This window comes from Pinus tabuliformis, chromosome 2_2 (assembly GCF_031772625.1).
Source record: "Pinus tabuliformis cultivar Carrire ecotype Pingquan chromosome 2_2, CPIR1, whole genome shotgun sequence".
Lineage (NCBI taxonomy): Eukaryota > Viridiplantae > Streptophyta > Pinopsida > Pinales > Pinaceae > Pinus > Pinus tabuliformis.
Window position 1 is genome coordinate 1,285,099,297 of NC_142300.1, and position 72,089 is coordinate 1,285,171,385.

The following is a 72,089-nucleotide window of genomic DNA, read 5'->3' on the forward strand; positions in this document are numbered from 1 at the left end:
ATATAGACATTTGCAGCATTTATAAAAGAAAGCATTTTAATCAACATTTTGCATCTGGATCATATAACTTAACCAAAATAAAGCTCCAAAAATCAAAAATATATATAATTGTTTATAGTTTCTCAAAGATGTTCTATGTCCAAGACAAAATTGGTCACATGACCCAAAAACTCAAAAATGTAGAGAAGCACCCTAGACGAATGATGTTGGTGATAAAAAGTCACCGCCTGTGCAATCATACGTAAGAGCCTAGTCCATTGACTCGGCACGCCAATGGTATGGTGCTATAATCTCAAAGGTAACTCATCAGTCCTCACATCCTGGATACCAAGGGTGAGACCCTCGATATGATCCTGCAACACTGCAAGGGTCTCGGCTACATCTAGATCACGAAGGACAGCCCTCCCTACAGCCTCTCCTGCTGGAACGGCAACTGCTACCCTCGGGCGCACTGTTGGTCGCACGGGTCCAATATCTGCATGAATATATGAGTTTGATTAGTCTTGATAGCATTTAAAAGACATAAGAACATTATAAAAACAATAAACAGGGATATGGTCAGAACATTTACCTATAACACCCCACTGCTCGCCGGCCGGCAGCACCAAATCTGGGTCACCCCGGAAATCCATCCCAACATATGGATACTCAGCAAAGACCATCTCCTGACGGTCGAACCACTCAAAGAAGGCATCAGAGAATGAAATCAATGACTGACCAGCATGTCTGGCCATAAGATCGACCCATCTCTGCATCCGTGGTTCCGTAGGGACTGGCGGTCCGAGTGAAATGTACTGTGGCTACATCAGTGGGATCTTATCCAAGGCGAAAGCGGTCAGAATAGAACCATAACCAAAGTTCTTCGATCTTTCGTTCTTCACCTTGGTGAGTTATTCTTTTATAACTGGGAGTACTGCATCACACCAGTTAAATACCTTTGGTTCAAGGAATTCCAGAGCATACTGCATATAGGACCTGTTGGCCAAATGAAGAGCCGCACTACCAGCCAATCTAGCAAAGGTGAATAAGATAGTCCTCAAGGACCGGTCAGTGACATCTCGAATACTAATCTTGTTGTCCCTGCTCGGCTGAGATCCATCTCTACAGAATCAGCGAATATAATCCCTCACGGATTCACCTCCACGGGCAGATCCTGATAGTGAGAGAGGGGCACCACGCCTCGATAAACCGGTCAAGAAGTAGATATCATCAACTATCAAAGGGTTGGATTTACCTCGAATCTGGAACACTTGGTCTGTAGGATCCCATGCATCGAGGAAATATTGCAACAAATTGATTTGTTGCCTCATGCTGGATATGCGGAAGAATTTGATTAAACCACAGTTCCACAAAGCAGTCATCATACCCAGATCATGTAAAGCAGCCATGTCCTCTTCTTCATGCTCGAGTTCACGCCATGTAACAACCATATTGATCCAATGAATCTCTGAAAAACAAACAAGAGAAGAATTAGGATCCTGATTCAGGCAAAATTTCCATGAAAAAATAGTGCATAAACTTTCCTTCTTGCGCCCATTGCACCCCAACTGTGTACTGGGTGAGATGCATCTTGACTGGCCAATGGCCAACTCAGTATGCATCGCAGCTTTCGATGTACATTGGGTGCGATGGGGAGAGAACGAATTGTTCAAACCCCAGAGGCCTAGAAGAACAGGAAAACATGCTCAAAATCAGAAAAGGAAAGAATGCAATTAAAGAGCTCAGGGTTAGCTCCTACCTGGTCCAGACGGCGCCAAAAATAGTCCACAGAATCTCCCGGAATCAGCTGGTGAAAATCAAGGGGGAAAACACTTCCAGAGTTCCAAAAATCCCAAATTTGAATGAAATGGTAAAAATGAGAGGTAAAAACTATTTTTATGTTACTATTCACGTAGTTCGAGTAAAATATGGTTGTTTAACTCATTTTTCAAGAATGTATTCACATTTCTAATCAAGTTGATGCAGTAATTGAACAGGCAGCACGACCGTCAAAAGAACATAGTGTTAATGGTGAAATCAACGTCTCTAACTATTATCATGAGCATTTTTACGCAAAGTTCAAGCTCGTTAAAAAATAAACCCCGCCACGAGTAGTTTTACGTGAAGTTCAAGCTCATCAAAAAATAAACCTAGCAATGAGCAAATGTTTCCATAGAGTTCAAGCCCGCCTCCAGTAATAACCATTCGCATGACTATCAGCTTTTGAACCTTGGTCGTGTTCTTACCATCACCTCCACTCTTTTTTAGCGGATCATACGCCTCCGTTTGATTGTTTACCCTTTTGAGGAATACCTGCGACAAGTGATTTTATTAGCCACCCTCTTTCCACTGCCATGATTGAAAAGTTCCAAGCCTTTCTTGGAACCAGTTGCTATCCAAAAACATCACTCGTTCCTCAAAAAACGAGTCTCCTTTAAGCTCTTTTCATCTGACTCGTAAAATATGAAAAGATTGTCGAGCAATTGGCCTCTCCAGCTCATTAAAGCGACCGGAAGTGTTATCCCTCCTCTAGATTTTAATCTTTTTGGACCTGAGGGATTATTACACAAAAAGATCGAGCGCTTGTCTTGTTCAGCTTGTTAAAACTATCGAAAATTCATCCCTTTCGTATTATTTTACACTTTTTCGGACTTAAGGGATTGCCTTACGAAAAAGGACCACTGGAGTTGCCTTTTCGTCCCATTTTAGACTCTCTAAAATTGAAAAGGACCGAGTTATCTTTGTCATTAAACTCATTAAAACAATAGCGACAAGCTTGTCCATGCAGACAAGAGCGAGTTTCACTGTCGCTAGGATTGTTAAAACATAGCGACAGGTTTGCCCGAAGGGAAAATTATAAAACAAGCATATGTTATCCTCCTCAAGCTTGACAAAAATAAAGAGGTACTGGTCAGCAATGACTGGGGAAAAGGGAAGAAAACTTGAATAGCTTCATTGGTAGCAGGTCGCTCTTAAACATGACACTTTCACTCCGTCACCATGATTGAGTCGGGTTGGGTTATTCCATTCACCGGTCACATCACCATTGGTCCACTGTACCATCCACCTTGGGTTAACACTACCAATCCATTTCAATGTCGCTGGTATGTTCAATAGAAGTCGCTCATAGAATTCACCAACCTAGCCAACGTCTCATCCGCTGCAATACCTTCACTCTCCATTTTTCATGACCGCCGCCTTGAACCTTATATCATCAGATCGTTTTCACCTCCACAAAAATCATTTGCTCTGTTCCGTGTCGTAGATGTGGGATTCATTAAGGCCCTTCTACAACGGGTCACTTCTTGTCGACATCAGCTCATTATCCAAGAAGTTGACTTAGGAACAACCCTTTCAATACTTTGAAGCTTGCATGCCTCAATGTCAAGTTTCTCACTTCCGGCGACAAGTTTACATCAATGGCCTTCGACCGAAAGATTTTATGTGGTGTTCAACATCAACTCATGTATTCACACCACGTGAATTGCACTGCAGTACCTTGAGGGTCATCATCATTATTGGTGATTCCTCTCGCGCCTGTTAATAGCTCACATCATTGGCTGGTAATCAGGAAATGTCTTTTCATGTTCGACATCAGAACATCTTTTCACATGGATCGACTTGTACTTCGGGTGAAGATTGAACGAGTTTGAAGACCCCGGATCTAGTTTCATCCATCCGAGCTGCGATATATTCAGGAAAATAAAGACATCAAATGTACATCACAGCTGCACAAATAATCATCCAAACTAAAGGATGATGGCTCTACCAGAATCATCAGTCTGCCACACAGACGATTGTCTGTCTTATGTACATGAGTATGAATTTATAAAGCTGAGCATGGGAATGCCCACCTCAGCTAGATCATGAAAATATTATGAAGATAATGTATTGTATTGTATCTTATTACAGGTCACCTTCCAGTTCGAAAAACCTCGGATCCTCATTATAAAGCATTTCACCCGACATCAAAAGGATTTACGACCTCATGCTTTAGGGGGCAACTGTTATAGACATATTTTGGCACTGCAACCCCAATCACATATGTCCATAAACCAAGGGCTTCTAAACCCTAAAAGTGTTGTTTCATACCCTAAAGGAACAAGGTCAGCTGATTACATCATCTCCCAGAAGTTCTCCATGAAAAACTACTCATAACTGGTCAAAACAAGACCATACAGACTGCTCCATGCATAGGGTGCAATGCATCTCACCTATTACACACAGGGGGTGCGATGCATACTAGAAAGCCCTTCTGTAGGGTGCGATGAGCGAGAGCAGACAAATGGCAGAAGCAGTGTGCTAGGTGGAAACCCATAGAATCTTCTAGAAACTGCTCATATGACACTTGCCTCTCTGAGTTCACCCAGGGATGAGTAAGAGATCTAAAATCTCCAAGTGGAATCAAGAACTATCAGTGAAATGACACTAATCAAAATCCCAGAAGCTGAATCACTCTCCTGAAAACATCTATATATGGATCCCTCATCTAAGAGATCCAAAGGCTGGAATTTTGTAATTTGCAAGGAAGTGTTGTTGGTTTCTCTTTGAAGACATTGTTGGGTGATCTTGCTTTATATGAGGTGAAGGGGGCTTTCATGCTGGGAGGATGATGTTGGATCAGACAGCCTGATTGTAATCCTCTCTTCTACTACTTCTATCAATAAAGCTATTTGAGTTTTCCTCCATATGCTTGTATATCTTTGAATCTTTTTTATGTATGCATTTATATGGTTAATGTACATCTGATCCTACATTATTTTTGTTATATATCTCTATGCTTTGATGGTATTTTGCTGCCTTGACCCTACAGGTGTTCTTGAAAGCGGGACAAGTGAGAAAGGAGTGGTGAAAGCTTCATCAAAGGAGAGAGGAAACAAGCAAGGAGACTAGCGAAATTGAGGTTGGTGCTCTCTGCTTCTCTCTCATCTATCACTCATAAATGAAAACATAAGTAACTTTAATCTGTTTGTTTCTAAGATAGCTACCTGTCTTAGTGGGACTAGCAGCTCTGAATGGACACTAGTTTTCCTGATAACAGCCATACATTTGTATGCACAAGCTCTTCTCTCTTCATTTCTTTCCCAACTCTGAGAAATCTAACTCTCTTATGTTTTCATAAACACAATTCTCGCAGAAATCCAAATCAACATGCTTCAAACCTAGCAACAAATTTATTGAGTGAAGAATTTGCAACCCCTTCTCACTCATGTGCCTGAGCCTATGATGCCACAATGTTGTATCTGCTCTTGTGAAGGTTAAATCATTAACAGAATTAGAAATACCATTACATAAATACAATGTACCAACCTTTTCTCCTTTTGCTATTACCAAGGCTCCTTTAGTGACCTTCCAGGTTTTCTCTGTAGAATAATTTACATAAGCTTCACCTCCCAACTACCATGTTTAAATAATATTTTTCTTTAGATCTATAATATGCCTCACCTCCTTCAATATTCATTGGTTTCCATTCTATTGTTTTATGAAAACATTACCCATTCCAACAATTTCACAAGGTTTATCATCACCCACACCAACCTGTCCAAAATCTCCTTGAACATAATCTTGAAAATGTTTCCTATCATGTGTGGAATGGAATGAGGCCCATGAATCTATTGGAAATACTGATAGGGGGGATGAATTAGTATTTTCTTTCAATTGTTATTATTACCAGTTTAATTCTTCACAATTTAAATAGAGAAATGTATAAGTATAATTTTATTGAGTAAAATAACAAATACAAGATAAATGTGTTCCAAGCTCCAACTTGGTATTTGATGCGCTGATGTTGGACTAGATATTTGCATAGTTGAATGGCACTTTGATTTTCACCCCAAAGTGTAGTCGGATGTTGCTGCTGAAAGCCAAACTCTGACAGGATCTGACGAAGCCACAAGGCTTCCTTACAAGCTTCTACGGCACCACGATACTCTACTTCTGATGAAGAAAGAGAAATGGCACCTTGTTTCTTGCAAGCCCATGTAATAGGTCCTGAACCAAGAGTGAACACATAACCTGCAGTAGACTTCCGATCATCAGGGTCACCAGCCCAATCGGAATCAGTGAAACCAACCAATAGAGGATATGCTTCGGCACTGTAATGAATCCCAAACTGAACTGTACCTCGAACATAACGAAGTATTCTTTTAGCCGCTTTCCAATGACTTTCATGTGGGTTTTGCATAAACTGAGCAACAAGGCCAACGGCAAAGGAAAGGTCAGGACGAGTATGGGTTAGATACAAAAGTTTTCCTACAAGTTGATGGTATAAGGTAGCATCAACTTCAGGGGAAGTGCAAGTGACTGAAAGTTTGACTCTAGACTGAAAGGGAGAAGGGGCTAGCTTACAGTCTTCCATGTGAAAATGGTGTAGAATATCACATGCATACTTGGACTAGGAAAGGGAAATACCTTCCTTGGATTGCAAGACTTGAAGACCAAGAAAATAATGCAAGTGTCCTAATTCTGTCATTTAAAACTTCTTTTTAAGGCTGGACTTCACATGGTTTATAAGGTTGGGATCACTACCAGTGAGGATAAGATCATCAACATAAAGAACAAGAATGATAAGAGACTTGCCCACTTTCTTGGTGTAGATAGTATTGTCAGAATGACATCTAGAAAAGCCAGATTCTAAAAGAAAGCTATCCATTTTGGCATACCAAGCCCAAGGAGCTTGCTTGAGACCATAAAGGGATTTCTTAAGCCGACATACAAGGCTGGAGTCTGTTTGTATAAAGCCAATAGGTTGTTCCATATAGATTTCTTCATGCAAGTCCCCATGCAATAAGGCATATTTAACATCCATCTGATGGACTTCCCATTTGAAAGAGGCAGCAAGGGAAAGAACAAGGCGGATAGAGTTCATTTTGGCAACAAGGGAGAAGGTTTCGGTATAGTCAATGCCTTCAACTTGTGAAAAACCCTTAGCAACAAGACGAGCTTTATGTTTATCAACGTTCCCATCTGGTCCATACTTGGTTTTGTAAACCCATTTGCATCTAACAAGTTTTCGTCCCTTTGGTAGAGGAACAAGATCCCATGTATCATTTGCCAATAATGAACGATATTTTTCATTCATAGCTGCGTCCCAATCTGGATGGCCTGAAGCTTCTGCAAAGGTGTCAGGATCATAATTCGTTGAAGCTTGAGCCAATAAAGAAGAGGCTCTATCGAACTAAGAACGTGTACGTCGCTGATCTGTAGGATCACTGGCAAGATTACCTGCTGCATCCCAAGTAGCACAGACCCATTTTGGAATCTGAGGAGTTGAAGGAGGATCCTGAGAAGGTGGGGGAGGATTGTCATCCTCGCTTTCATCATCTGAAGAAGAAATATTTTCAAAAGTAGAATAGATAGGGAGACGTGGCACATCCGCCGAACTAGGCTCATAGGCCGATATATTTTCAGCAAACTTTACATCTCCTCTAATGATAACATTTTTGGACTTAAGTGGAATAAGTCTATATCCTTTGAAATCTTCAGAATATCCAACAAAAATACATTTTTCACTCTTATGTACTAAAGCTTTATGTTTCTCATCTGGAATATGGGCCCATGCTTCACTTCCAAAAACATGAAAGTGAATTACATATGGTTTAATTGAGCTCCATGCTTCTTCTGGAGTGATATTCTTTAAAACCTTAGTAGGAGTGCGATTTATTTGTAATTTGCACAGTTAATTGCTTCTGCCCAAAAATTAAGACCAAGTCCTTTAGATTGAAGCATACAATTAGCCATTTCCTTTAAGGTGTGATTCTTCCTTTTAGCTACACCATTTTGTTGTGGAGTATATGGAACAGTATGTTGCATTTGAATTCCATTCTCAGTGCAAAAGTTAATGAATTTGTTGTTAACATATTCTCCGCCATTATCAGATCTTAGCTTAAGAATTTGATGTCCAGATTGTTTTTCAACAAAGGCCTTAAAGGCCAAGAACATGTTAAATACTTCACTCTTGAGTTTTAAGAAGTATATGCAAGTGCGTCTGGAGAAATCATCAATGAAAGTTAAGAAATACTTGTAGCCAGAGAATGAAACAACTGGAAGTGGACCACATAAATCGCTATGCTCAAGCTGTAAAGGGGCTGAGGCGTGCCAAGAGGCACGTTTTTCAAAACTATCCAGATGATGTTTTCCGAGTACACATCCGGAACAAACACCATCTCTGCAAGATACCATTGGAAGACCTGTCACCATATTTTCTTTACATAGATTCTGAAGGGAGTGATAGTTTAAGTGACCAAATCGCTCAGGCCGAAGTTTGCTCACTTCATCGTTATGAGCAACAAATACCGAGGGAAGATTTGATGACCCAAAATTGTGAAACTTATACAACCTTGTAGAATCATCAGCAATGCGAGTAGCTAAAATCTGTCTAGGATCTCTTAGGTCCTTAATTACAACATCGTGAGGTGAAAATTCAACGATTTTACCTTCACCTGAATGAGTTATCTAATATACAGATAGAAGGTTGCAGGATAAGGTTGGAACACATAATACATCATTAAATTGACCATTGTGTATATGAACAATTCCAGTCCCTACAACACTAAGAGATCTATCATCACCAACATATATATTTTTGGTGTTACAATCATTTAAAGAAGAAAACATGGCTTTGTTTTTGGCCATGTGATAAGAAGCTCCAGAATAAATGAGCCACTCATGAGAATGAGAAGAAGAAGATACATTTAGTGCATAGCCAGACCGAGATGCTTGAAAACTACATGCAGAAAGTGTTATTCCTGAAGATGAAGTTGAAGTTGAAGAGTGCTCCAAATGGATGTTATGCTTCTTCATTGCTGCTTCCAAGGCTTCCATCTTCTTAAAGCATTTGGATTCTAAGTGGCCATCTCGATTACAAAAGTTGCAATGTCTATCAATCTTCTTCCCTTTGTTTTTATTTGTCTTATCATTTTGTTGAAATGATTTTTCATTTTGAGGCTGAAATTGCTTAGGACCCTTGTTTGGTTTAGGACCATTCCTTTTGTTGGGTGTGGAGCCTGATTATCTTCTATATTCAAAGGTATCGCCACATAGGACCCTAGTTCAAAATGGGGGCGGCAACGCAGGGGGGGTCCAGGGGGGGGTTTCGAGGGCAACGCCCCTGAAGCTAAAAACAGCTGTAAAATTGCCTTGTAAAAGTATAGTAATTTCTATTCAATCTGGGCCGTTCATTAGGCGGATGATCTGACGATAGAAATTATGTTTAGTTTAGGGTTTTTTGCCCTAGAAGGCAACCCCTCTCTTTGTATGAGGGCATTGTATTTGAGGCTGTATGATAGATGTGTATTCTGTGAGCGAGAAACAAAGAGGTGAGACTGTGAGAGAAAACAGAGGATATTACAGCGGATTTGCTGTAGGTTGTGTCTCTTCATTTTGCTGGATAATAGAAAGGAAGGACTGGCTGTTCGGGGTGGACGTAGCCCAAACTGGGTGAACCACGTATATCTGTGTCTCTCTTGTTTTGTGCGTTTTATGTGTTTATATTTCTGCAATATTTTATGTGTTCCATTGCTCTGTAATATATAATTTTCTAACACCTTTTAGGGTACAACTTCTTAGGATTCTTTGAATTTGGTTGTTGTTGGGCGGCTAACGCTTTCTTAGAAGAGTTTCCAAGATTAAGAAGACCAAGGTGTAAGAGTTTTTCTTGTTCTCTTATTAAAGAATCACAAAAGGAATCAAAGGAAGGGGACTTGCAGGCTTGTCCTTGAGAAATGAAGGCTTCTCTTGTAGAATGGAAGGTGGAAACAAACACAGAATAGGCTGGTCCCAACTTAGTAAGAATGGAATAGATAAGGTTACTATCTTCTTTCTTAACCTTAACACCTTCCAAGAGAACTCTAAGGGTCTTGAACTTGGACAAAAAATCTTCAATACAAGAAAAATTATTGGGGTCCAATGTAAGCAACTCATTTTCGAGTTGATGGGATTTAAGTTCATTTTTAATTCCAAAAACTTTAGTGATATGTTTCATTGCTTCCTCAGGAGTATCAAGTTCTGCAATATGGAATCTAAGATCTGGAGAAATAGAGATCCCTATCAACCCTCGTGCTTGATCTTACCTATTTTCCCATTTAGCTGCCTTATCTTCATCTTTCGATTTGGTTTCTTGGCCTGAGGCTATTCTGTAGAGACCTTTACTTCTAAGTAAATCCACAATGTAGGACCACCATTGGAAGTAGTTGGTGATATCAAGAATAACTTGGCATGGACTTTCCTTTTAAAAAGAAACTTAAGCTATAGATGCTAAAACTAAGTGTTCCAATGGAAAGATCTCGAAAAATTAGGCTGGTTCAAAAAAACGGCTCTGAAAACGGCTTCCGGATGAAGAAATTATGGCTTTTTGAAGAAAATTTGATGAAGATGCCGACGAAGTGCGGGAATGTGCGGAAATGAATGATAATGTTATCAAAAAAAATCAGCCCCCTGCCCAAAATTAATCTAATTTGCTCAACAAAAAGAATACTTGAACTCAATACCTCTACTCCCATAAAGTAGCTTTGGACCAAGTGAGCTAAACTAAAAGTTTAGTAATTTTTGGAAAAGAGGAAGGGGTTTTTTTTTTTTTTTAGTCGCTGAAGCTTTGGGTTGCGTGCTTACTTTGAGAAAGCTCTTTTTCCCTGCAAAACAAAAAACACAAAACCCAACATGGACATACAAAAAAAAAGAACCTTACGGCTCGAAGTTAGCTTTAGCCGGAAACTAAATATTTTCCTCAATGTTTCTGATTTTCCGAGATCGCACTAAGGCGCAGCGGAAAAGGGCATACGCATGAGAAAAATCCTTCTTTTTTGTTTCTGATTTGCCCAAATCACACAGAGTCACGGGGCAAAGAGAATATGCAAAAATGAAAGGTATAGATCGGTAATTAAAAAAAAGCTAAATAAACCGAAATAAACAGAGAGAAAATAACTCTAAACTGCAAATAAACACTGTATACCTCCAGATCTTAAAAATGACGTAGCTAGGGCTATCGGAAACCTTTTCATGTGAAACGAAAGGGGTTCCTCACTGTAACAGATGCTCCTAACACAATAGAGAAATCTTCTCGGCCCAAAAGTAGTCAGAAATAGTAGATCTAGGAAACAATAGTCGGAAACACATCGAATTGCACATGCACTTCATCAGAAAGCTCATTCACGACCACGTTCTTGAAGTGCAATATTGTTCAACAGATGATCAAGTTGCAGACATCTTTACAAAGGCTCTCACAGAGGTGACATTTACTAAAATTCGATTTATGGTTGGAGTTCAGGAAGTTGTCACTAAGGGGGGATAGGTTCTAGTGCCTCCTTCCTTCTCTTATTGTGTCATATTTGTAAATCCTTCAATCCTATCCCAAGTTGTTCTTAAGGGGGGATGTTAGGATATTCCAACACATAGGAAATAGTTAAGTATAACTTGGTCTAGTATAGAGTTAGGTAACGTGTGTTTCTTTACTATGTAAATTTTGTAACTTACAATCCGACGGTCATGATATGTAGTGATCCGACGGTTCATTCTCTCCTCGGTATTACCGACACTTGATCCGTGGCTTAACACCCGATTGGTCCATGATCTCTATTTAAAGAGCATGGAGGGTCATTTGTAGGGTAACCGTCCATGAGAGAAGCTTATGTAAATTTTCATTCTTTTATTAATAAATTGCCTGAAGTGGCCACGTTGGCTCAGGTCGTGGACTGTTTCCCTCTTTGAGGGTTTTAACCACGTCAAAAATATTGGTGTATTGATCTGTGATCTGTTTGTGAGCGGTGTCCTTTGGTGTTCTATCTGAGGAACTTACCCTGTAAATTCCTACAATCTTGTCAAGACACCAACCTTGGATTTAGGAGCACCAACTCTAAGGATGCCAATCCTTCCAATTTTGAGGCACCAACCCCAAGGGCTCCGACTCTATCTTTCAAGATGAATCAGGTCTAAAGATTGTCCTCCCGCTCTGTCTTTAGCTTCCTTCTTCGCTCAAACTTCGGCTTCTACTGCACCTTCTGTGTCTGCCAGACCTTTGGCTTCTACTTCACCTTTTGCGTTTACCAGACCTTCGGCTTCCTCTGTTTCTTCCAATTCACGAGTTGTGAACTTTCCTTGTTCTCGGTGATAGATGCCTGATACGCCTCATGGAAGGGAAGTGTTTCAACTTGTATATATATATATATATATATATGTATGTATGTATGTATGAGTTTTTCCAATGAATCAAAACGACTTGTTTAAAGGTGAAGGGGCTGACTTGTGAATGAGGTGGTATATTAAAATATATCAGAGGGCCTGCCACGTCATCACCTTACCCCCGCAATCGCAACCTTCATGAAAATTTGAGTTATTCCTTTAATCCTGCAATCGCAACTTTCGTAGGTTTGCACATAGCATAGCCGATTCCCCTACTGCCGATGGAGTGGATGTGATATGATATTAAAAATTTGTTAATAAATCCGTCGGGTCCACAGCCTTATCGCAAGCGACAGTTTGACATCCTTATAAACTAGCGATACTGCGGATGCGATATTGTATAAACTCATGTTATAATAGTGCAGCGGGTCCACAATATTATATCGCAATCGGAGGTTTTACCGTGACACCCCTATAAGACTTGCGATATGGCGGATGCGATGTTATATTAGGGTCGTTACTATAACCTGTTCGGGTCCGCATGTATTATCGCAATCGCAGTTTTAGTGTGACATTGACTTCCGACAAGGCGGACATGCTATTACATTAGGGTGTGTTCTATTGGAGCATCGGGTCCGCGTATTATATCACAATATATTGTTTGCGGGACTTCGACTGGCACGAGGATTAAAATGGCCTTAACCCCGCATTTGATTGTGATCTAAGAGTTAAATATGAGATCGACAGCTAGGATTGAGTGCAAGACTTCAGCCACGATCAAGGAAATCTATACTTTCCTACCCCCGCAGTTTCTAATCACCGTCGATCTAACAGATCTGTCGATCTAACGATCCAGATCTATTCCTCCGCCATTCTTCTTCTGCAAGCACTTGGATCTCCTGTGACTTCTCTTCACTCTTTCGCTCTTCCGATAGTTGTTGCTCTTGTGGCTTATCTTCCTATGACCTCTAATAACTCTATTTATGCTCCTCCATTGTTTTCTTCCTATCGGTTCTTCTTGGTCATATATTACATGCGATACTTCCGATATGGCTCCTCCGATGTTTTCTTCTTTACTCCTCTGATATCGTTGTTAACTCCTCCATTATGTTAGCTCCTCCAATATTTCATGCAATATCTCTGATATGGCTCTTACTCTTGACTTGGATTTCCTGTGGCTTCTCTGTGATTTCCGATGGCTACTCTTTGATGGCTCTTTTTCTTGCCTTCCAATGGCTTCCCTAATGGCTTTCCTCCTTGGGTCCATTACTTATATTATGTTTGTATATATATATTCATTCCATATTTTGTATTCAGTCCTTGGGTCCTTCATGGGAAACATTATGATCACAATAATTTTCCGTCACAAACACTGCCATATTGACATCAATAACAACCTTGATTAACAATCTCCCCCTTTGTCATTGATGGCAATATTATCCTTCTCTCCCCCTTTGAAATAAATGGAAAAAAGGTGCACAAGAACTCCCCCTGTCAAACTGCTCCCCCTATCATGAAACATCTTTATGAATCAATTTAATGTGATGCTAGAGAAATAACCCCCATCTTTTGGCGAAGATGTTCAAATTCTTCTCGAGGAAGAGGTTTTGTGAAAATATCAATCATCTGCTCCTTAGTATTGATATATTCCAAGTTGATGTTTTTTTCAGCTACTTGTTCACGAAGGAAATGATACTTGATTGGTATATGTTTGGTCTTTGAGTGCATCACAAGATTTTTGTTGAGACTGATAGCACTTGTGTTATCACAATAGATGGTGATTGGTTGATTGGTACTTATGTTGACATCTTTCAGAGCTTCCTTCATCCATAATATTTGAGTACAACAATCTGCAGCAGCTATATACTCAGCTTTAGCTGTAGATAGTGATATGGATGTTTGTTTTTTGCTTAGCCAAGATACTAGAAAATCTCCCATGAAGAATGCATTTCCACTAGTACTTTTTCGATCATCGACGCTTTCGGCCCAATCAGCATCGGTGTATGCAGTGACAGTAAGAGTTGAGCTCCTAGGGTACCAAAGACCAAAATCAGGAGTTCCTTTCAAGTATCTGAGAATTCTTTTTACAGCCAACAAATGGGATTGTTTAGGAGATTATTGAAATCTTCCCACCATTCCTACTTCTTGCATAATGTCAGGTCTCATAGCAGTTAAGTATAGGAGGGCTCCAATTATTGACCTATAATGAGTTGTATCTATCGGAGGAGAGTCATCATATTTTCTTAATTTGCAATCTATGGTCATAGGTGTGCTCATGGGTGCACAGTATTCCATTCCATATCTTTTAAGCATGTCTTTAAGATATTTTGCTTGAGATATGAACATTCCTGTCGTGGTTTGAGATACTTATAGTCCAAGTAATATAACTCTCCTATCATCGACATTTCGAACTCTTTTAACATATTTTGAGCAAACTCATGGCTCATCTCATCATTATTACTAGCAAAAATCAGATCATCAACATAGACAAGAGTGACTAGTAACTTATCCTCATCCATCTTTATGTAGAGATTACTTCCTGCCACCCCCTTCTTGAAGCCTTGTTGTTGTAGATAGTGATCCAATATTGCGTACCAAGCTCTAGGAGCTTGTTTCAACCCATATAATGCCATTTTCATCTTACAAACAAAGTCTTTTCCTTCTGCTAGATTAAACCCTTCTGGTTGCTCCATGTAGACTTCTTCCTTGAGTTCCCCATTCAGAAATGCTTATTTTATGTCCATTTGATAGATTTTGAATCCTTTTGAGCAAGAAAATGCTAAGAACACCCTTATAGATTCCACACGAGCTACTGGTGCAAAGGTTTCTTCAAAGTCGATTCCTTCAATTTGTGAATAACCTTTACAAACAAGCCTTGCCTTATTTCTGATGATTTGTCCATCTTCATTCATTTTGTTTTTGAACACCTACTTGGTTCCAATTATATTTTTATCCTTTGGATGAGGTACCAGATCCCATGTCTCATTCTTCTTGATTTGAGACATTTCTTCTTCCATGGCTTTTACCCAATGAGTATCCTTACTTGCTTGAGTAAATGTTTCTAGTTCTATCATAAATAGGAGATCAATATCATTTTTCTTTGGTGTACTTGTCATCCTTCTTTGGGTTTGCATCCCTTCATCTATATTGCCAATAATCTTCTCTTCTGGGTGATTTTTTTGGAGAAACTTCACGTTTGAAGGGGTTTGAGATGGTTCTTTTTCCTTGTGTTTTTCTTGATCTTTTTCCTCTTTTTCAGGTTCTTCTTCGTTTTCTTCAATGAGAGGGTCAATTTCATGATCTTCAATTTCTTTTTCTGGAAGGTCTTCATCAATCTTCACATCAATGTTTTCCACTATTTTCCATAGTCGATTATTTTTGCACTTGTAGGCTTTGCTCCTTGTAGAATATCCAAGGAATATTCCTTCGTCAACCCAAGAACCAAATTTTCCTGGTGAGTCATCATTGATTTTTATGAAGCACTTGCTTCCAATAATATTGAAGTATTTTACTGAAGTAGGTCTTCCTTTCCATAATTCATAAGGAGTCTTCTCATTATTTGGTCTTAGTTGAGTTAGATTCAAGGTATAAACAGTTGTCCTGACTGCTTCTCTCTAGAATTTTGGCTGTAAGTCAGCTGCTATTAACATTGTTCTTGCAATTTCTTGAACTGTTCAGTTTCTTCTTTCAACTACCCCATTTTGCTTGGGTGTTCTGGCAACAAAGAGTTCTCTTTCAATTCCATGTACTTTACAGAATTCATCAAATTCTTTTGATGTGAATTCTCCCCCTCTATCCATTCTAAGACATTTAATCTTAGAATCCTTTTCATTTTCTACAAGAGATTTAAGATTCTTAAAACACTCAAATGCTTCGTATTTATATTTTATGAAATATCCCCACATCATTCTAGTATAGTCATCAACAAATAAAGAAAAGTACCTTTCTCCTTGGAGTGTCGGAGTTCTAGTTGGTCCACATAAGTCAGCATGGATGATCTCCAAAGGTTTTGATGCAGAAAACTCCTTGGTCTTGTGGCTGGTTCTAGTTTGCTTTCCATGTTGACTTGGACCACATACTCCTTTATTTGGCTTGAAAAACTTTGGGATGTCTCGTACTGCAGTAATCTTGCTGATATTGATCAAGTTATGAAAACTTGTATGTCCAAGTCGCCTGTGCCACAGCCAACTTTCATCTATTTGACTTAAGTAACATTTATCTTCTTGAATTTTGTTCAGAATGTAGACATTATCTGATGTTCTAACTCCTTTCGCCAAAAGTTCCCTTGAGGAAGAGTTCCTTATTTCACAATCTTTAGTGCTAAAGACAACACTATGTCCTTGATTACAGATTTGGCTAACACTCAAGAGATTGTGTTTGAGCTCATCTACTAGAAAAGCATTTTGAGCCTTTCCTTTTCCATTAATAAGGGTAACAGTTCCTTTTCCAACAATTTTGGTAGATCCACTTCCAAAGGATACATTTCTTTCCTTTTTTTTCAATGACACAAACTTCCTTTTGTCACCTGTCATATGTCTAGAGCACCCACTATCCACAAACCAATGACTTTCATCACTGTGAGCACATTGAGCTAGGCCACATTTATCTGTGTTGGGATTCTCATTTTTTGCTTCTCTTCTTTTGAGGGGGCAATTTTGTTCATTATGTCCATTATCATTACATAATGAGAAAATTAGATCAAATTTGGCCAAGGGATCAAAAGAGTTGTAGGTCTTGATTTTTCCTTGCCCTTTGAGACCATATGGTTTGTTTGTTTGATCCTTCAATTTTGGTGTTTCATTCTTACGAGCCATGCAATGTTTAGCTTGATGACCAAAATTTTTACAATAAAAACAATGCCCAAAAAAGATAGTTTTGTACCTGTTGTAATAGCCATGATTTGAATCAACATTCTTCCTTGGAGTTACTCTCTCTTCATTCTTTGGATTTGAGATGGGCCTTTGATGAAATAATCTTTCTTCTTTTGGGTTGTTGGAAAGTATGTCGGCATAGCTTTTCGCATTATTCTTAGTACTTGATGATTCTCCTTTAAAACCTATCCCAGATTTGTCATGTTGAGGTTTTTGATCATTTAGGATAATGTCAAGTATTTGAGAGCTTTCCCAACCCTTTTTGACTTGCTCCAATTCCTTCCTCAGAGATACTATTTCAGCTTCATGTTCTTCACAAATTTCTTCTTTTTCTTTTACCTTTTTTTTCAAGAGGTCTTCCCTTGTTTTTGCTTCCTCCTTTTCTACCTTGAGAGAAATGATTTTATTTCGTAATTTCTCATTTTCTTCAATGGCGCTCATTGTCAATTCATCTACATTTCCTTCCAGACCTGAATCATCATCATTTGTGAATGCCATGAATAATACTTATTGGGTTCCAGCATAATCGTTTTCTTCATTTGATTCATCATTACCTCCTTTGCGATGAGGGAAATGATTAGTTGATTTCTTTTTGATGAGTACAAATTCATCTTCATCAGACTTATCTTGCTTAGAGAAGAAATTCTTCTTATTGAACCCTTTTTTTTTTGTATACCATCCTTTTAGAATTTTCCTCACCATCACTATCATGCTTAAGAGGACATTTTGCATCATAATGACCTATTGTTCCACATTTGAAACAAATAAGAGCGTACTTACCTTTTAGCTTAGATCCTTTCTTTAGTCTTTGTACAAATTGCGCCAATTTGGATTCAACATCGGAGTCATCACTACTAGTATTCCATTCTTTCCCCTTTTTTTATTTTGAGGCCTTGAATGTTGCATCTTTGGAACTTGGGCTTCCTTTTCTCATCTCATAGGCAATGAGGATTCCATGAAGTTCATCCATATTGAGAGTATTTAGGTCCTTCATTTCTTCTATAGCACTTACTTTGGAGTCAAATCTCTCTGGGAGAGATCTTAAGACCTTTTGAACAATAGTAATTTCTTCAATGTTTTCTCCCAAGCCTTTAAGAGAGTTGACCACTTCAACTACTCGAAGAAAGTATGATGCAATATCTTCTTCATCATCCATTTTCAAACTTTCAAATTGTCTAATATGAGTTTGAAGCTTTGCCTTCTTAACTTTGGAGTCCCCATCATATAAGCTAACTAGCTTATCCCATACTTCTTTGGCCGAGTCACAATTCATGACTTTTGTAAATTCAGAATCAGTGATTCCACTAGTGATGGAATTTAAGGCTTTTGCATTTGCAATGTAAGCTTTCCTTTCGTATTGATCTATTGGAAGAGTGGAAGGAGTTGTGTACCCATTTAAAACCGAATGCCAAACTTCAGGTCCAAGGGACATTAAGTAGTAGGACATTCTTTTTTTCCCAAAAAAAAAAAAAATTGTGCCATCGAACAGAGGAGGTCTTCCTGACACTTCTTGATTTCTCATTGTGACTAAGAATCCTTCTTCTAGCTATTAGGCTGATATGAAGAAGCTGGCTCTGATACCAATTGTTGAAAATACTGAGAGGGGGGGCTGAATCAGTATTTTCTTTTAATTGTTATTATTACCAATTTAATTCTTCACAATTTAAATAGAGAAATGTATAAGTATAATTTTATTGAATAAAATAATAAATACAATATAAATGTGTTCCAAGCTCCAACTTGGTTTTGATGAGGCTCTGACCTCTAGGACTTTGACCCTATCTTGTCAAGGCACCAACCCCAAGGGCTCTAACCCTATCTTTCAAGATGAATTAGGTCAAAAGATTGTCCTCTCGCTCTATCTTCAGCTTCCTTCTTTGCTCGACCTTCGACTTCTACGACACCTTCTGCGTCTACTAGACCTTCGGTTTCTACTGCACCTTCTGCCTCTGCTAGACCTTCAGCTTCCTCTGTTTCTTCCAGTTCACAAGTTGTGAACTTTCCTTGTTCTTTGTGATAGATGCCTGATAACCTCACAGAAGTGAAGCGTTTCAACTTGTATATATATATATGAGTTTTTCCAATGAATCGAAACGACTCATTCAAAGGTGAAGGTGCCAACTTGTGCATGAGGTGGTATATTAAAATATATCGGAGGGCCTGCCACATCATCACCTTACACCTGCAATCGCAACCTTCATGAAAATCAGAGTTATTCCTTTAATCTTGCAATCGCAAATTTCGAAGGTTTGCACATAACATAGCCGATTCCCCTACTGCCGACAGAGCAGATGCGATATGATATTAAACAGTTGTTAATAAATCTGTGAGGTCCACAGCCTTATCACAATTGACGGTTTGGCATCCTTTAGAAACTAGCGATACTGCGGATGCGATATTGTATAAATTCATGCTATAATGGTGCAGTGAGTCCGCACTATTATATCACAATCGGAGGTTTTACCGTGACAACCCTATAAGACTTGTGATATAGCGGATGCGATGTTATATTAGGGTTGTTACTATAACCTGTTTGGGTCCTCATGTATTATCGCAATCGCAGTTTTAGTGTGACATTGACTTCTGACAAGGCAGACGCGATATTACATTAGGGTGTGTTCTATTGGAGCATCGGATCTGCGTATTATATCACAATCTATGGTTTGTGGGACTTTGACTGGCACATATATTAAAACATCCTTAACCCTCGTAGTTGACTATGATCTAAGAGTTGAATATGAGATCGACAGCTAGGATTGAGTGTGGGACTTCAGCCACGATCATGGAAATCCGTACTGTCCTACCCCCATAATTGCTAATCACCGTCGATCTGACGATCCAGATCTATTCCTCCGCCATTCTTCTTCCACAAGCACTTGGGTTTGATCTCCTGTGACTTCTCTTCACTCTTTCGCTCTTCCGATAGCTATTGCTCCTATGGCTTATCTTCCTATGACCTGCGATAACTTTGTTTATGCTCCTCTGTTGTTTTCTTCCTATCGGTTATTCTTGGGCGTATATTACACACAATACTTCTGATATGGCTCCTCCGATGTTTTCTTCTTTACTCCTCTGATATCGTTGTTAACTCCTCCATTATGTTAGCTCCTCCGATATTTCATGTGATATCTCTGATATGGCTCTTACTCTTGACTTGGCTTTCCTGTGGCTTCTCTGTGATTTCTGATGGCTACTCTTTGATGGCTCTTGTTCTTGTCTTCTAATGGCTTCCCTGATGGCTTTCCTCCTTGGGTCTTGCTTCTATTATGTCTGTATATATATATTCATTCCATATGTTGTATTCATTCCTTGGGTCCTTCATAGGCAACATTATGATCACAAGAATTTGCCATCACAAACACTGCCATATTGACATCAATGACAACCTTGATTAACAGAATCTACCACCCAGGCATCAATAATATTTTCTAATGAAAGAATCAAAGCATCTTGCAATACATCACCTGTTACATTCGCTTCATGAGTATTCTCTTTTTGTGCACCTCCTTCTTTTCCCTTCTGACAGTATTTCTTCGGGTGTCCTTTCTTCCCGCATTTTTAGCACACTATCCCCGATCTAGACTTGGATCTATATTTCCTTGACTTACTGTGATATCCGAGGTGCTTTCCTCTTTCCATTTTTCTTCTCCTAGTCTCTATAGTCAAAGCATTACCTTATGTCTTGTCAGAGCTTTTCCGTCACATTTCCTCACTAAGGATGGCACCGAAAACATCATCAAACTTTAAAATATTAGATCCAGAGACAGAGTTACTAATGGACATAACTAAACCATTCCAAATTTCTGGAAATGAGCACAGAAATAACATAGCCCTAACTTCATCATCAAAATTTACCCCACTGAATTTTACTAACTGGTAACCGTATTAAATTCATTTAAATTATCAACAACAAATCCACCTTCTCACATATTCATATTAAATAAATGCTTCATAAGAAATACCTTGTTTGAAGCTAAGGTTTTCTCATATATTTTGGTCAATGTCATCATTAAACCCTTTGTTATCGTTTCCTTTGAAATATTAAATTCTATCAATGCCGCTAGGCACAGCCATATTCTTCCACGTGTCTTTATGTCGGGAATCTCCCATTCTGTGTCTATCATACTCATCAACTTCTTTGTTTTTCCGCTCAATGGCAGTCGTACAGATATTTCTGATACAAATAATCTTCTATTTGCATCTTCCACAACTAGTAGTTTTGGCCGTTAAATTTCTTGACCTTAAACCTACCATCTTCCGCCATTGCTCCCACTCAAACCAGGAACCCTTCTCTCCTGCGAGTTTATCAACCAAATAGACCTTCAACTCTGATACTAGTTAGAAAATTATATATTGCATAGCAATGGTACACATAAAATATTGTGGAAACACAAACATATAAAACAAGAGAGACACAGATATACATGGTTCACCCAATTTGGGCTACGTCCACAGAGAAACAGCCAATCCTTCCTTTATATTATCCAGCAAAATTAAGAGATACAACCTACAGCAGATCCGTTGTAATTTCCTCTTCGCTCTCACACAGTCTCCTCTCTCTTTCTCACTCAGAATACATATATACACAACTGCAATATAATTCCCTCATATATAGTGAGGGGTTGTTGTGTGGAGGTGTGTACAGTCTTTCTGGGGTATACATATAGCTGAAACAAAGACCCTTGAATCAGGAAGATAATCAAGATCCACACCCAACAGCAAGAAGTAGAAGTTTGTGACACTAAGATTTGCAGAAGAATATTATATGGCAGCTAGCACAACCATGTGCGAAGTTATATGGTAGTGACCAGTATCTATTGCGATAATCAGCACTGAACTATTAGTAATCTTTCTTAATCAGACGTTGGTGGTGGCCAGTATCTACTGCGATAAGCAGAGTTGCGTCAAGCTCTCTAAAAATCTAGTGTTTCATGATAGGTCGAAACACATAGACATATGATATCACTTCATCAGAGATTGTGTGCAGCATGGAGCAGTTCAGTTACAACATGTTCCCATAGAAGACCAGGTTGCAGATATACTCATGAAAGCGAAAGGGAGAGCTAATTTCGTCTATTTTAGAGAACAGATGGGTTGAACTCAAGCTTGGTGTTTAATTCATTTATTTTTTAATTTTAATGTAATTATGTAAAATAAAAAAAATTAGTAAGTAAATTAAATTAGAAATTAGACATGAGGATAGGTGAAGAGTTATGGAAGTGAAATTTCACCTCATTTTGTATAAATATAACTCTTTAGTAAAGAGAGATGGAGTTGAATTTTTTTGGACTCTTGGAGGATTCTCAAAAGGGAGAATCTTGTACAAAGTCATTATAAATATGTTGTAGCATTCTTTGTACAAAGTCATTCAAAGTATTCCAATTAAAGGTGAATTTACTTGCATTCCATCAAGGACATTATTTTGCGATTCCTTTCATATCTTATCTGTTCAAAATCTAGCTTTCACAAAACATAAGGTGCCAATCAAGCCAAAAATTCAGATGGGACTCTTATCCCAAACGGTGTGAATCCTAATTGGGGCCTCATACTAGAGAGATCCCCTTAAAACTGTAAGAAGTGCATTCATCCTTGTCAACAGTCTTTTTAGCGCTAGAAAGGGGGCCATTGTATGGTTGGTAGGTTTCCCAATTTTTATCATTCTCAAGTTTCCGGTCAAGATAATAATCAAACCATACCCTTTCAAGTTAACCCTGAGCTTGTTGAAGTTTCCAACCCTGAAGAGTTTCCTCATCCCAAGATCATTGAGAATTTCTACGTGGTCTCGAAAGAAGACTTAAGATCTCTTAGACCTTTTACCTATGCTCATGCTAAGAAAATCAAGAAGCTTCCTATTTTCGGTAGACTGCCTCATATGCATGTTGTAAGAAGACCAACAACTTCTGAAGGTGTATTAGTAGATTATGTTGAAAATTTTGTTGATTTGTATCTAGTAGATCTAGTGAAATATATTGAACAACTGCACAAGGAAGACAAAGAGTCGGAAGGAAGTAACAACTCTGAAATTGAAGAAGATCATAGTAGCTAAGAAAGTGAAGAACATCTAAATAACATGATGGTCAGTAATAAACCTGCATGCATGGCTCAAGGGTCCTTGAAACTTGCGTAAATTTTACAAGACTTACCCCAACATGCTAAGAAGCTTCTTCCAAAGTTTGACACGTACAAACCTATCACTCTAGAAGATCATATTCAAAAAATTTATTTTGCCTTGTGCTTAATGACTATTCAACATGAAGATGTGACATGTCATTTTTTTCCATTTACTTTTGAGAATAAGACTGCCACTTGGTACGAAAATCTTCCTATAGGATCTATTGCTAATTGGGATCATTTTCAGAAGGAATTTATGAGCAAGTTTAAAGAGGATAAAACATTTCCCACATTATTAAGAGAGTTGATCTCCTTAAATATGAATAAGAAAGAAAAAGGTCAAGGAATTCAACCAATGCTTCACTACAATATTAAACAAGTTCCCCGCCAACATTGCTCCTCAAGATGTAGTAATACCTCGACCCTTATTTCTTCCATAGCAATGTTCGTAAAAAGGGAAAATAAATCTAATTGGCTGAGAATTTTACTAAGGCAATGGAATTTGAAAAGAAAATGCTCTCTATTGGTGTTCACCACTCACAAGAATAATCAAAGAGTAATGGGAAGAATCCTCAACCAACCACAAGTAAATACTGAGAAAGAAACCAGTGAATTGGATAGTGTGGTCAAAATGGTCAAGATGTTAACCAACAATGTGGTATATTTGAAGAGAAGTGTTGAAAAAAGTTCTTCAAGTAATCGATATTTTATTCCATTCCAAAAATATAACAACAATCCTCCAGCCAAATCTGTGGAGATATCAAATGTCAAATTGAATTTTGAAGAACTCAAAATGGATAACTTTTGCTCATATCACCAAGTTGGTCATTCCAAGAAGAAATGTCCCGAGTGGATTGATTCTATGATATTTGTAATCAATTCATTATTGGAGAAACAATCCCTTGAAGATCAAACAAAGAAAATGTTAAAATAAGAATCCCCTCAAGCATATGATGATTCCACTACGGGGTCAACCATGTTATTGTCGGATGTGGTGGTTGATTATGAAACACAGATAGTAGGAGAAGTTTCACTTATATAATCTCAACTAGATAAAGCTCCTAAGTCTTATAACATGTGAAGTAAAGGACCGGTGGCCAACCCTAGTCCTCAGGGGAAGGGCAAAGCATTGCTTAGGTAAATAGTTCCTCCTCGTACTAGTAATAAAAATTCAACTTCTCAAACCAAAAGTGCTCAACCAACCAAGAGCATAATGGGGAATACTGAAGTAAGTGAAAAAACACCTGAGTCAATTGTGAAGTCTACCCCAACTCCATCTCCAACCAGTACAAATAAGGATAATGATGAAAGTAAGGTGATGGAGTATAATGTGAATGACAACATGACAAAAAAAACAACAAACATTACACCCTATGATTTCTGTTATCACTAAGGTTTTCCCAAAAGTTGTAAGAAAGGGAAGGATGTCAAGGTAACCACAAACCAATCTTTTAGATACATAATCTAGCCAATCTGTATCCAGAGAGGGCTCTCTCTTTATGATTTAGCTTTGTTTTTAAAGGTATTAGGCTAGTTATGAAGTTCAAGGGTTTTGTTTGAGTTTGGGTGGTGAGATTCAATAGAATAGAGAGGTAAGACAGAGTAGTTCAGTGCATTGGGCTGATGGAGTCAAAGAAGATGGATTTTTGGATTTGGTTTCTTAACAGAGGATGGCTTCACAGAGCAAGGTAGTCAAACAGGGAACAAATAAAAACTTGAAACAGATGGAATGGGCTCAAATTGGGTGAAGGGCAGTTAAGAATCCTTCAACCTATTTAAAGAGGGAAATTGGATGATTACTGATAAGAAGCAGTTAAGTATTCTTTAGCAAATAATAAACATGAAAGAATTAGGAAACAGGAGTAATTAATATTTCACTGCTTATCCTAATTCTGAAGAAAACACAGAGAACAATAAAGACTGAAAATAGAGTGCAATCAAGCATATTCTGAAATTAATCTTTCCTTTATCATTCAGATTGTGAAACACAAATGATATAATAAACTGAGAAAACTATAAAACACAAGATATAGAGGACTTATTGATCCAGTGGTTGATTCAAGAAATCTGTGACAAGTCCTCTGCTTCAATTCTTCATCTAGTAGGCCATGCAACAATTGATTCCAACAGCTCTTTATTCCAAAAATCAATATTACAGCAAAGTCTAGGAATCCCCCCTTCAATACTCTAATGGAGGGGGTATTTATGCTCAAAATTGTAAAACAAATATCTCATAACAGCTGTGAGATAATATCTAGGATGACTAATAATAGTTTACAAGTAAAATAGAAACAGCTAGTCTTCTTCAGTAACTCTGCGCTGGCTGCCTGTCTTAACTGATACTCTTTAATTCTGATCTGCTACATTTAATTCTGATCTGATACTCTTTAATTTTGCTCTGACACTCTTTAATTTTGCTTTGACACTCTTTAATTTCTGCTCTACTGCATTTAATTCTGATCATTTAGATCTTTCTGTGGAGATTGTTGAGAAGTTTCCGGCAATCGGTGCACCAATTCATGGCTTCTGAGATAGCTGAAAAGGTAGAGAAATTGTATAATGGCGGGTTTGAATGGCCAGCTGCGAGCTTGTTCCTGTAGCTTTTCTTGGTCAGGTATCGGCTGAAACTGGAGCAAATAATTTTTTGCACGAGAGCGCGATATGCAGAAAAATATAGCAAAAATGACAATTTACCCTTTTATTTGACAAAATGTAGTTTTGGCAAGATTTTTTTATTTGATGGGTGGATGACGTAAGCAGTACGAACGATGTCAGTGAAAGACGTGGCAGGTGACATGATAGATGATGTGGAGGATGACATCAGCAAAGGACAGATGACGTCAGCGGAGGGCGATAAGCGGTTTTTCCCACACCGCTTTTGAGGTTGGGCAGTTTCAGGCTGGGAGGGAGCGAGCACCTCGGATGGGCGACGCATGGCAGAGGTACAGGGGCAAAACTGCCGGTCCCCCATGACTTAAACAGTGGTCAAAAGGGTGGTCGCAAAATGATCACTGATCGTTGGATGGTGGATGGGTTGATCAGATGCGGACGAGCATGGAATATGGCAGAAAGTTAATTGTTGCGGGCCTGATGTGTTTATTAAACGATTTTAATAGTTTCGGGTGCGTTTCTATTGTTCGGGGCTTGGTTATTAATCAACCGGAGGTTAATTAATCCCATAATTTGCGCAGCGGGAAGGTTATTAACGGGTTTCAAATAAACCTATTAATCCCTGTTTTTAATACAGCGACTAGGGTTATATTTAACCGGGGCAGGGATACATAGTATTTGGGGTTTTTTTATTATATTTACATAATACGGGACAGGGTAATGTTTTCGGGATTTATATAGTAATAGTTAGAAGTTAATATGAAATGAAATGAAAGCGCTAAGTATAAAAACAATTTGACTTTTGTAGTTTAAACTTAGGCTCAGGATGAAAAAGGGTTTTCATGAGGAATATTTGCCATTTTCCTAAGTAAAATAGGGTTTTACTTAGGCAATGTTTATGAAATGGAAGGAGTGGCTTTTTAGTGATATTTAAGAACAGATTCTTAATATTTTAGGGGGGAAATTAGTAAATGATTAGGGAAAAGTATGATAGAGAGTTAGTTATTTCAACCTTGCCTCGCCTGAGCTGCTTCAAGTATAATGTCTGCCTTGTACTTGTGATAGAGATAAGATTAACGCATTTAGAGTCATAATCTATCACAAGTATCATTCTGCAACACCATCTACCTACCCTGCCTACTTGGGCCTAGAATTTTTTCCTTCTTTACTTGGGTGCACTTAGACTGGCAAACCCTCGTCAACCTTTCTTTTCTTTGCATGGCAATCCTACCTAAGTCTGCACTTATTACATCCAAGGGATCAGATTTAACTGTTGAGCTCCTTTGATTTCTCTACCTATCTACTTATCTGCCAAGATTGAACAGTTTGGCCAGATTTTATTCTCTATCTCTAAAACATGAAATTCGAACATGAACTAGCCAAGATTAAGTTGTTTGGCCATTCATCAATTGTGGCATAAATTAACAAGCTACACACAATGCTTATTGCAGAAAATGAAAAAGTAGTGGCATTTTGGGCTTGCACACTTTCCTGGTCTATTTTTGTTTGGGGTTCATTTCTTTCACTTTTTTGACCATTTTATTCTTTTTACCCTTTGATTTTTCTTTTAGGGTATACCCTCTTTACATTTTTTACATTTTTTAATCTTTTGATAATATGGAAACCTTTGCAACAAGGAAAGGGGTGAACATATTACAGAGCTCATCAATTCAATCATGAAATATGACACCTATTGGTATAGGAGTATAACACAATATTCCACAGCAAAGAGAGTTGTTTCTTAGAACATTTAAATCATTTTCCACACAATCCACTTCCACATCAGTTAATTCTAGCAATTATGTGTCAGTTGTCCAAGAAAAGGTTACAGATAATGATAAGGTTATAATTAATGTTGCAAGTATCGAAACACACTTGAGATCTCAAATTCCACCCTTTTTCCTTAGATTTGATATTTTTATTCATAATTTACATAATTGTTTAATGTACTCGAATGCCTCAACGAATTTATCAATTTGTAAGAAAATAAATGCAACCCCAAAGAAAACCAACACTGAGATTATACAACTGGATAGAACCGAGGTGCAAGTGATTTGTGAACTTAATGATGTGCTTATTCACTTGTCTTCTAACCCAAGATTTCACCAAGTTATCAACGTAATTTGTGGCATAGTGTCCGTACTGGTGACAGTGAAAACACTTCACCTTGGACATGTCCTGCTTCTTTCCTTTCGCACCGGAATGATAAGCTTTCTTGTTCTTCCCCTTCTTTGCTTTGGCAGCCAAAGCGCAATTCTCTTCATCAGATACCTTTGATGAAGATCCATTCTCACCTTTATTGTTTCTGAGTTTATCCTTGAGCGCCAGGTCGCTCTTGCTTTGGAATAACATTTGCAATCCGTTGAAAGACATTTTCAACAACACTGCTGCAAATTCGAATTTCCACCAGCTCCAACTCAACCGCTTCCAATTTAGAATTCGTGAGAACACAATATTTCTCATACAGAGATTAACTGTATGGGCATTCACCAGATATCTCACCTTCCAAAGGAAGGATGAATCCAGAGGCTACCTGGCCTGATTACAGACTCTGCCTGAAGAAATAGAATGTAAACACTTCCTGAATAGTAGATCTGATGATCAATCCTCGCTTGATATCCTGTAAAAATCTCTTCTACAAATCAAGCAGCTCTGATACCATGTAGAAATTTTGAATAATTTAACACATATTCAACAGAGATTATCCTGATCATGTACTATTGCGGAATACATACACAATACATAAGCTCCTCTACGTTGATCATCAATATAGCAGCATCAATAACAATAAAACATCAAGAGTATTCACACATTAACACAGTATGTAACCCAGGGAAAGCATCTTGCTAAAAACCCCACACTATCTGTATATTAATGATTGAGACCATGTAACATTACAAAGTACAATGCTTATCACAAACAATCCAGTACCAGCTCCACCTGTTACACACAATACAGCTAAGATCTGATCTCCAAATCTATTCCACTGCTTGCCTACCTCCACTACTCAATACCTGCTCAAGAATGAATGAGAATGGTCTACCAAAATCATATTTCACCTCCAAAGAATCACTCACAATGTGTAAGACGTGAGCAGAAGCTACAAACTGGGCAAATACATGAGCAAACTCATTGGCATACTCAATCCCTTGATTGTGCAAGATCTAATGCACAACTATAGTCACAACTGATAGCAATCTGATTCTCTAACACCTGTCCCTGCTGAACTGAACATGCACTGACATGCAACTGAGTTAACTGATGTTGTTCTATAGTTGTATTATGAGTTAATAATTAGTTTAACAACTCATCATTAGTCTATTTGCAGTTAGACTAACTACAACTAGTTTAACCAAGTCAAACTTAACACAACTCCATCAACTCCACAATTAACTCCACCAAACTCAACTGATTGAGTTCTAACTGAAGTCATGCATGCAACAACTCAACTGACTCATAAGAAAAGCGTACTTCCTTCTGACAGCTGCATGGGCCACATCTGTAGCTCAAACTGAAGTGCTCCAAGAGAATAAGATCAAGTTTATAGTCCAAATATTATTATGAGACAATAATATTTGACTTTTCTATTTTTGACAGCCAGTCTAAAAATAGACTTTGATCACCCACACTGTGGTCACCCACACTTTGGTCACCCACATTGTGATCACTCACACTATGATCACTCACACTGTTGTCAACCACACTGTGATCATCCACACTGTGATCAAAAATAGAACTTGCGCCATAATTTGCCTGCGGGCCCACTTAGTGAAGGCGACTCTTTTCACTAAGCTCCATCATCTTGTTGCAATCTCAACATGAAGTCTGGTTGTAGTTAATCATATATTGGATGCAGTGGAGAGTTATATGTTAGTGAGACTCGTGAATTGCGATAGCAACGGATTGATGAGTAAATCAATGATCGGGGAACAAGTATATAAATTCGTAGTATAGTGGAAGAGTTATCGCATCCCGCAGAACGGGAAGTTCCAATGCCAAGTTCTTAAGTCTTTGAAACCTGCGATGACGATTGCAATAAGGTATGCCTCGAGAAACGTGTAAAGGCTGAGGAAAGACGGAAAAGGTATGTTTGTGCATGGTTTATGTGATTTCTATTATAAAAGGCTTATAATAGATATAGCACCAATAGAAGGTTTGTATGTTTAAGTCCGTGAATAAACAAAGAATAAGAGTGAGTTGGGTATACGTGGGTTTTCCTGCATCAAAGTGGTATCAGAGCAGAATTATAATTGAAACGTTTGGTATTAAGGCAGCACAAAGAAATTTTGTGTGAACATTTCTTTAAGAGAGTTTAGAACAGAGTCATATTCTGAAGGTGCGTATACAGGCGAATGGTGATGAAAGCAGGCAAGGGAAATCAGATTTTAATCTGAGACGTAGTAATCACATAGAGGTGATGTATGCAAATTTGTATAATGATTAGCAGAAATCGAATGAATGAGAATTTAGAGCAGGGTTACAGTAGTGAAACAGTAAGAGGGACTTTTGCAAGTTCTTGAAGTAGCAGAGTTTTAAGATACAACTGAAGGCTGGAGAAAAGAACAATCCATTCGAAGTACAGAAAATGGTGAAACAAGATCATGCAGATATCTTGAAGGTGAGATGACATGTTTTGTTTTGATTTGATTTTAAGATTGGAGAATGTGTGGTTTTTATATTGACACACAGGTGACAGCATAAGGAGGTGAGAAGGTTGTAGCAATATAGAGTGAGGAGTGCTCGAATTGGTTCTAGAGGGGAGAACCAAAGAAATGCTAACAGACTGAGCTCAGAGGAGAGAAGCTTAGTGAGGCATATATAGCAAGAAGGAGACTTGTTACTGCAGAGATATTATTGCAGATCACAAAGGCAATTCCACAAAGGATGTGGGTAGAATTGTTGAGTAATAAAGGAAGCTGGTAAGACTTTCTAATTGAAAGAAGAGGTGGTGAGAACCAAGTATTTCATGGTGATTGAAATACAAGAGGACAATTGTATTCTTGAGAGATGTAGATGAGTTGAAGCCTAGAAGGAGCAAAGAACAGTGCTCAAAGGAGGTTCCAGAGATAGAGAACCAAGTTCTTGCCAAAATACCAAGTACAGAGGAAAGCTTGGTGAGGTAAGTGACAGCAGGGAGGACTTGCTGTTGTAAAGGCTTTAGTGTAGCTCATAGTAAGTGAGTGAAGAACTCATAGCGATGGAGGAGGAAATGACTACTGATAGTCATAGTGGAGGTTCTGAAGAAGACCATAGTAAAAGAAAAGTGAAGAAGGAGGATGCCAAGGCAAATGGCAAGAGGATGAGTCAAGAGGAACTTGACAAAGAGATTGTTGAGATGAAAGAACAACTCAATGTATTGATGATGATACTAGAGGAAAGCCAGAGACAAGGTTGGGTTTTAAAGAAGAAGCCAGTGAAGTGGCATAAGTTACAGAGAAGGCTACAACAGAGGCAAGTAAGGTGGATGATGGAAAAACTCAGAGAAGCTGAGTTGGGAATGGAAGTGTCTATTTGTGAACCAGAGCAGGGTGAAGTTTTGGGTGAAGATGAAGACTTGAAGACTGAAACTTCGAGTGAGACCAAAGGATCACATGATTTTAAATCTGACAATTTATATATGTTTGCAGGTGAACCATGTGAAGGACAACAATTTGCTGATATTGACATAAAGAAGGAAGAAGATAGGCAGAATCTAAATTATGTTCTAAAAGAAGAAGTAGAGAAGGATATCAAGCAATCAAGTAAAGGACTTGATGAGATTGAGGAGAAGACCATCCAAGTATTTATAAGTTATGTAAAGGACTTCGAACAACAAGAGGAATTGGTGATTGAATCATCAAATGAGGTCATGAGGTCTTGTGGTTTTACAACTGACAAGGTGTGCGTGAATGCAGGTATTGTAGAAGACAAACCATTTTATGGAACTATCTTGAATGAAGCTGAAAGTTTCCAAGCAAAGTATAATGATGATTGTCTTTCAAATGAGGATCAAATTGAGTTATTACAACAGAAGGATTTCATAAATTTCGTGCTTAGTGGAAGAAATATCTTCAGTAGAGATGAGACAGTTATGTCCTATGATAATAAATTTGCTATTGAAAAAGAATAACAAGGAATTGATTTTGTTAAATGATCAAAGGGATAGTGATGAGCAGACATCTAAAACTATCACAGAGATGGAGGATCCGGATTTTATTCTAATCAAGAAGGAAGAGGTAGTGTCAACAAGAAGCTGTACTTGTGATAAAGAAGAAGATAGTGGGGATTGTACAGAGCTTTTAGGAGAAATTTCAAGTGAGATGGAAAATTTGTGGCATGAATTAAGTCTTTTGGAGAAAAGGCTAGAAGACAAAAAGTAAGTGTTCTATTGAAATTTGAATAATATAACACTTATTCACAGAGATTATCATGATTATACACTATTTGTGGAATGCATGCATAATACATAACCTCCTCTACAATTGATCATCAATTTGCGGAATTAAAACACAATCGCATGCGCACATTCAAACATCAATCACACATATCAACACAGTATGTAATGGGGAAAGCATACAGCTGAAAACCCCCAACTATCTGTATATTATAATGATAGAGAACATGTAACAATACATAGTACAATACTCCTCACAAGTACTCAGTACTATCTCCACATGCTACACACAAACTAGCTCAGATCTGAACAAGTCACGGGTTCAAATCTCCTCCATTGTTTGCCTGCCTCTACTGTGCAATCCAAGTTGAGAATAGATCTGATCCAAGTTCAAATTCCCTTGGCTTGTACTGCGCAATCCTCATTGGCAATCTCAATCAATGATTGTGCAAATCTCATGCACAGCTATAGTCACAACTGATAGTAGTCTCACCCTTTCACCCACCTCTAACACTTGTCTCCACTGAACTGTCCATGCACTGAGTTAACTGATGTATTCTCTAGTTGATTTATGATTTAATAATTAGTGAATTAATTAATAATTAATTCACATCACTCATCACTAGTGTATTTGGCAGTTAGACTAAATACAACTAGTTCAACTAAGTCAAACTGAACACAACTCCATCAACTCCTCAATCAACTCCACCAAATTCAATCACTTGAGTTCTAACTGAAGTCCATCATGCAATAGCTCAAATAACCCATAGGAAAAGTGTATTTCCTTCTCGCAGTTGCACGTGCCACATCTGTAGCTCGAACTGAAGTGCTGCAAGAGGATAAGATAATGTTTATAGTCCAAATATTATTAAGAGCTAATAATATTCGACTGTTCTATTTTTTGACTGACAGTCTAAAAATAGACTCTGCCCATATGTCTAAAAATAGAGGTCCATCTATTTTTACCAACATGACCAATCATCCATAAATAGCATCCTGCAACTCATAGACCATGATCCATATGTCTAAAAATAAGCATAGTCCAAAAATAGACTTTGCACCAAAAATAGCCTGTGGACCCACTTAATGAAGGCGACTTCTTTTCACTAAGCTCCATCATCTTGTTGCATTTTCAACATGTTCAAATTGTAAATTCAAAACTGGATGAGAATGAAGAAGTTCACTACAGTGGACAAGGACAGAAAGACATCACTGAAACAAATGGCATGGAGGAGAGATACCTGACAGTCTCGTCCAATGTTTGTGGCACTGAGATTTGCAGAAGAATATTATATGGCATCTAGCACAACCATGTGCGAAGTTATATGGTAGTGACCAGTATCTATTGCGATAATCAGCACTGAGCTATTAGTAATCTTTCTTAATCAGACGTTGGTGGTGGCCAGTATCTACTGCGATAAGCAGAGTTGCGTCATGCTCTCTAAAAATCTAGTGTTTCATGATAGGTCGAAACACATAGACATATGATATCACTTCATCAGAGATTGTGTGCAGCATGGAGCAGTTTAGTTACAACATGTTCCCATAGAAGACCAGGTTGCAGATATACTCATGAAAGCGAAAGGGAGAGCTAATTTCGTCTATTTTAAAGAACAGATGGGTGTAGTGGAGAACACTTTTCAGTAGCAGGAGGTTGAGTGCCAAAAGGCGCAATCAAATCTCGAGAGACAATGCAAATACTATTTGCAATTAGTTACTAGAGGGACGCAGAGACAGTTGGGTGAAAACACTTACTCAGTAGATAGTGTAGAAACTAGTTATAGTAAGAGACTCGAGAGACAATTTTAGATCTAGTATGGGGACACAATGGATCCGTAGATTATTTCTCAGTTGCAGTAGTTGCAGCAACATCATGAGATCAGTTGCAGTGCAGAGCAAAGTTGGCAGCAATGTAAGATGGCACAGTGCAGTGTTAGAAGTAGTGTATATGCAGTGTGATTTAGCTAAACGGTTAGCAGATGAATCAAAGTATGTGTAGTGGATTGATGGACAGTGATAGGATGTTACATATGTCAGACATCAGAAGCGTGAGGGAATATGTTATGGGAGAGAACGCTTTCCTTGCTAAGAGGGAGTGTGAGTTTTTGTAGCATCAAATAGTTGTTGTAGTCTCGATTTGTATCTAAGAGACTAAGGAACACGAGATCTCCAAAACACAGAAAATATTTCACGAGATAAACTTGCGAAATGCTTTAATTAAATTAATTATCATCATTTAAATTTTTCCTAAGTCTAACTTAGGAAAATTGGTTAACTAATAGTAATTAATTAAGGAAAGTTGAGAAAGCTCTAAAAACTCAAACAGGTTGAGTTTGAGATGAAATTAGTCGTTGATAACGATTTAATCATGGTCGTTGGTGATCCAATGAGAGATTACACACTTGAGCATAGCAATGAGACACGAGGAAAGTGAGTTCCTTGGAAGATCTAGCTATCTAGTTTTAGAGTTCGAGATAGAAGGAAAGTAGAAGCAAGAGGGAGTAGTAGCAGCGATTTCATGTGGAATTCTAGTGCCAAAGAGTCAGTAGCAAGAGGAATGCATTCTTTCCTTAGCGAGGTTGCATAGAGGTAGGGTAGAAGTTTCAGAAGTTAGATCAATTCAGTTGAAGAGGAGGACGATTCAGGCGCTAGTGGCCAAGAAAATTTCTAGGAGGCCAAGCGATTCATCTCCAAAGGTAGATTCAGGAAGAACGACAGTTTCCAGGCATCTCTACAGGCAGTGCGAGCAGGGCCTGCGCTATTCTTGCGCAAAGGCTGATGCAAGGGCATTTGAGTGGCCCAAACATAGCCATATTTGGAGCCGGATCATTTGTCGGGTGAGACAAATTGTCTCACAAATATTTTGGTTAGATTATTTTGATGAGGATTGCAAGTTTAGGCATCCATATATTGTACTCAAATTTTGTTGTTGCATAATAATAAAATAAACCCTCATATGTTGCACTGGTTTTCCCTTCGGGGCTTTTACGGGGACTACTGTCCAAAATATTGTTGTCATTTTTATTGTGTGTGAATCTATTTTCTCAATTCCGTTTTATTTTCCACAACATTATTTTATTGTGAAGAATTGTATTGTGATTTATTTGTTATTTGTCGTAACAAATAAACTGCATAATTAATCAGTTAGAAGAATAAATTTTTAGTTGTTTTAGTTTCAAGTAAATTTCACACTCAACACTACAAGGCTTAACACAGCCATATGACCCAAGGGTTACAAATTCAAGTACAATCTTTGTCAATTTTGGGGTTGAACTCAAGCTTGGTGTTTAATTCATTTATTTTTTAATTTTAATGTAATTATGTAAAATAAAAAAAATTAGCAAGTAAATTAAATTAGAAATTAGACATGAGGATAGGTGAAGAGTTATGGAAGTGAAATTTCACCTCATTTTGTATAAATATAACTCTTTAGTAAAGAGAGATGGAGTTGAATTTTTTTGGACTCTTGGAGGATTCTCAAAAGGGAGAATCTTGTAATAACCTTGAGGATTAAGTTTCAACTTTATGCACTCCCACTATTGGTATTCTTAAACATACTTTGTGACGTGGCATTGAATGTTTCAGCTCTAATAGTTAGAAGCTCGAACAGCCACAGCAACGATTTTCTATCGTGTGTTATGGACTAATGTAAGATTGTTCTTTATGTCGTTCGTTACCATTTTATTGTTGTAAATTTTAGGCAAATTAATGAACTATTTTTTTAACTGAAAACTCTCATCATTCCAAGAATTTCTTGCTAATTTTTACATGCTTTATGTTGATTGTTGATTTTAAATTATTTCATGATTGATAACTAGTATGCTTTAGCCATCATGTATCTTAATTAGAGACTACAATCACTCTTTGTTTAAGATTCATGCTCATTATAAATATGTCGTAGCATTCTTTGTACAAAGTCATTCAAAGTATTCCAATTAAAGGTGAATTTACTTGCATTCCATCAAGGACATTATTTTGTGATTCCTTTCATATCTTATCTGTTCAAAATCTAGCTTTCACAAAACATAAGGTGCCAATCAAGCCAAAAATTCAGATGGGACTCTTATCCCAAACGGTGTGAATCCTAATTGGGGCCTCATACTAGAGAGATCCCCTTAAAACTGTAAGAAGTGCATTCATCCTTGTCAACAGTCTTTTTAGCACTAGAAAGGGGGCCATTGTATGGTTGGTAGGTTTCCTCATTTTTATCATTCTCAAGTTTCCGGTCAAGATAATAATCAAACCATACCCTTTCAAGTTAACCCTGAGCTTGTTGAAGTTTCCAACCCTGAAGAGTTTCCTCATCCCAAGATCATTGAGAATTTCTACGTGGTCTCGAAAGAAGACTTAAGATCTCTTAGACCTTTTACCTATGCTCATGCTAAGAAAATCAGGAAGCTTCCTATTTTCGGTATACTGCCTAATAGTTTCGGGTGCATTTCTATTGTTCGGGGCTTGGTTATTAATCAACCGGAGGTTAATTAATCCCATAATTTGCGCAGCGGGAAGTTTATTAACGGGTTTCAAATAAACCTATTAATCCCTGTTTTTAATACAGCGACTAGGGTTATATTTAACCGGGGCAGGGATACATAGTATTTGGGGTTTTTTATTATATTTACATAATACGGGACAGGGTAATGTTTTCGGGATTTATATAGTAATAGTTAGAAGTTAATATGAAATGAAATGAAAGCGCTAAGTATAAAAACAATTTGACTTTTGTAGTTTAAACTTAGGCTCGGGATGAAAAAGGGTTTTCATGAGGAATATTTGCCATTTTCCTAAGTAAAATAGGGTTTTACTTAGGCAATGTTTATGAAATGGAAGGAGTGGCTTTTTAGTGATATTTAAGAACAGATTCTTAATATTTTAGGGGGGAAATTAGTAAATGATTAGGGAAAAGTATGATAGAGAGTTAGTTATTTCAACCTTGCCTCGCCTGAGCTGCTTCAAGTATAATGTCTGCCTTGTACTTGTGATAGAGATAAGATTAACGCATTTAGAGTCATAATCTATCACAAGTATCATTCTGCAACACCATCTACCTACCCTGCCTACTTGGGCCTAGAATTTTTTCCTTCTTTACTTGGGTGCACTTAGACTGGCAAACCCTCGTCAACCTTTCTTTTCTTTGCATGGCAATCCTACCTAAGTCTGCACTTATTACATCCAAGGGCTCAGATTTAACTGTTGAGCTCCTTTGATTTCTCTACCTATCTACTTATCTGCCAAGATTAAACAGTTTGGTCAGATTTTATTCTCTATCTCTAAAACATGAAATTCAAACATGAACTAGCCAAGATTAAGTTGTTTGGCCATTCATCAATTGTGGCATAAATTAACAAGCTGCACACAATGCTTATTGCAGAAAATGAAAAAGTAGTGGCATTTTGGACTTGCACACTTTCCTGGTCTATTTTTGTTTGGGGTTCATTTCTTTCACTTTTTTGACCATTTTATTCTTTTTACCCTTTGATTTTTCTTTTAGGGTATACCCTCTTTACATTTTTTACATTTTTTAATCTTTTGATAATATGGAAACCTTTGCAACAAGGAAAGGGATGAACATATTACAGAGCTCATCAATTCAATCATGAAATATGACACCTATTGGTATAGGAGTATAACACAATATTCCACAGCAAAGAGAGTTGTTTCTTAGAACATTTAAATCATTTTCCACACAATCCACTTCCACATCAGTTAATTCTAGCAATTATGTGTCAGTTGTCCAAGAAAAGGTTACAGATAATGATAAGGTTATAATTAATGTTGCAAGTATCGAAACACACTTGAGATCTCAAATTCCACCCTTTTTCCTTAGATTTGATATTTTTATTCATAATTTACATAATTGTTTAATGTACTCGAATGCCTCAACGAATTTATCAATTTGTAAGAAAATAAATGCAACCCCAAAGAAAACCAACACTGAGATTATACAACTGGATAGAACCGAGGTGCAAGTGATTTGTGAACTTAATGATGTGCTTATTCACTTGTCTTCTAACCCAAGATTTCACCAAGTTATCAACGTAATTTTGGTAGAAGTACCTGAGGCTTATGGTTTTCTATTAAGCAGAGATTGGTCTAAGAAGATACAAGGTTACTTTGCAACCGATTGGTCTCATTTGTGGCTTCATTACAAAGGAAATAATAATCAAATAAGGGTGGAATTTGAGACTCACATGAAGTATATCATCACAGAGTTGGAAGGGAAGAATGAACCTATAATCTTTGCTCAAACGATTATGGGAAATTTGTTGTTGAAGTCAAATATTGGTCCTAATATGGACTAGCCATCACCAGTACCATCTGATAAACAATCGAAACTCCTTCATTGTATTCCAAATGGTGCTAATGAAGATTGTATAATATATGTAAATAACCTTAGTGTAGATAGTAATACTCTTGCAAATAATAATATTTGGACTCTTTACTATGATGGTTACAAAACAGAGGATGGATTTGGTGTAGGTTGTATCTTGTTAGATGCAACAATGAACAAAACTCTTATCTCATGCCGCTTGGAATTTGACTACACCAACAATAGAGTTGAATATGAAGCTTTGGTCTTTGGGTTAAAGAAGGCCATAGAATTGTAGGTAGAAGGTATCAAAGTCATTAGTGATTCTAAGATCATCACTAGATAGGTATGGAATATTATCTATTGTTTGTCTCCACATCTAAAGAACTATCAGCAAGAGGTATGGCATCTTATATCATCTTTTAAAGCTTTCAATATAATTTTAGTCCCTAGATATAGAAACGTTGCATAGAATATACTAGCTAATGCAGCAACTCATTTCATTCCTCTAAGGGATGGTTTCTCTGTTGAATTAGCTTATAAACTTGTCATACCCGATAATGTAACTAATTTCATAGTATTCAATGATGATGAACATATTATCGAATTCATTACAAATTTGGACGTGTTCAAAGACGCAGCTATTAAAAAAGAAGAACCCAAACTATATTTGGAGGATGAAATGAAGATATGCAAAGGCAACATGATGTCTAAAAAAGTATTCACATTGGAAAATATGTATGAGTAGCATAATCACTTTAAAGGGCCCTCGAACATGAAGGTTCAAAGTTCTACATTGAGGCATGAACAAGTAAACCTTATGTTGAATGGTGTTGTCATTGATGCCAACATCGGCTCTTGAACGCTCTTAATGTTTGTTTGGATTTCATTAGTTGAAGCCCCAAATGAAAAGAAACCCTAGAATCCCTGCACTTGTTGATGACTTTGAGAATGAATATCAGTGGATTTGCTCCTAAAGAACACCATCATCGGATGTTCCTCATCATGCCAATTCCAATGGTATATGTCATGCCCCATGGTTCATTTTGGATAGGGATTTATGCTCGATCAAAGGTTAAAGCCCCCTTTTTTGGCTAAAACCCCCACGTGGCATCTTGTCATTGGTTCATGAGGCTAGAAGGATTTTCATGGGAAGTTTTAATCAAATAATTGTTTTTATAGGTTATTTAATTGGAGGGATATTCATCAACGAATTGTTATCAATTTTTATATGGTCAAGGGCAAAGAAACGGTCATGTCATAATTCAAAATTAATACAATTTTTTGGCTCCATAAATTTCTTTTTGAAAACTCAAATTGGAAATTTGTAAGTCGGATCCCTCCAAAAACACCAAGTCAGCCTCCCTCCTTAAGGCACCTCGTCCTCTATAAATATAGGGCACTTTACCCTTCAAAACATAGAATTGAACAAGTCTCTCATGAAAATTGCCTCTGAAAAAATTCGACCCTGTGGAGCAGCGAATCATCTTTAGGTGGCCCGAATTTTCTATGGAGCTTGGCACTTGGTTCTTATTTTGTTGATCATATTTTTGTTAGAGGCACAGGAGGACATCCATGGCATAATTTTTGTTTGTTTATTGGCTTAGGGGCTACGCTTGAATGTCGAAAACTTTTGTTTTGGTTAAGGGATGTGTTGGGATCTTGAACATTTTTTTGAGGTTGAATTATGGTGTTATATTAGTTGGACAAGAAGTGGTTTCAATGGATTGTTCTCGCAAGAGTCTATGAATTTTAAAATCGAAATGATATTAAGTGATCATGTAGATAGTGTAATTTCATATATCTAAATCCATGTGGATCTTTGTCTCTCTCCTGTAGCATGTAATGAACTAGGTTGCATTGAACGAGAGCGATTGGGAATGTTTGGATATGTTATAATGTGACAGAGCCTTTTATCATTATGAGTATTGGCTTTGCACAAAGGTTTGTGTCATTAGAGAAATTTTGAGATCCAAAATGGGCCTCCTAAGGAATATTATAAAATAAAAGGGAAGTAATAAAATAATATTAGATTACCTCATCAAGTTTGGAGGGAAAATGGAAAAAACTATTTTTCAAATCATATTTTAAACTTATCTCCTTATGATTTTACTCAAATTTTGAGTAGGATCACTTGTTGGATGCATTATTTTATTTTGCACCCAAGGATAACCCATGTTGCATACTTATGATGGACCCTACTACACGAAAAATGTGAAAAACATGAAAAACCATTATTGCATTCACGTATTTTTGTGTAGTATGGTCCACCAAAAGTATGCAACATAGGTACTCCTTGTATGAAAAATTAAATTCCACATCCAATGAGTGCTACTGCTCAAAATTTGAGTAAAATTGTAGGGAGATAAGTTGAAAATACGAGTTGAAAAGTAGTTTTTTTTCATATTTTTACCATTTTACTCTGAAAATGGGGAATCTCCCCCACGGTTGACATCATCATATTGAATCCTATTGGTTCTTATAAAAAAAAAAATTGTACATTTTTGTTTCCAGACCTGTTTTTTACCTCAAAATTTCTCTACTGTGATCTGGTGCATTGTGAGTTGACTCTAGGAGATACATTATCTTCTATCATTGTTTTTATTTGCCTCCCATCACGTATGTGTGTCTCTGCTCTCCTACTAGACTGATCCATCAATTTTTATTCTAGGCATGAATGGCAAATAATATTTTTGTGGAGTCGCTATAAACAGTCGAATCATTAACTGATCAAAGTTGAACCCTTTTTAGTGTTTTTACAGAGTTCAAATCTATTTTATAATAACATTCACCATATTGCTTGACATGGAGGAAGGTTGGCCTTGAAATAACGAATGGCCTTCTTACACAGGCATTATGTTATGTGGAGCATATTTTTTTTGGGTACGTGGCGTAGGACCAGTTTCATTTTGGTTTGGATAGACCATGCTTATCGAGCAAAGAGATAATTTGAGCGAGTTCGATTTTTGGCAGAGATAGTGTCAAACATGATGGCATTGTCAATTGAATCTAGGCTGTAATAAAATCCAATGCTTGTTGATGTGTGTTAACATGCATGATGGTCAAATTATGTTCATTCACATGGTGGCTTCCACACAGACTACATATGTCAGGGATTGAAGAATTAAATAGCCACGAGATTCATTGAATGGTGAATATTGATTGGACAAGTAATATACAGTAGCACATTTATCAAAGCATGTGCATGGTATGATTCCAGGTTTGATATTGAGATGTATTAAAATCAATTTTATTTTTGTTATTATGCCCTCAGTTTGTCGAACAATCAAGAGACTTCCAATCAACATTTTGTTGCATCAACACTGGAGGAAATGCATTTTGTAGAACAGCACCTATGAAGGAACATTATGTAAAATAGATAATCAATTATAAATTCTAAAGTTCCTTTTATGGTATCATATTGATCCAAATTAAAAACAAGAAGAAACATTGAGATCAAAACTCATAAACAGATGCAACTAGACATACCTTGAGCATGACGTGTTGAGCTAGAAGCTTGCATTGTAGAGAATGTTGGAATCATATACTACTAGTGTATTGATGCAGGGGATGATTTTATAGTATGATATGTTATTGTTGACTTGATGAAGCTTACGCAAAGATTGATCAACGTGACTAGAGTTGATCTTTCTACTTCCAAACAAAGTGAGGTTGTTGCTAGGGTTTGGCAGTGTTCAGCAAAACTAGAGTTTGTATTTGCCTTAATGTTTTGTGGAGTGGAGGATTTTATTCTAGAATATTCTTATGCTACTTCTAGGGTTTGTCAATAGATATATGTATGACAAGCAGTATTGACCACATTTTTTGAAGCTAGGGTTTCAGTTGTAGAAGGTTTATGCCAGTTGAAGTATTGCATTGGGATTGACAGCTAGGATTTGGTATTTTGACCAGAGGAAGTTGTTCTTGTTGCTAATGATTTTGTGCCAGTACTGAAGATCGACAGAATTTAGCAAATTGTTTGACTTTATTTATCTTTTTTAGCATAGGGGGATCCAGTCTGAAAATTGTGAAACGTGGTCTATCATCGCGAGTTGAAGGTTGAATCCTTCAGGGAAAGTGATAACTTTTTATGTAGAATGGTTGGGTGGTGGAAGGTAGGAGAGTGAAGTCTCCTCTTGGTTGAATATTGAGAACACTTCAGCGAAGCAGGATGGTGTCAAGGCAAATTGGAGCCTCCACGAGGCATTGGAGCTAGTAAACCAAGGTGTTGAAGCATCCTTTAGGTTGGGGCCTATAAACCAAGGGGTTGGAGCCTCCTTCAGCTAATGTTAAAATCTTGGAAGTTGGAGTTATTGATGTAAATTTATTGAGGGAAAATATTAAGAGGCAGAGTCGGTGGTTTTCTCTCGGAAGTGTTTCCACCTAAAAATATCTAGTGTTTATTGTCTTTATATTATGCATCATTGAATGGTGTTGATTTATGTTATGGTATAATGTTAATGTTAATTAATGCTCTATAAATTTAAAATTAATTGATTGAAGAGAAATATTAATTCAGCCCCCTCTTGGTATTTCCAACACCTTGGTACGGAACAAGACCCCAAGTATGTAAATATTGGTATATGTTTCATCGAAGCAAAATGACACACATTCATTCAATTATTCAAAAGTTACTGAGATGTGTTTTCTTGGACTTGTGATGATCTAAAGAGATATGACACTATAATTATTCAACATGCCATTCCCATCAAAAAGAGTGTCAAGCCTTTCCAACAAAAGTTGTGTAAAGTGCATCCAACTCTAGAACCTCTTATCCAGAAAGAGTTGAAGAAATTATTGGATGCACGGATCATCTCTAAAGTAAGACACTCTACCTTGGTCTCTAATATTGTTCCTATAAAAAATAATTCAAGGAAAATTCATCTATGTGTGGATTTTCATAATTTGAATCGAGCCTCTAACAAAGATAGTTATTGTGTCCCATCTATGGAGTAGATCCTTCAAATAGTGGTTCTGAGATGTTTTATCTATTAGATGGTTTCTTAGGTTACAATCATTTTTTGGTTTCTGAACCAGATTGATTGAAAACAACTTTCAAAACCAAATGGGGCACTTTCACTTACGGGTGCATGCCTTTTGGATTGTTGAATTTGGAACCACCTTTCAACGTGCTATGGACATATCATTTAGAGGATTGATTGGGCAAAGTGTATTTATGTATCTTAATGATTTCATGGGGTTCTTAAAGACACGTTCAAAGCATTTACACCATCTCAAGCAAAACTTCGAACGTTGCCAGAAATATAGAATATCACTAAACCTCAAGAAAATCATCTTCATAGTATCTAAAGAAAATCTCTTGGGACATATTATTGCCAAAAATGGAATCATCGTGGCTATAACATTGATTCCACACCCTAATAGCACAAAATATATGCAATCCTTCTTGGGAAAGATAAACTTCATCATAAATTTTATATCAGATTTCGCACAAATTGTAAAACATCTGCAAGATATGATTAAGGATGCTCTATTTAGATGGAATCATGAAGAAAAGGAAGCCTTCACAAATATCAAGGAAACTATTGTTGTGGCCCCCGCTTTGTACAACCCAGACTTCAATAAAGCATACATGTTATATACATTTTTCTTAGATTTCTCCTTCACAATTGTGCTAATGCAAAAGGACGAGTAAGAGAACGAATGACCAAAATATTTTATGAGCACAAGAATGCAAGGATTTGAATTAAATTATCTAGACATTGACAAACATTCTTATGTTGTTTTCAAAGTAGTAAAGCACTTCAAGCCTTATATTCTAAAAGGCCATGTCAAATTAATTGTTCTACATCTTTCAATTTGAACATTATTTGTACAAAAAGAGCATGGGGAACGAAGAAGGAATTTGTATGACTTCACTGCGAGAGTATGACCTAGAATTCAAACATGTGCATACCATTAAAGGTCACAGGTTGTGTAAACTTGTTACACAAGCCTTGAATCCCAAAGCATGAGAAAGTGAATATTGGGATAATGAAATTGAGATGTATAATTCAAATTCTCTATATATATGTTGTTGAATCCTCGAGGTATAAAAAACTGAGGCATTATTTGGAACATGGCACCTTGCCCTCCAATTTATCTGCCAAGAAAAAACGTGAAATCGAGCTCAAATCATCCTAATATCAATTAATAAACAATGTCATTTTCAAAAGGCATCATAATGGAGTCTTATTGTGATGCTTGGAATCACCAAAAGCAACTAGAGTTTTTGTTGAACTTCATGATGGACCGGTCGGAGATCACTTTGTTGGTGATACCAAAGCACATAAGATTATTTGAGTAAAATATTATTGGCCTATGTTGTTTAGAGATGCGCATGCTTATGTTAGGAAATGTTCTATATGTCAAACGTGTGACATGAGAGAAAGAAGAGCGGTCACTCCGTTGCAACTAGTCAAAGTTGAAGAACCATTTCACCAATAGGGTTTGGATTTTATTGGTGACATTTTCTCACATTCTTCCAAATAGCATTGATATATTCTCACCACTATGGATTATTTCACACATTGGGTCAAAGCCATACTGCTTAATAAAATCAATAATCAAGTGGTAATACAATTTATTGAGCAGCATATTATTACTAGCTTTGGAGTTCCAACATCTCTTGTTTTTTACAATGCTTCCTATTTTTCATCAATGAAATTATTTGAATTTTCTTTAGATAAAGGTATTATTTTAAGACATTATTCCAATTATTATCCACAAGGAAATGGTTTAGTTGATTCAAGCAACAAGAATTTAATTCAAATCATCAATAAAATTGTAGTCAACCAACAACGCAATTGGCATAATGCTTTACCCAATGCTCTATGGAATGACCCAGTGGTCCCCAAGTCTTTGTGATGCAGGAGCATTCATCTCAATACTATCATTGTATTTAGTAAGGAATAGGGTGTCTTTTGTTTTAAGGAATTTGGTTTCCTAAGTGTGAATTAATGTAATTATTTAGGCTTTTGAGTGATTTTAATGAGAATAGGAATTAATTGAATATTGTGAGACATATTTGTAAATATTCTCGAATATAGGAGAATATGAGGAATTTAGGATAGTTGAGAGATTGAGAGACTTGAGAATTAATTGTAAAACTCAAATTAGGAGTTAGTTCATGATTTTGAGGATTGAAGAGGATCCTTAGAGATAAGGAAGAGATTCTAGGATTTGTTGAGGAGTTTATGGATCTAAAACAGGAGTTGGTGTTAGAATCCCTTTGTATAAATGTAAGCCTAAAAGGCAAAATCAAGAGAGATAGGTTGGATAGGTTAGTTGGTTAAGAGTGTGACTATGAGCCTACGGGCAGATTGTAAAACAGAGGCCATTGACATTAGAAGATCAGGCCAAAGATAATGAAATTGTATAACTGTGTGTTTATATATATACAGAGGATTAATTCAAAACTATATAGATGTGCGATTCGAGTATGGCATGATGAATTATGAATGAATCAGAATTTTGTATAACATATGTATGCAGGCAGAGTTCGGCAGAATACACAGTGGAGAAGAACGAGACAGAGGATCATAATGGACCTTTGAAACCGTTCGAAGGACCAAAGTAATGTTCTGGAGTGATCGTGATTAAAGAACTCACAGAATTAAGCTCAGAAGGGAGTTGCGTAGCAGAACAGTGGAAGGACGAAGAACCATTGAAATAACCGAAACCACAGAGAAACGTTGGAGAAATGGCGTAAAACCCAATTGGAAAGAAGAATGAAAGAATGAAGTGTTAATGCATAGGCACCGTTGGATCTACCAGATCAACGGATGGGATCAAATCGCATGGAAGGATCGTTGTTAAAATCTCGCATCGCAACAATCCAATGGGAGGAATTAACTTTGGGCCATAAGAAATGTGATATGTGATTACGATGTCCGATGCGATCAGAGGTTTGATCGCATCGAAAATATTCCATGGTAGTGTATCGGTCCTTAACCAATGCGACATGCGATATGCCAAGGTGCGATCAAGCGAGCCGAGAGGACTTGCGATATGCGATGTGAGCGGACCTGATAAGGTATGGATGCAGTTAATTTGATTTGAAGTGTAGAAATTTTGAATAATTTAACACATATTCAACAGAGATTATACTGATCATGTACTATTGCGGAATACATACACAATACATAAGCTCCTCTACATTGATCATCAATATAGCAGCATCAATAACAATAAAACATCAAGAGCACTCACACATTAACACAGTATGTATCCCGGGGAAAGCATCTCGCTAAAAACCCCACACTATCTGTATATTAATGATTGAGACCATGTAACATTACAAAGTACAATGCTTATCACAAGCAATCCAGTACCAGCTCCACCTGTTACACACAATACAGCTAAGATTTGATCTCCAAATCTATTTCACTGCTTGCCTGCCTCCACTGCTCAATACCTGCTCAAGAATGAATGAGAATGGTCTACCAAACTTGTATTTCACGTCCAAAGAATCACTCACAATGTGTAAGATGTGAGCAGAAGCTACAAACTGGGAAAATACATGAGCAAAATCATTGGCATACTCAATCCCTTGATTGTGCAAGATCTGATGCATAACTATAGTCACAACTGATAGCAATCTAATTCTCTAACAATTCTCCCTGCTGAACTGAACATGCACTGACATGCAACTGAGTTAACTCATGTTATTCTATAGTTGTATTATGAGTTAATAATTAGTTTAACAACTCATCATTAGTCTATTTGCAATTAGACTAACTACAACTAGTTTAACCAAGTCAAACTGAACACAACTCCATCAACTCCACAATTAACTCCACCAAACTAAACTGATTGAGTTCTAACTGAAATCATGCATGCAACATCTCAACTGACTCATAAGAAAAGCGTACTTCCTTCTGACAGCTGTATGGGCCACATCTGTAGCTCAAACTGAAGTGCTCCAAGAGAATAAGATCAAGTTTATAGTCCAAATATTATTATGAGACAATAATATTTGACTTTTCTATTTTTGATAGCCAGTCTAAAAATAGACTTTGATCACCCACACTATGGTCACCCACACTTTGGTCACCCACATTGTGATCACTCACACTGTGATCACTCACACTGTGGTCACCCACACTGTGATCATCCACACTGTGATCAAAAATAGAACTTGCCCCATAATTTGCCTGCGGGCCCACTTAGTGAAGGCGACTCTTTTCACTAAGCTCCATCATCTTGTTGCAATCTCAACACTCCCTCTCGACAAGATATGGATTATCAGAAACCCCTATCCTGCCTCGGTGGTACTCGAATTTGCTCCTTGTGAGAGCCTTCGTCAGAATATCAGCATCCTGATCCTCCGTTAGAATGTATGAAAGCAACATGATCCTCCGCTGCACACAATCTCTGATATGATGGTACCTGATGTCAATATGCTTAGATCTATCATGAAATAAAGGATTAGCCGAGAGTTTAATGCAACTCTGGTTATCACAGTAAATCACAGTAGGATCCAAATGAGAACCGAACAAACCAACCAGGATCTTCCTCATCCATATAGCCTCGCATGCAGCCAAATTTGCTGCCATATACTCGGCCTCCGCTGAACTGAGTGCCACGGATATCTGCTTCCTGCTGTACCAAGAAACTGTTGTCGATCCAATACTGAAGACCCCTCCTGATGTGCTCTTTCTGTCCATTGGGCTCCCTGCCCAATCTGCATCCGTGAAGCCACATAGCTTCACCTCATCCTCCTGTCTGTACCACAAACCATATCCTGATGTGCCTCTCAAGTAGCGCAATACATGCTTGCCCGCCTTCCAGAAGAGCTTGGTAGGCTTAACCATAGCTTGTGAAAGCTGGTTAACTGCATAGCATATATCAAGTCATGTATTGACCAAATACATCAGCGACCCCACCAACTGTCGATAAACAGTGGCATCCACTTCTTCTCCCAAAGTGGCATCCTCCTTCCTCCAACCTCCAGGAAGAGGAGTATCAACAGGCTTGCAGCCATGCATGTTGAACTTCTCCAGTATCTCCCGAGCATACTTGCCCTGAGAAACAAACAGTCCACCATTGCGCTGCCATATTTCCAATCCTAGGAAATAGTGAAGGAGGCCCAAGTCCTTCATCTCAAACTCTGTAGCAAGATCCTTCTTGCATGAGTGTATCAACATCTCATCACCCGTTAGAATCAAATCATCAACATACAGTACAATGATAAGCAACTTACCCTCCACCACAATCTGGTATAGGTTAGGATCCGCCTCGCTCTTGGAGAATCCAAGTCCTGTGAAATAGCTGTCTATCCATGTGTACCAAGCACGTGGTGCTTGCTTAGACCCATACAGTGCTCTCTTGAGCCTGCACACATGCGACTCGCTGTTGAAGACCTCAAAGCCTTCGGGCTGCTCAATGTACACCTCCTCCTCAATGACTCCATTGAGGAACGCAGTCTTCACATCCATCTGATGAATGTGTCATCCCATCTGCGCTAAGAGAGCAAGAATCGTCCGTATGGAAGAATACCTTGCGACAGGTGCAAAGGTCTCCTCATAATTGATCCCCTCTATCTGCTAAAAGTCTTGGGCAACAAATCTTGCCTTGTACTTCTCCACACTCCCGTCAGTTGCCTGCTTGACCTTATAGATCCATCTCGAACCCACCGCTGATTTCCCTTCCAGTCTAGGAACAATCTCCCATGCACTGTTTCTTACAATAGAATCATACTCTTCCACCATGGTGTCTATCCATGCGGGATCCTCCACATCTTCCTCGAAAGAGGATGGCTCAGTCACAACACACTTGCTCATCAAAGCCATGTATCCAGTGTACCGATCAGGTGACTGTCTCTACCTGCGTTGGGCTGTAGGTGGTCCTACAACTTTCTCTGCATCTTGAGCCAGTCGCTCAGCTTCTGTCAAGCACTTTCGCCCTCTGATGGTTGGCGCTGCATGAGTGGTCTCTTCCACTCCATGAACCTTGTCCTGTGGCTAATCCACGTCCTGAAGCTCATCCTTAGGAACTAATAGCTCCTCATCTGCATGCAAGTGTAGCTCCCTCTCAAGCGAACACTTCATGGCTTTCTCCTCCTGAAATTTTATATCCCGTCGCACAACAGTTTTACCATTGTCTGGAAAATACACACGATAGTTGTGGGGCGTATCAGTGTACCCCACAAATATCCCAACCTCTGCGATCGGCTCCAACTTCTTCCTGGCATCCTTCGTCACATGCATGTAAACGTTAGCACCAAAAATCCTCAAATGAGAAAGATCAGGCTTCTTACCAGAATAAGTCTCCTCAGGTGTACTCATGCCAAGTATCCTATGAGGACAACGGTTCTGCACATAAACTGTTGTATTGCATGCTTCCACCCACAAGTGAAGGGGTAGGCCCTGATCATGCAACATTGCCCGTGCAGCACCCACAATCATTCTGTTCTTCCACTCAGCTACTTCGTTCTGCTGTGGGTTATGGGGAGCTATGAGCTCTCTACGAATCCCTTCTGCCTTGCAGAAATCCTTGAACTCGTCTGAGATGTATTCACCACCATTATCGCTCCTATGAGCCTTCACCTTCTTCCCCGACTCCTTCTCGACCAGTGCTTTGAATTCACAGAACTTTGAATATGTCTCGCTCTTCTTCTGCATGAAGAAGATCCAGCACTTACGAGAGAAATCATCAACAAAAATCGCATAATACTTGTGTTTTGCTGTCGAAGCAACTGAGAAAGGTCCACACACGTCTGTGTGAATTCTCTCAAGGATCGTCGTGGCGCGACTATCCTTCTCGTGAAAGGTGGCTTTCACAAACTTCCCCAAAGTACACCCCTTGCACTGATCTGACTGCGCAAGTGTGCCTTTAGGAAGCCCTGTAGTGATCTGCTGCAGTATCTTCAAGGCTCCATGGTGAAACTGACCCAATCTCCTGTGCCACAACTCGCCATCATCCCGGCTCACCAATCCTTCTGCCTTGCCCGCCATTGCTGCAAATCCATCTACATGCAACTGATAAAGGTTCCTCACTCGAACCCCTATCTTCCGGGTCTCACCAGTTGTCTTGCTGCGCAGGAAAGCCTTTCCCTTGCTGAAAACAACATCATACCCCTTGTCCTCTAACATCGCCACTGAGATGAGATTCTTCGTCAATCCTGGAACATGCATGACTTCCTTCAATACAAAGGGTTTACCAGACTCCCTCTCAAAGGAAATGGTACCAATACCGGTCGCACTGTATCTACCATCATCGCCCATCTCGATGTGCACTCCAAGATCTTTGTCCTCCATATCAGAGAACAAATCTCTATCTCCCGTCATGTGAAAAGACGCACCACTGTCCAAGAACCACATTGATCCCATCACACTTGAAACCAAGCATGCGATCAATGAAAAATCAAGCTCAAACTGTGAGGCTAGAGCCTCTCCTGCTGAAGATCCAGCAGCCTGCTTGTTCTTCTTCTTCTACGGACAATTAGTGGCATAGTGTCCGTACTGGTGACAGTGAAAACACTTCACCTTGGACATGTCCTGCTTCTTTCCTTTCGCACCGGAATGAGAAGCTTTCTTGTTCTTCCCCTTCTTTGCTTTGGCAGCCAAAGCGCAATTCTCTTCATCAGATACCTTTGATGAAGATCCATTCTCACCTTTATTGTTTCTGAGTTTATCCTTGAGCGCCAGGTCGCTCTTGCTTTGGAATAACATTTGCAATCCGTTGAAAGACATTTTCAACAACACTGCTGCAAATTCGAATTTCCACCAGCTCCAACTCAACCGCTTCCAATTTAGAATTCCTGAGAACACAATATTTCTCGTACAGAGATTGACTATATGGGCATTCACCAGATATCTCACCTTCCAAAGGAAGGATGAATCCAGAGGCTACCTGGCCCGATTACAGACTCTGCCTGAAGAAATAGAATGTAAACACTTCCTGAATAGTAGATCTGATGATCAATCCTCGCTTGATATCCTATAAAAATCTCTTCTACAAATCAAGCAGCTCTGATACCATGTAGAAATTTTGAATAATTTAACACATATTCAACAGATATTATCCTGATCATGTACTATTGCGGAATACATACACAATACATAAGCTCCTCTACGTTGATCATCAATATAACAGCATCAATAACAATAAAACATCAAGAGCATTCACACATTAACACAGTATGTAACCCAGGGAAAGCATCTCGCTAAAAACCCCACACTATCTGTATATTAATGATTGAGACCATGTAACATTACAAAGTACAATGCTTATCACAAGCAATCCAGTACCAGCTCCACCTGTTACACACAATACAGCTAAGATCTTAACTCCAAATCTATTCCACTGCTTGCTTACCTCCACTACTCAATACCTGCTCAAGAATGAATGAGAATGGTCTACCAAACTCGTATTTCACCTCCAAAGAATCACTCACAATGTGTAAGATGTGAGCAGAAGCTACAAACTGGGCAAATACATGAGCAAACTCATTGGCATACTCAATCCCTTGATTGTGCAAGATCTGATGCACAACTATAGTCACAGCTGATAGCAATCTGATTCTCTAACACCTGTCCCTGCTGAACTGAACATGCACTGACATGCAAATGAGTTAACTGATGTTGTTCTATAGTTGTATTATGAGTTAATAATTATTTTAACAACTCATCATTAGTCTATTTGTAGTTAGACTAACTACAACTAGTTTAACCAAGTCAAACTTAACACAACTCCATCAACTCCACAATTAACTCCACCAAACTCAACTGTTTGAGTTCTAACTGAAGTCATGCATGCAACAACTCAACTGACTCATAAGAAAAGCGTACTTCCTTCTGACAGCTGCATGGGCCACATCTGTAGCTCAAACTGAAGTGCTCCAAGAGAATAAGATCAAGTTTATAGTCCAAATATTATTATGAGACAATAATATTTGACTTTTCTATTTTTGACAGCCAGTCTAAAAATAGACTTTGATCACCCACACTGTGGTCACCCACACTTTGGTCACCCACATTGTGATCACTCACACTGTGATCACTCACACTGTGGTCAACCACATTGTGATCATCGACACTGTGATCAAAAATAGAACTTGCGCCATAATTTTCCTGCGGGCCCACTCAGTGAAGGCGACTCTTTTCACTAAGCTCCATCATCTTGTTGCAATCTCAACATGAAGTCTGGTTGTAGTTAATCATATATTGGATGCAGTGGAGAGTTATATGTTAGTGAGACTCGTGAATTGCGATAGCAACGGATTGATGAATAAATCAATGATCAGGGAACAAGTATATAAATTCGTAGTATAGTGGAAGAGTTATCGCATCCCGCAGAACGGGAAGTTCCAATGCCAAATTCTTAAGTCTTTGAAACCTGCGATGACGATTGCAATAGGGTATGCCTCGAGAAACGTGTAAAGGCTGAGGAAAGACGGAAAAGGTATGTTTGTGCATGGTTTATGTGATTTCTATTATAAAAGGCTTATAATAGATATAGCACCAATAGAAGGTTTGTATGTTTAAGTCCGTGAATAATCAAAGAATAAGAGTGAGTTGGGTATACGTGGGTTTTCCTGCGTCAAAGTGGTATCAGAGCAGAATTATAATTGAAACGTTTGGTATTAAGGCAGCACAAAGAAATTTTGTGTGAACATTTCTTTAAGAGAGTTTAGAACAGAGTCATATTCTGAAGGTGCGTATACAGGCGAATGGTGATGAAAGCAGGCAAGGGAAATCAGATTGTAATCTAAGACGTAGTAATCACATAGAGGTGATGTATGCAAATTTGTCTAATGATTAGCAGAAATCGAATGAATGAGAATTTAGAGCAGGGTTACAGTAGTGAAACAGTAAGAGGGACTTTTGCAAGTTCTTGAAGTAGCAGAGTTTTAAGATACAACTGAAGGCTGGAGAAAAGAACAATCCATTCGAAGTACAGAAAATGGTGAAACAAGATCATGCAGATATCTTGAAGGTGAGATGACATGTTTTGTTTTGATTTGATTTTAAGATTGGAGAATGTGTGGTTTTTATATTGACACACAGGTGACAGCATAAGGAGGTGAGAAGGTTGTAGCAATCTAGAGTGAGGAGTGCTCGAATTGGTTCCAGAGGGAAGAACCAAAGAAATGCTAACAGACTGAGCTCAGAGGAGAGAAGCTTAGTGAGGCATATATAGCAAGAAGGAGACTTGTTACTGCAAAGATATTATTGCAGATCACAAAGGCAATTCCACAAAGGATGTGGGTAGAATTGTTGAGTAATAAAGGAAGCTGGTAAGACTTTCTAATTGAAAGAAGAGGTGGTGAGAACCAAGTATTTCATGGTGATTGAAATACAAGAGGACAATTGTATTCTTGAGAGATGTAGATGAGTTGAAGCCTAGAAGGAGCAAAGAACAGTGCTCAAAGGAGGTTCCAGAGATAGAGAACCAAGTTCTTGCCAAAATACCAAGTACAGAGGAAAGCTTGGTGAGGTAAGTGACAGCAGGGAGGACTTGCTGTTGTAAAGGCTTTAGTGTAGCTCATAGTAAGTGAGTGAAGAACTCATAGCGATGGAGGAGGAAATGACTACTGATAGTCATAGTGGAGGTTCTGAAGAAGACCACAGTAAAAGAAAATTGAAGAAGGAGGATGCCAAGGCAAATGGCATGAGGATGAGTCAAGAGGAACTTGACAAAGAGATTGCTGAGATGAAAGAACAACTCAATGTATTGATGATGATACTAGAGGAAAGCCAGAGACAAGGTTGGGTTTTAAAGAAGAAGCCAGTGAAGTGGCATAAGTTACAGAGAAGGCTACAATAGAGGAAAGTAAGGTGGATGATGGAAAAACTCAGAGAATGTGAGTTGGGAATGGAAGTGTCTATTTGTGAACCAGAGCAGGGTGAAGTTTTGGGTGAAGATGAAGACTTGAAGACTAAAACTTCGAGTGAGACCAAATGATAACATGATTTTAAATCTGACAATTTATGTATGTTTGCAGGTGAACCATGTGAAGGAAAACAATTTACTGATATTGACATAAAGAAGGAAGAAGATAGGCAGAATCTAAATTATGTTCTAAAAGAAGAAGTAGAGAAGGATATCAAGCAATCAAGTAAAGGACTTGATGAGATTGAGGAGAAGACCATCCAAGTATTTATAAGTTATGTAAAGGACTTGGAACAACAAGAGGAATTGGTGATTGAATCATCAAATGAGGTCATGAGGTCTTGTGGTTTTACAACTGACGAGGTGTGCGTGAATGCAGGTATTGTAGAAGACAAACCATTTTATGGAACTACACTGAATGAAGCTGAAAGTTGCCAGGCAAAGTATAATGATGATTGTCTTTCAAATGAGGATCAAATTGAGTTATTACAACAGAAGGATTTCATAAATTTCGTGCTTAGTGGAAGAAATATCTTCAGTAGAGATGAGACAGTTATGTCCTATGATAATAAATTTGCTATTGAAAAGAATAACAAGGAATTGATTTTGTTAAATGATCAAAGGGATAGTGATGAGCAGACATCTAAAACTATCACAGAGATGGAGGATCGAGATTTTATTCTAATCAAGAAGGAAGAGGTAGTGTCAACAAGAAGTTGTACTTGTGATAAAGAAGAAGATAGTGGGGATTGTACAGAGCTTTTAGGAGAAATTTCAAGTGAGATGGAAAATTTGTGGCATGAATTAAGTCTTTTGGAGAAAAGGCTAGAAGACAAAAAGTAAGTGTTCTATAGAAATTTGAATAATATAACACTTATTCACAGAGATTATCATGATTATACACTATTTGTGGAATGCATGCATAATACATAACTTCCTCTACAATTGATCATCAATTTGCGGAATTAAAACACAATCGCATGCGCACATTCAAACATCAATCACACATATCAACACAGTATGTAATGTGGAAAGCATACAGCTGAAAACCCCCAACTATCTGTATATTATAATGATAGAGAACATGTAACAATGCATAGTACAATACTCCTCACAAGTACTCAGTACTATCTCCACATGCTACACACAAACTAGCTCAGATCTGAACAAGTCATGGGTTCAAATCTCCTCCATTGTTTGCCTGCCTCTACTGTGCAATCCAAGTTGAGAATAGATCTGATCCAAGTTTAAATTCCCATGGCTTGTACTACGCAATCCTCATTGGCAATCTCAATCAATGATTGTGCAAATCTCATGCACAGCTATAGTCACAACTGATAGTAGTCTCACCCTTTCACCCACCTCTAACACTTGTCTCCACTGAACTGTCCATGCACTGAGTTAACTGATGTATTCTCTAGTTGATTTATGATTTAATAATTAGTGAATTAATTAATAATTAATTCACATCACTCATCACTAGTGTATTTGGCAGTTAGACTAAATACAACTAGTTCAACTAAGTCAAACTGAACACAACTCCATCAACTCCTCAATCAACTCCACCAAATTCAATCACTTGAGTTCTAACTGAAGTCCATCATGCAATAGCTCAAATAACCCATAGGAAAAGTGTATTTCCTTCTCGCAGTTGCACGTGCCACATCTGTAGCTCTAACTGAAGTGATGCAAGAGGATAAGATAATGTTTATAGTCCAAATATTATTAAGAGCTAATAATATTCGACTGTTCTATTTTTTGACTGACAGTCTAAAAATAGACTCTGCCCATATGTCTAAAAATAGAGGTCCATCTATTTTTACCAACATGACCAATCATCCATAAATAGCATCCTGCAACTCATAGACCATGATCCATATGTCTAAAAATAGGCATAGTCTAAAAATAGACTTTGCACCAAAAATAGCCTGTGGACCCACTTAGTGAAGGCGACTTCTTTTCACTAAGCTCCATCATCTTGTTGCATTTTCAACATGTTCAAATTGTAAATTCAAAACTGGATGAGAATGAAGAAGTTCACTACAGTGGACAAGGACAGAAAGACATCACTGAAACAAATGGCATGGAGGAGAGATACCTGACAGTCTCGTGAATTCTGTTGAGAATTCAAAACAACATACTGATGTGCTGACAGAGGAGGAAGAATTAGAGCAGAAAGATGAATTGTTACGAAAGGAAGAAAAGGTGCAGAAGCCTTATGATTTTTATTTTAACAATTGTTTTGTGAGTGTAGGTTTAGTTGCAGATGCTGGAGGAAATTTGGCATAGATGAGCAGCCAAATAAAAATGAAAGAAGAAGATTATGTGGAAGAATTTAATCCATGCAACAGAGATGTTCGATTGCTGGAAATAATGTTGGATGGTCAGGATTTCATACAAAAAGTTATAACTATGAAAGAGGGTAAGGATGAAAGGGAGGATGAACAAGTAAAAATAAGTGAAGAACAAACAAGAATAAATGGGAAAAGAGTAAGTGATAGCATTCGACATCTTCAAAGAGTAGAACATCAGATTGAAGAGTTAGTAGACAGTAGCAAGAATGACCTGAAATAAAGAGAAAGAAGTAGAAGTAACTAGCAGAGTATGGAACAGTCCAAGGATGTGCTGGAAATAGAGATTCAAGAATTATGGCAGCTAATGATGAAACAGTTCATATGGAGGAGATTGATAGTAGTTGGAAGGATGATCAGTCATAGTATGAACCTGATTGACAAGGAGAGGAAGATGAAACAGAAGACAGCAGAAATACAGCAGTAGCAAAGGTGCAAGGCATTTGGGCAGCTACAAACTAAAGTTTGGGACCCTGGAGGTTTTCTATCAACATATGAAGACACATGATCTGGAGATCATGAATATTTTCTACTTTGGGAGTCTGATGCAGGAGCATTCAGCTCAATACTATCATTGCATTTTAGTAAAGGCATAGGGAGTCTTGTGTTTTAAGGTTTTTGGTTTCCTAAGTGTGAATTAATGTAATTATTTGGGCTTTTGGGTGATTTTAATGAGAATAGGAATTAATTGAATATTGTGAGACATATTTGTAAATATTCTCAAATATAGGAGAATATGATGGATTTAGGATAGTTGAGAGATTGAGGGATTTGGGAATAAATTGTAAAACTCAGTTTAGGAGTTAGTTCATGATTTTGAGGATTGAAGAGGATCCTTAGAGATAAGGAAGAGATTCTAGGATTTTGTTGAGGAGTTTATGGATCTAAAACAGGAATTAGTTTTAGAATCCCTTTGTATAAATGTAAGCCTAAAAGGCAATATAAAGAGAGATAGGTTGGATAGGTTAGCTGGTTAAGAGTGTGATTGTGAGCCTACGAGCAGATTATAAAACAGAGGCCATCGACATTAGAAGATCAGGCCAAAGATAGGGAAATTATATAACTGTGTTTTTATATATATACAGAGGATTAATTCAAAATTGTATAGATGTGTGATTCAAGTATGGCATGATAAATTATGAATGAATCAGAATTTTGTATAACATATGTATGCAGGCAGAGTTTGGCAAAATACATAGTGGAGGAGAACGAGACAGAGGATCATAATGGACCTTTGAAACCATTCGAAGGACCAAAGTAATGTTCTGGAGTGATCATGGTTAAAGAACTCACATAATTAAGCTCAAAAGGGATTCGCACAGTGGAACAGTGGAAGGACAAATAACCATCGAAATAACTGAAACCACAGAGAAACGTTGGATAAATGGCGTAAAACCTAATTGGAAAGAAGAATGAAAGAATGAAGTGTTAATGCACAGGCACCGTTGGACCTACCAGATCAACGGATGGGATCAAATCACATGGAAGGATCGTTGTTAAATCCCACATCGCAACAGTCTAATGGGAGGAATTAACCTTGGGCCATAAGAAATGCGATATGCAATTGTGATGTCCGATGTGATCGGAGGTTTGATCACATCACAAATATTCCATGGTAATGTACCAGGCCTTAATCAATGTGACATGCGATATGCAAAGGTGCGATGGAGCGAGCCGAGAGGACTTGTGATATGTGATGTGAACGGACCTGATAAGGTATGGATGCAGTTAATTTGATTTGAAGTCTAGTTGTAGTTAATCGTATATCGGATGCGGTGAAGAGTTATATGTTAGTGAGATTCGTGAATTGCGATAGCGACGGATTGATGAGTAAATCAATGGTCAGGGAACAAGTATATAAATTCGTAGTATGGTGGAAGAGTTATCGCATCCTACAGAATGGGAAGTTCCAATGCCAAGTTCTTAAGTCTTTGAAACCTGCAATGGCGATTGCAATAAGGTATGCCTCGAGAAACGTGTAAAGGCTGAGGAAAGACAGAAAAGGTAAGTCTGCGCATGTTTTATGTGATTTCTATTATAAAAGGTTTATAATAGAAATAGCACCGATAGAAGGTTTGTATGTTTAAGTCCGTGAATAAACAAAGAATAAGAGTGAGTTGGTTATATATGTGCGGGCTTAAGGTATAGAAGGTTTATGAGGTGAATAGAGTTCTCATGAATGGATTTGAACAAAGAGTTAGACTGTGTTAATTTATGAAATCATTCTGAATAAGACTTAAGTAAGGGGCATTAAACCATTATGCATTAAGGATCAAAGATTTGACTCGGAAGAGAGTTAAAATTCCTGGGGCAAAACAAATATGTGCATTTTACATGCATACTGTGGGTATACGTGGGTTTTCCTGTGTCACTTTGCTTGTAGCTTCCCCATACTTCCTATTGTATGGCAAGGAAGTTGTTCTCCCTCCAAACATGTATCTTCCTGCATTGCAACTCTCACAAGACTCCCATGGTCAAACCTATCCCATCATTCAAATCCAAATCAATACTCTACTTAGGCTCGAAGAAGAAAGACAAAAGACCTGATCCAAGTTTTCCACCCATAAATAGAGAATTAAGAGGTGGTTTGATAAGAAGTCTGATAGTGGAAAAAAATTCCATGTAGGTGACCTTGTGTTGAAGTGGAATAAACCCCATGAAGACAAAGGTAGGTATACTAAGTTCCAATCCCTCTCACTCGGTCCATTTTTTATCCATGATAAACTTGGTCTTAACACTTATCGATTGCAAATACGCAGATAGATAGAGTACCTCCATGTTAATGGCTACGATTTCAAAACTTATTTTAGATGACAGCTCTTTGAGATGTTTTATCTTGTACATATTCCAAATCATACATTTTCCTTTTCTCTTTTTTTTCCCAACTATTGCTTTGTTTTGCATTCAAATGTGAAACCCTTGTACATAAATAACTAGGTGTGTACATAAATAACTCACTTATGTAAATAAACAAATGATGTTATATTGATGCCTTGAATGGGTCTGTAGTAATTATTCATCAGTTGGCTAACATTTAATCTTCGTCAATTAGTTTTCTTAAACATCTATATGAGCTTGTATTTCTCATACAAAAAACACAAACTGAGTCTTGTGGGAACTCTATTAAGCTAGTAAAACCTGAAATTTTAATAGAATCTATGCAATTTGATTGGTCTTGAATAAATATATTATGTGGGTTAATGTGTCAACCCAAGGGTTAGATAAGAGATCAAGAGAAAAGAGCAATTCTAAGCAAACCCATTTTAGAAAATCTTATAAAGTCTATAAACATAAGGGAACAAACCATATGTTTCATAAAGTTAAGTCAAGAACCTTCATCCACCCTGGCATCAAATTCCCAAAAATAGTAATGCAAAAGAATACAAATGAAAACAATAAAAGGGTAAAGGCATGAGAAAGGCTTCTCGCACAGATGGGTGATGCAAGTAACTTCGTCGGGGCTATGGATGCTCACCGGCAGCGAAACAATGCTTGTGTTCCTTAAGTAACTTTTTCAGAGCTATGGACACTCTCTAGAAGTTTAACAACACCAAAGATTCATCCTAATTATGATAATTTTAAAATCACATAATATCTCCTTTTTTCATCTAAACTTTTGGTGTATGACCTTTAATAAAATTAGTGTTATGAATCAAGACCAAGCTCATTAATAGAGGGACAAAAAATCTCTAATTGATATCAAACAATTGCACAAGTGGTACCCATAGAGTCAAACCAATACTTCCCAAAACATGTTAATCTCTATTATAACTAAAGCCTAAACATGTTTAGGTTCTAACAATGATTCGCCAATTGTTGTAAAAGCTACAACACCCCTAAAAATTTTCCTCCAAGTAGAAAACTTAGGGTTCCCTTGTTGGAAGAATTATTTTTATTGTTGTCAAAGGAGTTTCCATCTCAAGAATCAAAACACATAGGCTTGTAGAGGACTTCAATCCCTTTTCAAGGAGTATTTAATGGCCTCCTAACTCCTCGTTGAAGAGCTATTTAATTTACAAGTTAAAAAGTCTTATTTTTTAAGTTGGCATACATGAGCCTACATGAACACAAGTTGGCCCTCTCCAAAAGATGTGTTTACTCAACCATGAACAAATCAGTATAAATAGGACCTCATTTGACCTCATTTGGGCATCAATCCATGCAAGGCAAGACATGTGAATCTGAGGCAAGAGCATAATAATTTAAGGTTCACAACTTGTGAACTAGGAGCTGAAGCAAGGCAAGGTTTTTGCGATTTTTGGTTATCTTTTTCTGTGGGTTTTTCATGCTATCTTGGGGTTCTTTTGGTGAAAAAAACATTGACCTTTTTTTGAGAAAACTTTGACCCTCTTGTGGAGAAACTTCAGGCCAGAGATTCATGCCCCTTGTGGATGTAACATAGAACTGTATACTCATCTTGTTGGAGCAACTTCTTACCATACATTTGGAATAGAATTTGGCCTGATATTTCAGCCCTTTGTCCCTCATACTGCAGTTACTTCATACCTGAAAATTTGGCCTCATACTTCAGCCCTTCTAGGTTTAGACATTGGCTCTTTTCAGGATCAAACCTCTGGTTTTGTAGAGCACTAAACTAAGATCTTGCAAGAAGATTCAAGCTATTTCTTGGACAAATGAGCTCAAAGTTTGGACCTCCATTGTATCAAATACTGGGTTGTTAAGAACAAACTTCAACCTGTTAGTGTCAGCCTTTGCAGCCTTCCTCCAGTGATCAAACATGCTCTTACAAAGTGATTTTAAGGTGTCAAGGTCAAATTTTGTCATTTCAGTGTGTCTTCAAGCAAAATTTGGTCACTGGGCATTAGGTCTAGGGTTTGAATTTACCCTTGTCAAAGTTGTCCAAATTTCGGTCCATGTCACCATTCAGCTGAGTGTACCATCATTCAGAGATTTTTCATTACCATGTCAAGTCCCACTGGGTCACTTTACACCTTGTTCATGCTTCAGTTGCGCCTAGGTAAGGTCATTTCCCTCTCCTAGGGTTTTGAAGGAAATTTCTCTTGGACGGCCAAATCATCGGCAAAACTTGTATCCTGATGTTCATACACCTTCCCCTATCCTTAAAGCACCTTATCAAACACTTCCCATCACTGAGATCCCCAAATTCCTCATTTTCGCACAAACCCTAGTTTATTGCTACAACCTGGCAATTTTCTAGGTTGTACCTATGTTTTGCCTTTTTGGACCACTTCCCCTCACTCAATCTCTGAGATTACACTTTCCCCTACTTCCTAACATCCCTCCCTAATTCCAAAAATTTCCTCAAGAATTTAGAAGCTCCCTATCCCCTTCATTTCGCTTCATTTCGACAAATCTCTTATTCCACACATCGGGGTAGGTTTCACTCAAATGATGTTTCTGAGAAAGGAAAGATGAATTTTAGGAAACTGAGAGAGGTTTTTGTCCACAACAGGCCAAGGAAGAAAAAATTCCTCCACTTTTTACACAGGTTTCATGGTTTTAGAAAAATGTCAAAAAATATAGTTGCCTTGGGAGAATTGATGCACCTCTGAAGTGACCTTGGGAAAATCAAGTTTTTTCCTAGCTTGGCTGGCCAAATGACATGATGGATGAGTCAAAGGATAACTATACACAAATATATTTCCAATGAGCTATCATGAGCTCAATTTGGAGTTGAGGAAGGCATTCAAAAGTTAACTGCAACAGCACTCTGCCATGAGGCAGCCTCATTTGGCACATTTTTACCAGTCTTGGGAGATTTATTTTTTGACAGGGAAAATTAACTCCAAATTGAAAAATTCTGGTTGGGTTGGAAAGTAGACTCAAATACCTTTCCAACGAGCTATCCTACACCCAATTTGGACACCGGGAAGGCCTCCAAAAGTCATCTGGAAAATGGAACGGCGCACAGAGGGAGCGTGGCGCACTCGGAGAAAATTTCCAGTGTAAATTTACACTCGCACGGCGCACATAGAGAGCGCGGCACACAGGGCTAAAAGGACTGAAATTGTGCCAAATTGCCTCAAGTTTCCTGTGAAGCCCATCAAATTTCAAGGGTCCAAGCCTACATCAGCAGAACAGGGATCACCCTCACAACATAAGGCACCTTTGCAAGATGAGGAGCAATTTCATCTTTACACTGATATAGTAAACTTGAATGTTAATGAATAGCATAAGATAGTAGATTATGTCATCATGGAGAAAGATGCTATGATCAAAGAGCTTAGGGACAATTTTTCTAAGGCCAATTTCATGGTTTGATTCCTAGAGCAGGATAATAAGCAATTGAAGGTAAATCAACTACTCTTGAATAAGCATAAGGTTGATGTTAGCAAAGAATATGTAAAAGGGAAAATAATTAGTGACACAGATGATTCAGATGAGCATTAAGAGCAAGTGACAAGGAATAATCCAAAGACTAGAGGACTCAAAAGGGAACTTCAGCAACAAAGGGAGCAGATGTCTTCAGTTGACCTAATTGCAGGAGAAATCAATGAAGATAGGGAGTTTTGGCTTGACAAAGTAAATTTCCATTTAAACAATATTCTTAAGAGGGCCAAAAGAGATAACAAATTTCAAAGACACATGGCTACTCATTGCTACACAAGGAATCAGGTCTCCAAAGTCAAAATCAAGTAGTTGAAGAAAATACTCCAAGAAACCCTAATCAGGCAAAAAGAGAAGGTTAAGTTGGATTTGCTTGCTGATGCTTCCCTCAGAGCAATACAGGACAAGGACAAGAAAGCCTATGCATGACGAGAGGCCATCAGGTGAAACAGGAGGCCGATTTCATCCTCATTCAGGATGATGATGCAGATGTGGAGAGCGCCCGACTTAGGATGACTATTCAGGGGCATAACACAGAGATCCAAGACTTGTCACTCAATGTGGAGAGGGCCAAATGGATCATCAAGTATTTGGAGCAGAGAAACAAGCAGCTTGAGGACCAGCATGAGATCATGGAGCTGCAAAACATCCGTGAGAATCGACAAGCTGCCCAACAAAGGAGGATCGAGCTCACTACCTTGGAGCAAGAAATCAACAATGACCGTGAGTCCTGGCTAGAGCGGATCAACATCCACCTGGAGAGGCTGCTAGACAAGGCCAACAAGGACCTTGCTTTACTGAGACACATGGCTTTTCATTACAGGGTGCGAAACATGAGTGCACGGGCCCGGATAAGGAACTTAAAGGTAAAATTGAAGAAAGCAACAAGAAAGGAAAAAAGGGCAAAAGAGCAAGATCGGATTCGAATCTTGGCTGAGGCTTCCTTGGCTCAGCATAATGCCCCATAGGGAACCTCCAGCCCAAATTTCAATAATTTTAGGGAATTTTTGGTCGCATAGTAATTTTTTGGGCAAAAAATAGGGATTTTCTCCCTATGCGCCGCACCACTGGCGCGACGCTAAAATTCTAGAGCTCCAAATGAGGAATGGCTTGCAGTTTTGGATTCATCATGGAAAATTACGGCTACTGGTGTCCGGGAAAGAAATTTGGGCGAGGTATGAGCCTCCAAAAGGTCAAAAAACACCCAAAAATGGCCTCTCTGCCACTTTTTTGACACACAGGAAGAAGTCTTGGGAGAATGAAGATTTGGAGGGGCAAATGAGCACCAAATTCAAAAATTCCAGTGGGGTTAGAAAGTAGACAAGATAGGCTTTCCAACAAGCCCACTTGGGCACATTTTGGACACCTGAAAGTGCCCCAAAACAGGCCCCAAAGTAGCATGACGCATAGAGAAAATGGCGCGGCGCATAGAGGAAAAATTGCCATTTTGTTTCCGTTTCGCGAAATTTCGGTTCGCGACTTCTCCAAGTGGGCCTGCTCATCTACACTTCAGTTTTTTGGCACCAAAGGCGGAATTTAAAGTGTTTTTTCTCCAGATTGGCTTCTATCCAAGTGGCGAAGGAAGGCGAACGGTCACCCCAAGCCAAATGTCATGTTTGTAGCGCTGCACCTGTAGCTGATGGTTGGCTCTCCATCTCCATTTTGTAATGATTCGAGTAACTCCCCAACCCTTGGGCGTTCTATCTCTTCCTCACACATTCTATATATTGTATGCAATTTATTTGCAAAGGGTTTGTTGGCTTGTAACTTCTGGGAGACTGTGGGAAAGAAACTTTGTTTCTTCACTATGTATTTTTGATAGAGAATTAATGAAAGGCAGCGGCTTTGTTTCATGAGATTCTTGTGGTTGTGAGTGTAGAAAATGTGTCTCTTATTTTTTCATATGTATTTCGTTATGTTTCATAATTCAATTCATGTTCATTTCCAGTGAGATTTTCTGAGTGAGATTAGGTAGAATTCAATTTTATTGCTCTGCCTGTGGGAAAATTTCATGTTCAGTGTTATTCTTCTGTTGAAAAGGATTCATGTCACTATGCCCTTTTCACTTTCTTCAGCAATCTATTCATGTTGTGGTACCTCAAACTAAATTGCTACATTTTCCGCCTACCTTGCCTCACGGAATAATCTGTGTCTTTGTATTAAATTCTCTGTTCTTTGCTGACCGTTGGTCCCATACCATCCCAGAAGCTCGGTCATTCATGAAAATTGTTTCCAGAATCCCTATTCACTTACTAGCCTAAGGTAAATATTTCATTGTAAGTCATCTCAGACCGTTTTCGATTATCTATTCACTTAGCGTGACTCGGAGAGAGCCCTCTCCTGTTCTAGTAGGGCTAGCTACCAGACTGAGCGTGGTTTGTGGTTACCCTAATTTTTTCCTTCTTTCAGCCTAAGGCAGATTTAGGTGCTAACACAACCGTCTTTTAGGAAGCATATTTGGGAGCATACTTGGAGTCACCAACACAACATATTCGAGGAAAACTTAAAGCATCTTGTAGAGTAGACTCTTGACTTCTTTAAAGCATATCTTCACGGCTTTGTTGAAACATACTTTCCTCATTTTTTACCTACCTTGTTGAAGACATTTTAAAACTTGATGGAGCATTTTTTAGGATCATCTAAATCACTTTTAAAGTCTTATTGAATCAACTTGTTGTGCAGACCTTGAAGTCAAACTTATACTCAAAATTGAAGTAGCCTCTCTTGTATTCTCTAGAATAGAGTTAAAGATATTGAATTCATCACTGGAGTAGTTGTTGAAGAGATTTTGTGCAGTGTTGGAGCAGACTTGAGACCCTTGTCAAAGCATCCTTGTTGAAGACTTGTTGGGGTGATATAGATCTCTTGTTGGAGAAAACATTCTTTAAGCATTGAAGCCCCTTTTTGAAGTAAGTATTTCGTGTAAAAGTTTGATTTGACCAAGTTGGAGCTTGGAGTTGTTGAAGGGATTGGAGTCCTTATTTGTTGCAATATAGAGCTTATAAGTTGTTGAGAGGATTGGATTCCTCATTTTAACCAAGTAGGAGATCCAATTAGTTCAAGGTTGGAGCCTTGAAAAAGTTAAATATTTCGTTGTACATGTTCGAGCCTGATTTGTTGTACAAGAGGATTGGATTGCTCACCATTTTAATCAATAAAATTATTTTTGTTTTATATCTTATGTTTCAGTTCATTTTGTGATAAAAATATTAACTAGCCTAAAATAACAATTGAAAGAAATATTGATACACCCTTCCCTCTCAATATTTCCAACAATTGGTTTCATAGCCAGCTTCTTCAAAGAACAACCTATTAGCTAGAAGAAGGATTTTGAATCACAGTGGCCAGTAAGGATGCTAGGGTCCCCTAATTTTATGGAACAAATTTTACCATTTGGAAAGTTAGAATGGAGTTCTACTTAATGTCTCTTGGAGTCGAAGTTTGGAAATCTATCACAAATGGATACAAGATCCCATCTCCTCTTCCAACAAATCTTGATAGGAAGAAAGCATATGTGGAAAATGCAAAGGCTTTGAATTCTATAGCAAGTGGTCTATCAAATTCATAATTCACTAAAGTGATGAATATTAAAACAACTAAAGATATGTGGGACAATCTCATTAACATCTATGAAGGAGATGATAAAGTCAAAAATTAAAATATCCAAACCTTTAGAAGGCAGTGTGAAAGTCTTAAAATGAATGAAGAAGAAGACATTGTTGCTTACTTTCTCCAAGTATATGAGGTTGTCAATTCTCTGAAAGGATTAGGTGAAGACATCAAAGAGAAGACAATTGTCCAGAAAATTCTAAGATCACTTCCAGACTGCTTTGATGCCAAATTCAATCCCATAGAAGAATTAAAAGACTTGGACGACTTGAAAATGGATGAGCTTCATGGAATTCTTATAGCATATGAAAGGAGAACAGGAAACTTGACTCAGAAATAAGTTGCTTCAAAGCATCAAAAACATCAAGGAAGGGGAAGAGTTGTGACTACAACAGTGATGATTCTGATACTGAAACAGAATTGGTGCAATTTGTCAAGAAGTTGAAGAAAGGATCCAAACTCAAAGGTAAGTACCCTCTCATTTGTTTTAAATGTGGCAAAATAGGACATTATGCTACAAAGTGTCCTTTCAAGGATGACAATGATGATGAAGATGAACCTAAAAGAAGGTCTTTCAAAAAGAAAGGTTCAAACAAAAATAACTTCTTATTTAAACAAGATAGTGATGATTTTGTTGAAGATGAACCTAAGAAAATAGCATTCAAGAAGAAAGTCTCAAACAAAATAATTTTCTTCTCCAAGCAATAAAGTGATGATTCTAATGAAGATGATGATTATGTGGGAAGCAAAGAAGTATTTTTCATGGCCTTCACAGATGACATAGATAACCCTGAAGGATGAGGAAATGTAGATGAGTTGTTGATTAGTGTCATTAAAGAGATTCAAATAAAAACTAAGGAAAAATAAAGGAAATTTATCACAAAAAAAATCATATTTCGCAAAATTGAAAAAGAAGAAGCAAAGAGGATGCAAGAAGTATTGAACAAAAAACTAAGGGAAAAGGAAGAGACATGCGAGAAATAAGAATCTAAAGTTGTCTCTAAAATGGGAATTGGATAAGTTCAACAAAAGCTTGAAAATTTATCAAACCCTAGATGTCATCCTCAGCACTCAAAGACCACAACATGACAAATTAGGACTTGGCTATATAGGTGAATCATCTAATTCAAAGGAGAACACTAGTATCCATCATGAAGAAGAACCAAGAAGCTATGTTGATGCTCTTCGTAATCATCCAAGAAGTGAGAAGCAGTTTGACACACCAAAGGGACCTCCTCGCAATAATCTAAGGAATGAGAAGCTACCTTATCTAGAAAGGAATGTCACATCAAGCCAAGCTTATACTAACAGGTATCAAACTATTTTCCTTGGTCATTGTTTTCTTTGTAAAAATTTTGGTCATCAAGCTAAGCATTACAAGGCTTATGGAGGTAATAATGTTGACTCAAGAAAATATGGGACCAATTACCAAAATAAGACTATTGATTCAAGGAGACAAAACCATGTCAAGACTTACAATTCATTTGCTCCTCTTTCAAAATATAGTCTAGAATGCTCCAAATGAAATAATCCAGGTCATGAAGCACAAAATTGTCCACTAGAACCAAGAGAAAGGGTATGGAGAAGGAAGACTAGAGAATCCACCCCTGAAAAGTGTGGCCTATCTTTGTGTGCACAAAATGAGGAAACAAATGGTTTGTAGATAGTGGATGTTCTAGGCACATGACTAGTGATCAAAAGAAGTTCATCTTGCTAAACAAGAAGGATGGAAATGTGACTTTTGGTAGTGGATCTGCTAAAATTGTTGGTAAAGGCACAGTGAGTCTCGTCAATGGAAAGGGAAAAGCACAAAATGCATTGTATGTAGAAGGACTCAAGCATAATCTTCTAGGTGTCAACCAAATATGTGATCAAGGTCATAATCTCATCTTTAGTTCCAAGGACCATGAGACAAGGAGATCATATTTAGGAAAATTGGTAGGAAGAGGAGTGAGAACAGTAGATAATGTATATGTTCTCAGTGAAATTCAAGAAGAAAAATGTTACATGAGTCAAGTATATGAAATTTGGTTATGGAACAAGCAATTAGGACATCTAAACTTCAATAATTTGGTGAATATTAGCAAAACTCAAGCAGTAAGAGATATCCCCATAATTTCAAAACCTGAAAAGGTTATTTGTATACCACGCCAACATGGATAGAAAAAAAGGACTAGCTTCAATACAAAGGAATATTCATCATCCAAGCCTTTAGAAATCATTCATGCATATCTGTGTGGGCCAACCAAAACTCTAGCTCTACAAGGAGAAAGGTACTTTATATTATTTATAGATGATTATACTAGAATGATGTGGGTATTTTTCATAAGATTTAAGTCAGAAGCACTAGAATGTTTTAAAACCTTCAAAGCAGTAGTTGAAAATGAAAGTGAGTCAAAAATCAAATGTTTAAGGATAGATAGAGGTGGAGAATTTACCTCAGGGGAATTCAATGAATTCTGTGAAAAAAATGGAATCAAGAGGGAATCTATTGTTAGGACTCCACAACAAAATGGAGTGGTTGAAAGAAAGAATAGATCCGTACAAGAGACTGCAATAACAATGCTATTAGCAATTGATTTACAACCTAATTTTGGAGAGAAGCAGTTGGGGCAGCAGTATATACTATGAACGGGGTACAACTCTGGGCGAATAGTGACAAAACTCCATATGAATTATGGAAAGGAAGACCTGCTTCAGTGAAATATTTCAAAATATTTGGAAGTAAATGTTTTATGAATATTAATGATGATTCACCAGGCAAGTTCGATTCTCGGGTTGATGAAGGAATATTTCTTAGATACTCTATAAGAAGCAAGGCCTACAAATGCTACAACAATCAGTTGCGAAAGGTAGTTGAAAGTATTGATGTAAATATTGAAGAGGCTCTTCCTGGAAATGAAGTTGAAACTAATGGAGAAGATACTATTCTTGGAGATCTAGAAGATGTTGCAAAAGAAGAAAATGAGCAGGAAAATAAAAAAGAACCATCTCAAACTCCATCAAGATAAATTTTGTTAAAAACCATCATCCAAAAGATCAAATTATTGGTTATGTAGATGATGAAATACAAACTCGAAGAAAGATGACAAATACACCAAAAAGGAATGATATTGCCCTACTATCCACAATAGAACTGGAAATTTTCACTCAAGCAAGGATCCTCACTGGATAAAAGCAATGAAAGAAGAGATGTATCAAATTGAAAAGAATGGAACATGGGAGATAGTACCTCATCCAAAGGATAAGAATGCCATAGGAACCAAGTGGGTGTATAATAAAAAATCATTAGAAACAGGGCAAGGTTGGTGTGCAAAGGGTACTCTCAAATTGGAGGAATTGACTTTGAAGAAACCTTTGCTCCTATTGCCCGGTTAGGAGGTATAAGGATGTTTTTGGCATTTTCTTGTTTTAAAGGTTTCAAAGTCTATCAAATGGACGTAAAATCATCATTTCTAAATGGTGACCTAAAGGAAGAAGTATACATGGAACAACTAAAAGGGTTCGACTTAGAAAAAGGAAAATATTTTGTTTGCAAATTGAAGAAGGCCTTGTACGGAATAAAACAAGCTCCAAGAACCTGTTACACTGGACTTGATCATTATCTTCAACAGTGAGCCTTCTAGAAAAAAGTTGCAAGAAGCAATCTTTACATGAATATGGACAAAGACAATTTCTTAATCACACTAGTATACGTGGATGATCTGATTTTTGGGAGCAACAATCATGAAATGAGTCATAAATTTTCCAAAAACAATTTAAAATGTCGATGATCGGTGAGTTTTCATACTTTATTGGACTTCAAGTAACTCAAACCAAAGAAGGTATGTTCATATCACAAGAAAAATATCTCAAAGACATGCTTAAGTGATTTGGGATGGAATAATTTGTTATTGTGAGCACACGTATGACTACAGGCTACAAGATAAGGATGGTGAATCTCCTATGGTGGATGTTACTCTATACATATCAATGATTGGAGCTATTTTATATATAATAGCTTCACGACAAAACATCATGTAGGAAGTAGGAATGGTGGCAAGCTTCTAATCATCCCCTAAGGAATCTCATTTGCTAGTTGTAAAGAGAATACTCAGATACCTAAAAGGAACCCTTGATTTTGGTTTATGGTACCCTAAGAGCACAAATCTTACCTTTAAATCACATACTAATGCATATTAGGATACAATCGTTGATGATCGAAACAGTACTAGTGGGAATGCATTCTTCTTGGGAGATTGTCTTGTATCTTCGCTTAGCAAGAAAAATCATCCATCTTTGTCCACAACTGGTGCTAAATATATAGCAGTTCAAATTGTTGTACACAAATCCTATAGGTGCAGGAATCTTGGAAGGATGTCAACATAGAAACAAATAAACCTATCACCATCTACTGTGACAGCACCAGTGCAATCAACCTCTCAAATAATCCATTCATGCATTCAAAGACAAAACATATCCCAATTAAGTATCACTTCCTCCGAGAACAAGTCGCAGAGAATAACATTAAAATGGAGTATGTCAACACCAAGGAACAAATTGCAAATATCTTCACAAAACCCCTACCTTGAGAATCATTTGAACATCTTCATCAAAATATGGGGGTCATCTCTCTTGCATCCCATTAGAGCATCCCTTTGCTATTGATGTCAAAATGGGAGAATATGTGATCCGATTTGAATCAACTCCCCGATTTAACCAAGATATTTTGCTTTCGTGATGTGATTAGAATTGAATTTAAAAGATCATAAAGGAACATATATGTATGATGTAAAGAAGAGGGAGCATGACAAGAGTCAGCAACATAAAACACAAGACATTGATAACAGATTTTGTTGAGGTGGGACTACGTCTCCGGACCCCGGTGTCAAGATGGTGTAGGCCGCTACATTAAGTGTTGGAAAGAGTGATGATGTACATGCATGTGTTTTCTCTATCACACAAGGAATATTCCCTCATGCAAGAGTTGCTCCAAGATATGTTCCACTGCAGGAACTCTCATTCAAAAAGGGACTCCTATCAACATGACATAATTTCACGTATGATAATAATAAGCATCCCACCAACATGGCACCAAAGGGATCTCAATTCATACATGGAGACACATGAGTATGACGTCAACATGACAACAAAGGGATCTCAATCAAAACATGACAATAAGTACATCTCACATCAAGATCAAAACAAGATCCCACATCAAACATCAAACAAGGATCTATACAGCACAATGCATCTCAAGCAAAAAGGCAAAGAAGTACATGATCACACTGCATATACCTCACATTAAGGAGTTATCTGAAGAAGAGGATGATAAACTGTTGGATCTTCCTGTACCATCAATCTCGTGGCGTTGAATCTCATGGAAATGACTACTCGCACATTGAATGTTGACACTTGCACTCCACTTTGAAAAGTGGCTGAAAAATGGAATGATCAAATGGAAAATATGATTGCACCATCAGATTCATGGTGTTGAATAGTGTAAAATCGATTGTCAAATTTCTGAATTCTGACAAAGGGGCTACAGGAATCTTTTATATTCCCCCTAGATTTCTCAAAGATTCCCTCCTCTAGGTCATCTGAAGATCTGTTGTTCATAGCAAAATTTTTTATGT